General features: G+C 39.9%; 2 protein-coding genes and 3 pseudogenes across 2 annotated transcripts; 3 read left to right on the top strand and 2 right to left on the bottom strand.

Annotated features, from left to right (window-relative positions):
* LOC128068478 (transmembrane protein 225-like) overlaps window positions 1-1,080 on the bottom strand; it is a 2,774-nt pseudogene extending 1,694 nt beyond the window's left edge.
* Window positions 1,081-12,902: 11,822 nt separating this feature from the next.
* LOC128069180 (SIN3-HDAC complex-associated factor-like) lies at window positions 12,903-13,571 on the bottom strand (annotated as a pseudogene).
* An 881-nt stretch (window positions 13,572-14,452) lies between these two features.
* Window positions 14,453-44,131, top strand: VWA5A (von Willebrand factor A domain containing 5A). The gene is made up of 19 exons (XM_052661835.1): window positions 14,453-14,476; window positions 15,459-15,503; window positions 17,565-17,622; window positions 17,726-17,928; window positions 18,520-18,742; window positions 18,865-19,040; window positions 19,329-19,443; window positions 24,082-24,251; window positions 24,506-24,594; window positions 25,245-25,389; window positions 29,289-29,368; window positions 33,807-33,921; window positions 34,676-34,840; window positions 35,118-35,218; window positions 35,469-35,734; window positions 38,120-38,242; window positions 40,462-40,592; window positions 42,154-42,280; window positions 42,801-44,131. The coding sequence occupies exons 3-19, from the start codon at window positions 17,580-17,582 to the stop codon at window positions 42,878-42,880; spliced, it is 2,352 nt and encodes a 783-aa protein (XP_052517795.1). The 5' UTR covers window positions 14,453-14,476; window positions 15,459-15,503; window positions 17,565-17,579; the 3' UTR covers window positions 42,881-44,131.
* Window positions 44,132-54,587: 10,456 nt separating this feature from the next.
* On the top strand, window positions 54,588-55,523 carry LOC128068957 (olfactory receptor 149-like). The gene has a single exon (XM_052662239.1). It carries the CDS (start codon window positions 54,588-54,590, stop codon window positions 55,521-55,523), a length of 936 nt encoding a protein of 311 aa, XP_052518199.1.
* Window positions 55,524-68,425: 12,902 nt separating this feature from the next.
* Window positions 68,426-69,192, top strand: LOC128069122 (putative olfactory receptor 10D4; annotated as a pseudogene).
* The last annotated feature ends 2,897 nt before the right edge of the window (window positions 69,193-72,089 follow it).

Consider the following 72,089-nt stretch of genomic DNA (forward strand, 5'->3'; position numbering starts at 1 on the left):
CCAATGCCACTTGAGTAGTGGATCCAATTTGGCAGCTGCGTATCTAAGCCAAAGAACTGGGAGGGCTGAGTTAGTCAGAGACCACAGCCTGGACCTACAAACCAAGTATGCCTCCAATCCTATGTCAGGGAAGACAGGAAGTTACTGGTGGCTAAAGACAGGAAGTTACCTGTGAGGAAAGAGAGGCAGGCAAGTCATGAGAGTATATTTGGTCTGAGGAATCATATAAGTGAATTCAAAACCTAGGAGCAAGTAATGCATGAAGGAAAAGCTGAACACCACAATCAGAATGTTCCTGACCACTTCCAGGCCATCTGTTGAAAAGAAGAAGCTGTATTGAGGCAAGGACAGATATTTCTTCTGGCTCATTTCTACCTGGGGCACACAAATCTCTAGGTAAACATGGATGAAGTGAAACATTTGATTAAGTAATAAAGAGCAGAGGTAGGGAATGAAAGAGGTAGGGGTCTTAAGCTAAACGGAGACGGAACCAAAAGAAATTGTTTTCTATCTTTGTATCTCTGTAAGCTTCTTTCTCTTCTATTTTTTCAAAATGTATTTCTTGCTAAACACTCTTGGCTTCCTCTAGTGGCAATGTAACGTGTTTTCTTTGCTGCCAGTCTCCTTTCTTTTATATCCTCACATTCTAGATGTGCTGGATTCCCTGTTGCTACTGTCAGGGCTTCTCAGAGATCCATCAGGTAAGCCTGTGAGCTTCTAAGCCTTTCTCCAAAATGTGCAAATGCTGAGCTTTTGGGGTAGGCCTTGACTGTGTTGATTATGAAAGTGGGCACGCTGCGGCTACAGGTGGTTACACTAGCGGATAATGGTGAGATAAACGGAAGTCAAGGAAGGATGAACCCTCGTTCTCCACACATCTCTTTCCGTATAATAGCTCTGACCTGATGGCCACAGGGAAGTACAACATACCCACGAACTGTGGGTTATCGTAGGTTTTTGGGGTCCCAACTTTAGTTCAGCCCAATCTTCTATGATGAGTCCTATTGCCAAGAAGACTAAGACCCAGGAGGAGAAGAACATGTTGGTGGCCTCGACCTTTCTGACCAGTATGTGCACCATTGTGACTGGGGTTTTCAAGCAGAGACCGTCACCAATATCTCACATGCTTCTTCTCAGATAGGATTAATCACAAGAAATAGGGCAAAATCTTTTAGTGATTGCTGATGCAGTGGCAGTGGCAGAAACTGAAGTAGCCTATGGAACAGAGAAGATAAATCCTACTGCTTCTGACTCCTCCATTTGGGCTAGTCTGTTGTCATGGCTGTCAACTGCCATGGGATCATCTTGGTCTGACCCTTGACCCTGAGACCTACTACAGTGGAATCAGCAAGGGGCCTAGAGGCCCTGAAAGAGGAACCAGATACAGGAGATACGATGTCACACATAGAGAACACTATCAGCTATAAGAGCAACTAGAGGTCCTGAAAGAAGTCAAACACGTGTGATGGAAGACATTAGGATTATATGCTCCAGGACTGATGAACATTAGATAGGGATCAAGGAAATGAAGTAGGTAATTGGATCATTATGTGAGATGTCAGGTAGCTAGCATCACAGAAGAGAATGCCCACTCATAATTTGGGGTATTTTGAAGATAGGTGAGAGAGATTAGTGAGACACATGTCAGAGAAGAAATTATGTACGTAGTTAGGGAAAACAGGAGTCAAGATGCCATTAAATAAGATGTAAGCCATGGGAGCAAGCACAAGTCTGCTTATGAGAAAGAATTTAGTAAGTACAGGTTTTGGTTAAATTTAAGGTGCCTTGAAGGCATATGATGGAGGAGGCAATGGCACCCCACTCCAGTACTCTTGCTTAGAATTAGTCTTGAAACTTAATAGTAGGTTAAGAGTTATCAACATAGGAATGGCAGTTGAAACATAGGTGTGCATATCATCATGAGAGGATATCACACAGAAGGTGACAAGAGGCAGTGAAGGAAATTCTGATTAACGTCATTTATGAGAAAGAGCAAAGAATGAGAGGTCAGAGCAATGCTGCGTGTGTGTGCTTGCGTGCTAAGTCGTTTCAGTCATGTCCGACTCATTGCGACCCTATGGACTGTAGCCCGCCAGGCTCCTCTGTCCATGGGATTCTCCAGGCAAGAATACTGGAGTGGGTTGCCATGCCCTCTTCAAGGGGATCTTCCCCACCCTGGGTCGAACTCCTGTCTCTTATGTCTCCTGTACTGGCAGGTGGGTTCTTTACCACTAAAGCCACCTAGAAAAATACAAATGCTGCTGACTAATTAAAGAAGCTTGAGTTTTGAGGAGAGACTAGATTCCTAATGTTGCAGAGAAATCTAATTAGGTGGAAGCTGAACATACGTCACTTGATTTGATGATTAGAATGTCACTGGTGGTTCTGGGCATGGCATTCTCTGCAGAACAACGGGAGAAGTGAAAGTAGAAGGGAGATTGTTAGGTTTTACGTTTTCCTTTTTTTTAAAAAATAGACAACTAGATTAAAGAAATAACAATAAATGGAAAAAGAAAATCATAATTTTAGTTTCAAAAGGTAAGTATGCAATTTTGAAAAAGGAGAGATTGGTGGGATGATTCCTGTGTACCCTTTACCCTGCTTCAGTGCTCATCCCTGAGTTATTCTGAAACAAACCCAGAGAATCTCATCCTTAAATATTTGTTGGTATCACTAAAAGATGAGGACTAAGATTTCCTCATAGATTTACTTACTCTCCCTCTTTGTTTTCTTAATCTGGTTTATTAAAGGGTTATCAATTTGTTGATAATTTTCCATTTGAAAATGGAAAATTTATCCATTTGAAAATATTATTTTTAATAGATTTTACTACTTTAAGTTTTTACCTCATTATTTCTCTTTCCAATTAATTTTTTATCCCTCAAATTTCTTAAAATAGTTAAAACTTCTTTAATATGCCAGGATTTAAGGTCACCCATGTTTATCTGTGCACAGAGTTTGCTATATCTCATATAATTTTTCCTATTTAAACAAGTTTAAGAAAATAATATTTTAAAGAGCAGTTATGTTTTTCCAGCAAAATTGAGCAGAAGATGCAGAGATTTTTCATATACTCCCTGTATATCCCACACAGGGACAACCTTTCCTGTTCTCAACATCCTCACCAAAGTGGTACATTTGTTACATTTATAAACCTACAATGACGTATTATTGTTGTCCCAAGTCCATGGTTACTGTGAGGGTTCACTCTTGCCTTATGTCTCATATATTTCCACATTAGACAGTTCTTAATGTTAATTTTGACTTCACCGTTGAAATCTATTTGGGACTGTGTTCACATGTACAAATGTTTCCCACTTGAACGTATCTTGGAAAGTAGGAGCTATAGTATTGTAGCATTCATGACGGCAAGATTCACTAGTAAATAACTGAACATAGTCCCATCTGGGGCAATTAAAGCTTTTCCTGGGACTTACCTGGTGGTACAGTGATTAAGAATCCACCTACTGATGCAGGGGACATGGGTTTAATCCCTGATCTGGGAAGATCCTGCATGCTGAGGAGCAACTAAGCCTGTGAGCCGCAACTACTGAGGCTGCCCTCGAGAGCCTGTGAGCTGCAACTACTGAACCAGTGCAGCATCAATGAAGCCCCTGCACCCGGAGCCCTTGCTCTGAAACAAGAGAAGCCATTTCAATGAGAAGCTCGTCCTCTGCAATGAAGAGTAGCCCCCACTTGCTGCAGCTAGAGGAAGCCCGCATGCAGCAAGGAAGACCCATCACAGCCGTAAATAAAGTAAATGAATTATTTTTAAAAAAGAAAGAAAAGAACCAGCTCCTCTCACACACCTGAGGGCAGGAATGAATGCAGGTTCCCAGCAAGGCAGGAAGATCAGTGGCCAGGCTACCTGGGCCTCTCTTCTCTGCCTTTCTCTGTGTCCCTCGCCACCACCTCCCTGGAGCCCAGCTCCCCTCCCACTTCCCCTCAAAATAAACAGAATCTTTTCCTAAACACCAGGAACACTGGAGATCAAAAAGAAAAATGGAATTGTTATTGCTCTAAAGCAGTGTCTCTTTCACTTATCAGCTTGATTAGGTGCCTCTGTGAGCCAAACAATTTTAAGACAAGAGTATCCTCTAAGACTCCGTCCCCCGGGTTAGGGTACCATGGACAAGTCTGGGACTGTGTTGTTTCTGGGTCTCTCTCCTGGATATTTGTTTTCCTTTATTTCTAAATGTAAGTATGATAGCTACCTTCCTCTACTATACTTGGAATACCCTTCAGCTTGGGAGTGAGAGACCATAGGCTAACAGTCTGGATGGTCTGATTCCTGCCCATGGGATACGTATTCTAGGCAAATGAATACATAGCTCTTTATCATGATCCCTTTAGCTGAAACAGCTCCTCCTAACATCATCTTGAAGAAAAAGGCATAGAGGGTCAACCCGAACGCTGGAGCACATATATATAGGCAGAAGATCCCCTTCTGCCTGTTGGAGGTTAGCGAAGGTGATGATTGCAGTGTTTATGGGTGGAGAGTCTCTATACAGCATCTCTATGGTCTATGTCTGTGCTTCCACTCAGATACTTTTCATGTCACTTGGCTTCCCCGTTCCCTTCTTTATCAGATGTATTTCTGAGGTGTGAACTTTGACCTTCAGGACAGACTCTGATTTGCAGAACTGGACGGTGGCATTTTGTTACATTATATCCCAGGATTTCTTGATTATGTGCCTCTCTGGAATGCTGAGATGGTTGGATAGCATCACTGACTCAATGGACGCGAGTTTGGTTAAACTCCGGGAGTTGGTGATGGATAGGGAGGCCTGGTGTGCTGCGGCCCATGATGTTGCAAAGAATCGGACACGACTGGGTGACTGAACTGAACTGGAATGCTACTGAAATTAAAAATTTCATTTTCCAACCCCAGATTTGCATAATCAGACAACTAGGGTTAGAGGGAGCCACTTTAGCTCTATCTCCCCTTCAACAGGCAAAACCTGAGGACAGTGTGAATCTCTCACTGAGACTGGACTCTGGACCATTTCCTTTTCATATTTTCATAGTATCTGAGGGATCTAAAAACCCACATTTGATTTTGGTAGAAATCTCTATAAGATGTTGCTGCACATTACCATTTGTTGGATAAATACCAGCAAAGCATAACAGTCATGCAGACCAAGTGTAAGAACATGTCTTCATTCCACTGACCACGGCTCCCTTCAGACTAAAGCAGCCATGTCTGGTGGAGCAGCAGCAAGCCCAGGGTGCCCATGGGGGCTGCCAGGCACTGTTGGGGGTGGTGGAGTGGACACTCTTCCAGGTGGCTTGTACTTAGGACAGTGAGAGCAGGGCTTGGAGGGAGCAGCGGTTCTTTCCAAACCTGAATGCCCCAACGGAAAACTTCAGAAGATCATAGATTAAAAAGAGCTAAAAAATTGAAAGAAAGATGAAAAAACAAAAACCACCTCTCTAGTGTCCAGGCTTTTCACTAGCTTACATGACTCTTCTTTCCTCTACCTTGAGACAGCACCTAAACCATGGCTTTTGGATAAAGGAAAAGAGGAAGAAGAGAGACGGCATCCAAGTCATTCTCTGTGTTTACTCTTAGTGCTTGTCTCTCTGTGTAACTTCTTGATCTCTAAGTTTTATTCCACTTCAGAAACTTTCCCCAAGGAAGCAAAGGAGAGTGACAGGTATAAAGTCAATAAAATCTTCTATATTGATATTCCCAAAGCAGCAGACAAGTTGATTTTCACATGTTATTTCACATAATTCTAATAACCAAAGTCTTATATTATTTTCTGTCTAAGGATTAAAGAAAAACATCTCCTAGAGGTACATGTACCACTTAGTATTTCTTGGATGACTGCACCATGCCAGTGCTGGAATATGTGCTCAGTTTCTCAGTCATGTCTGACTCTTTGCAACCCCATGCACTGTAGCCTGCTAGGCTCCTCTGTCCATGGGATTCTCCAAGCAAGCATACTGGAGTGGGTTGCCATGCCCTCCTCCAGAAGAATTTCCAACCGTGGTGGAAAATAAATTATGTAATTATCTGTATGAGAGTAAGATCAATGATTTGCTTTGCCCCACAGAGAAGGATTTGATGTATTTGAAATATATATTCTAAGTCAAATAACACATTGACAATTATATATAGGGACTCAGCTCACCTTTAATTCAACAAACAGAAGTTAGAACACAGAGCGAATCACCTAAATTATCTCCTTCCGCGTTAGGAGGGATGCCTGGCATAACTGTGAAGACATTGGTTTAGTTCATTTCACTTAGACTTATCGACGTTACAAAAAGAATATGAGATAGTTCGAACACTTCTCCTTGCCTTTGAATTACATTTATTGTTTTTTGCAATCTGGTATCACCCCTCAAAATAATTTTGCAGCAAATTACAAATAATTTTTAGTTCCAAACAAACTACTTGCATGGTGAGACAGTGACACATACACACACTCACACTCACAGGATCATAATAGTCTGATTTGAGATTTATTTTACTAAACATTATTCACAATATGCGTGATTCATGGGCTGGTGGAGGGCTCATATAGGTCTTGGGTATGCTTGGAACTTTGTGTTTAAAATACTTAACTCCAAAAAAATTTTTTTAATAAAAATAAAAAATAAAATATTGACTCTAGTAGACCTTATGCAATAATTTTGCTAGAACATATATAAGGAAAACAGATGTTTATCTGTAGTATTTTAAGGATAAGCAAGAATACTGTGTCAAATGTCTACTCTTTTCGTACCATAATCCATATCTTTGAGGACTCATTTCTTTTCATTAAAAGTTGATCTCTTCGCCAAATTCAAGTATACAAAGAGTATTATGAATAAGATTCACATGCTGTACATCAGATTCCAGGAATTTATCTTATAACTGAAAAAATTTTAAAACAGTCACCATATAAGGTGGTTAATGTGTTACTGTGATAATCATCTCAAAATATATCAAATCATCAGTTTGTACACGTTAAGTATGTATGTGTGTGTGTACTCAATTACTCTGTCTTGTCCGACTTTCTGAGATCCCATGGACCATAGCCCATCAGGTTCCTTTGTCCATGGAATTTTCCAGGCAAGAATACTGAAGTGGGTTATCATTTCCTTCTCCAGGGGATCTTCCCAACCTGTACATTGAACCCTTGACTCTTGCATCTCCTGCATTGACAAGTGGATACTTTTAAACTTGGGCTACCTGGGAAGCTTACACTTTAAGCATACACAATATTTATTTGTCAGTTATATGTCAGTAAATCTGGGGGATACACCCAATGTCATTTTGTGATTTTTCTAGGAAATGAAAAACTTATTGTATAAATTAGTGTGTCTTACCTCTTTTTCAGGCCATGAATCTCTAAGCTGGAGAAAAACAAAGTATTCTGATTGAATTAGGAATCTGGCGGTGATTATTTTATCTTACATCTGAATATCCCATTGTGTCCTCCAGCCTAAGTGAATTCTCCCTACTTCTGAAAGTTTAAAATCTACCCTTCCCTAAAGACTGCTACTATTGCTATAGACAGTAGTGTTCTGCCTCATCTCTGAAACTCAACCAGTTCCTACCACTTTTTATAATGACTTGCTGGTCTCGTCAGGGATGGGTTTGATATATTAGGAGTGATGGTTCTAAGTCACAGAGAGCACTGGATACGGTGATTCATTCACTCAGCAGTTGGTCAGGAGGAGGCGTGTGCTGGCCAGTCCTCTCCTCACTAGACTGCAAGGTTGTGAAGAGAATGAGGCTGCGTCATCTTTCAGTGAGCTCATCTGTAGTTCAGTTCAGTTCAGTCGCTCAGTCGTGTCCGACTCTTTGCGACCCCATGAATCGCAGCACGCCAGGCCTCCCTGTCTATCACCAACTCCCAGAGTTAACTCAGACTCATGTCCATCGAGTCAGTGATGCCATCCAGCCATCTCATCCTCTGTCGTCCCCTTCTCCTGCCCCCAATCCTTCCCAGCATCAGGGTCTTTTCCAATGAGTCAACTCTTCGCATGAGGTGGCCAAAGTATTGGAGTTTCAGCCTCAGCATCAGTCCTTCCAATGAACACCCAGGACTGGTCTCCTTTAGGATGGACTGGTTGGATTTCCTTGCAGTCCAAGGGACTTGCAAGAGACTTCTCCAGCACAACAGTTCAAAAGCATCAATTCTTTGGCGCGCAGCTTTCTTCACAGTCCAACTCTCACATCCATACATGACCACTGGATAAACCATTGCCTTGACTAGACAGACCTTTGTTGGCAAAGTAATATCTCTGCTTTTAAATATGCTATCTAGGAAATGGCAACCTACTACAGTATTCTTGCCTGGAGAATCCTATGGATGGAGCTTGGTAGGCTACAGTCCATGGTGTTGCAAAAATTCAGACACGACTGAGCGACTTCACATCACATCACAGATATCCTCAATACTTGCTTTGCCCATGTTCTGTAACTTGTGGGATCTTTGTTCCTCAACCACGGATTGAAACCAAAAGTCATAGCAGTAAAAGCACTGAGTCCTAATCACTGGACTGTGAGAGAACTCCCCAAAATACTAAATAAATAAATTTTAAAAATTCCATCATTTGTCACTTACAATTATATAACTGAATTTTTTCCACTCCTGGACATACATTCAGAAAAGACAAAAACTCATTCGAAAAGATACATGCGCCCTCATGCTCATAGTAGCACTATTAAAAATAGCTAAGATGTGGTTCAGCGGTAAAGATTTCGACTGACAAGTAGGAGATGTGGGTTTGATTGCTGGGTCGGGAAGATCCCCTGGAGGAGGAAACGATAACCTGCTCTAGAAGTCTTGCCTGGGCAATCCCATGGATAGAGGAGCCTGGTGGGCTACAGTCCATGGGGTCACAAAAGAGTCGGACATGATTTAGTGACTAAACAACAACAACAAAAAGACATGGAAGCAACCTAAATGTCCATTGTCAGATGACTATATGAGGAAGATTGGAATATGCAATATATACAATGGAATATTACTCATACCTTAAAAAAGAATGAAAAATGCCATTTGCAGCAACATGGATGGTCTGAGAGACTATTACACTAAGTGAAGTAAGTCCGATAGAAAAAGACAAATATGATATCAGTTATACGTGAAATCGAAAACAACTACACAAATGAACTTGTTTACAGAACAGAAATAGGCATAGAAAACAAACTTATGGCTACCAAAGGTTTGAAAAGGGAGGGAGGGATAAATTAGGAGTTTGGAATTAATAGCTACCCACTACTACATATAAAAATAGATAAACAACAAGGACCTACCATATAACACAAGGAACTATATTCAATATTAAATATCTTGTAGTAATTTATAAAGGAAAACAATCTGAAAAAGAATACATATATACAGACATATATATATAACTGAATAACTTTACTGTACACTTGAAACTGATACAACATTGCAAATCAACTACAAATCAATAAAAATTTATAAAGGAGAAAGAGTAGTTATATAATTTTGGAGTAGGAATAAATTTATATAATATTTGAATTATTCTTATATTTTTTAAATTAAAACTTTATCCATGTCTTACTTAAAAATATGACTGAAAATCTACCACTATAGTTTAAAACACTTAAGAGAAGATTACGTTCTTTCTTTTACACATTCTATTTCTTGATCATTGTGTTCTAAATATGTATCTGATATTAGGTTATATTAATTGGATTGTTCTGGAAATATGATATTACACAGGTTTCCACATGTAAAAAGAATATTTTAAGATATATTCTTACAAATATTTAGGCCACTAAACCCCAGAGATCAGAATTCCTTGAGGGACACTTGCTTTTATATTTCATGGCATAAAATACTTGAACTGAGAACAGAAGTCACATTCATTTAAACCTGCTTCTTCTTAATGTAAAGATGAAAAGGAATAACTGACATCTTTCCTCTCAAAATGATGAGATTAGGGAAAGAAAAGATACTCAGCTAGTTTCAGAGGAGGAAGGTGAGTTTCATAGTCACAATGTTTATGTTGTATAGGAATTAAAACAAACAGGTTCTAAATTAACTTCTGATTTTCCCGTAAGCTAGAGGTTCTGATGTTTGCAGGCCATCGAGCTACGGAAGTGAAGAGAAGAGCCTGTGGACACCTATCTTAGACTCAGATGTGTAGTGTCTGCTTAATGCTTAGTTAAGCCACATAGAGTCTAGTGTGTGAATTAGTCTGTGACATCATCAGCCTCTAAAATAGAAATTTTAATACTAGAAATATTTTTATACACAATGGACAATGCACAAAATGTCTTGTTTAATTTGTATGGCAATTCTTAGAAGTATTTAATTTTTTTTTTACAGGTTAAAACATGAGCTCAGAGAGCCTCTCTGATGGATCAGATGGTACCCTGTGTTAGAGCTGGCACTGAAACAAAATGTATTTGACTCATGATTCAGTGCTGTTTCTGCCACTTTTGTGTTAATGGTTCCCTTCTTTAAAAGGGGGCAATTATTTGACAGTCAACTTTGATTTTTAAAATATTATATTCTAGACCCATGCTGTGGGATATTATAGCCACTAGTTATATGTGGTCACTGAGCATTTGCAATGTAGTATGATTTTAGGTGTAGTGTAAATATAAATACATTATTAATTTCAAAAATTCATACAAAAAATGCAAAATGCTTCATAAGGAGTTTTACATCATTATATGTCAAAATATAAGTTTTGGTATATACCATATTAAATACAGCATTAAATTGATTTCAGCTACTTTTTTTTCTTTGCTTTTAAAAAATGGGCTTCTAGGACATTATAATCACTCATGTGACTGTATTCTCTTTCCTTTTCTAAAATTTTTTTTTCTTTTTAGTTTTTTGGCCATGTGGTATGTGGGATCTTAGTTCCCCTGCCAGGGTTCACACCTGCACATCTTACACTGGAAGGGTGGTGTCTTAACCACTAGACCACCAGGAAAGACCCCGCATTATCTTTCTATTGAGCAATGATGATCTAGACTTCACTTTTGTTTTTTTTTAAATTTTCTAATAAGACTAAATTTATTCAATACCCTAGTAAAAGTTTTGATTATAAGTATCCAACAGTATAAAAACTACAAAAGAGATTTGTAGATTTCTAATATATTAATACCAAGTGCATGACTACATACAGTACATCCTACAGGCAAAGAGAGGTGGAAGGGGGAAAGAAGACGGTGGTTGAGGTCTAGTAATAAATAAATAAATACAGAAGTAGAGATGATCCATATTATAGTATATTTTACCACCAATACTGCAGCCAAAATGTACAAAAAAGAATTTCAAAATAACTCAGGAGGAAGATGATCATGGCTGGGGTTCTTGTAATACACCTCAAAGTCTGCGGGAGCACTGACCCAACTCACTGTGTAGTCTGCGCATACGGTGGCTTGTAGTTTTTTCCAAAGGAAGAAATATAAAACTTTAAGTTTCAATTAAGAACTATAAAACTGTAGAGTGCCCATAAAAAGTGGCTCACTCTCTTGTTATGTATAATATCCAATCTTTAAAATCCAGTTTTAAAAATAAGTACCGAGTCATGTTTTACCAGGGAGGTAAACGATGCTTCCTCATTATGAAAACAGGTGATATATTTTCCCTGTACTTTTAGACAAGAGGCAATAGATAGTACTTTGGTTTGGGTTCAAGTAAAAGGCTTTTAATGAAGGTTTTAGAATGGAAGAGCTCCACATTTAGGATGTATCATCTAACACCTCAGTGTTCAGAAAGCCTGACTAAAAGAAGCCAGACCAAAACCAACCCACTCAGCATTAACACACACCTCTTTTCTTTTAGTAGAATTTTACTTTAATATAGAATGAAAAAAAAAAAAAATCCCAAAACCCTAACAGGTTAAAACAAGTCAAACAACCATTCTACACAGATAAAACTTTCACAAAGGTCAACTGAAGTAATCCAGAGCTAAAACTAAATTGTGCAGATTTTCAGTGAAGTCACCAGTCACGTAACATAAACAAATTATTTATACACTTGCAAGCCCTCTAAGAAACATGCCCCAAGAAGCATTAACCTTTGTTTTTCTCGTGTGCCATCCTAAAGACTTGCACATTGTTATTTTTCAGACAATCTAACATGTTTAATAGAGAATGTTCTCTACCAAGTGGTAATGCTTTGGTACTATTCATATAGGATTGCTTATCCTAAAGACTTGACATTTCCCCAAGAGGAACTTTAATTCTGCTTTAAGTTTTGATTCTGCTTTTTAAGTTTCATATAAATTAAAATCTGTATCGAATATCAATATGGAGGGAGGTGACATAGGATGCAACATATACAGTCAAGTTACCTCTGCATATTTAGAAATTACTCCTTCAAGATATTCACACCAGAGAGCTGCCTGTCCTGTTTAATATTCAGTAGTACAGGTTTGAATCACCAGAACCTTGGGAAGACCTTAATATTTCAGTTATTAACAACTATCTCTAGGGGCAAGTCCATGTTTACTGAGTTATGACAAATTTATTATAATGAAGGAAAACAAGTGTAGCCAGCCATCTTAAAAAATGCCCCAACCACTGCTTCTCAAAATAGAAAGACTAAAACAACATACGTTTATCATACAACAAATCCCATCTCTGTCCCCTGAAAATTCCCCTAGTTTCATTCATTAGAAGGGGATTTTTAAAAAAGACTTAAAGAGCACTTTACAGCAGCATTCAGCTTTCCTTTGAAATACTCAGCATCTTAAATATTATGTACACTTCTTTTTTATCTCTTAGTAAGTTTCACTGGCTTCACAAACTCTTGTGGAACTGGAGGAAAAATAACCCATTCAAAAGTATTTTACAAATCCATCTTTTGGCAGAATAGCAGGTATCCAAATTAAAAATAGGAGGGTCATTTTGTTGCTTTGTTTTCCAAAATTTAAATGTTTTTGCTCCCCTTCTACATAAAGCTTAGTCACCACTCCTGAGTGGAGATAGGCAGAGGCTCTGGCCTCTGCTCCTCCGGCTTCTCAGCAGCTGCTTTCTTATTGCTGCAGCAAGGCTTGAATAGATGTGTGTTGATGAGGACTTCCCCAAAACGGCCCTTATAGATAATGCCACAGCATATTTTCTGTCTTTTCCAGTATGTGAGATCTAAAAAGGAAAACACTGGCGTTCTGTTGGAGCCAGAAGCCATCTCTGTATCTGAGCCATCATCTGAGTGGTTACTGTAACAGGGAGACTGAGCTGGAGAGGCACTTGAGGTTGTACTGTGAGCATCAGAATTGTGGCGTTTAAATTCCTTCTGCAGTTTACTGATCTGGTTACTTTTTATTCTGTTTCTAGATAGAGTTTTCACTGTCTTTGGTTTCAGTGTAGTCTTTAGACTGGGTCCTGCCCTTGCGTCTACCACATAATTCCAGTTTTTTTTTTTTTTTGATCCTGCTGGCAATTTCTTCCATCTTTTCACAAGCAGGACACAGGCATTACAGATATCTCCTGAACGAGTCTCATGTAACCCAAAACAGCTCTGGTAATCCTTTTCATAGCGTTTACTGTCAGTGAATCGAGAACTGGAGGATTTAGCTCAGCAGCCCTCTATACTTCGGTACATCTTTGGCTTGTGAAAACCAAACATCTTTTCTTTTGGGCAATAGCCTTCCAAAAGCAGCCGTTCCACGCGCAATAATGTTCCCGAGGGGCGCAGTGCACGCCAAGTCAACCCCCACTTCAAATCGCTCCCTGCTCCTCAACTGCCTTGTCTAGAAAGATTGTCTCCTGCAGTTCTGGCGGGGAAGGTGTAGATTCCGCTTTCCCCTAAACTTTACTTTTGAAAAAATACTTTCAATTCTCATAGTTTTAATAGTAGTATGTAATTCATGGAAATGCTTAAAAACGTAGCTTTTAAATTGCTAAACTGATTTTGAATTCCAAAATGCACCTAAGGCCTGAATGAGCACAAATATTCTCAGTTATTTGCACTGTTAGCCCCCATCATTTGATTTTATAGCCGGAATGAAAAACCCACAAGTGACTCATGACTGGAAGACTTGGTCTGTGGGTGCCTTTCCTTGGCTCCTCATTTTCCTCACATATTGTAGGAAGGGATACAATCTTGGAACAAACGACTCAAATGAAAAATGAATCAATGATATAAAGCCAATAGAGTTTGGGGTCTAGCACAGTAAGAATGAAGAAACGCTAATTCAGTCTATTACAAAAACACGTAATTTTTGATGTTAATGTAGTTTCTTACAGTGTTTTCATTAAAAAAAAAAAAAAATCCCTTCCCTTTGCCTCTCCTGTTTGTTCCTTAACTGAGACAAGACAAAGGAAAACAAAAACAAAGACAAAAACGTTCCAGGGTTGAGGACTTGAACCAGAGAGAAGTGAAATTTTCAATATTCTGTGTAAGAATTTTCCGTCGATCCCTTAGTCACGTAGTCACTACCTTACATCCGGTCCCTAAGAGGGGGCGTGGCTTTCTGGAAATTCTGTCTGCCCCTGTTTTCTGCCTGCAGCGACGCAGAGTGCTGGGAACAGCTGGAGGTAAGTGAGTAGGGTGCCCGCGCCGGCGCTGAATGGCACCCTTTGCTCCTGAGGATTGAGACCTGCCTCTTACAACTCCCCTTCCCCGTCTTTAAATCTTTCGGGGCTCGTTTTAACTGTAAGCTCAGGGTAGGGACCTCAGTCCTGGAGTGCGATGCCCAGAGGGTATCTGCGGGTTTGGTGGGTCAGGGGAATCTTGCTGAATGTGAAAGGGGGGTGTAGCCATCTCCGGATAATCCCAAGACCCCTCTTTCTACTTCACTTCTCTTAATTCATTTTACTTTTGATCAACTTCTCTCGTTCTTTCTTCCTTCCTTTGTTTCCTGTGGACACTTGATGTTTCTCAATTTTATGTGATTTTATGCTGGGGAAATGGAGCTTCAAGCCTTCTCTCTCCAAAGCCCGCCACCCCCGACCCCCAACCCCCTCCCCAGTCGGATTGCAGCCTCTAAAGGTTTCTATATAGAAATTGAGGACTGACTCAGATCCCTTCCGTTAGTATTTGGATGCTGAAATTTTAGGACTGAATAAAGACTCAGTCACTTTCCGTTTCTAGAGGAGTCCCGCTTTCACCCACTCCTCTGGATTCCGGGTTCTCCACTTCTGCCCTGCAGCAGGCTGCAGGGGTGTGACCCATTGCGCCACCGCCAGCTGCTCCTTCCCGCCCCCGCTCTGCCGGGCGCCTGCATTCCTGAGGGTCAGCCTAGCCCTGAGGCCCCCCGCCCCCGGCTCAGTGAGCCATCTTCTGCTCTCCCTGCTGCCTGGGATTCAAGGCTTTGACCTTGGCCAGCCGCTGTGGCCAGTCTGCCTACCTGTTGCTGGCTGCATTTCTGAAGTGCCTTCTTGAAGGAAGAACTAATTCTGACGCAGCATCATTTGTTTGAAAAGGGTAGGGGAGAGGGTGCAGGAAATCAAATGACTGGCAAAGAGGGATTTGTTCTGGGGTCATAATCAGGAAATAAATAGGGTTGTTTCTTTATAGGAGACGTCCCTCTGCTTCTCTCACCCCATCTGAAAACCACCCTAGGTGAGTATTACCTAATTTTGGAGCATGGGTGGCCTGACATGTGACGCAGTTTCTTCAGCTGTTGTACCCGGTCGGTGTCCTCCTCCTGCTTTAAGCGCCCTGCTGGTGTGGTTAGCAATTCTTCCTGTCCCCAGCTCCAGCCTGTTCTAGCAGGAAATTTAGCCCAGTTAGGAGTCTGCATGGAAACCTCTCCTCCCCTACAGCTGGTACTGTGCTCTTTCTCTGTCAGATAGTGTGCCATTTTACCACACTCAGGTTTTACTCAGTTGCTAAAAATAAAAACAGACACGGAAGGAAGAGCCTGTTTTACTGGCTCTGATTTGTGAGGAGGGGCACCGCGATAAGAAACAGGATTGCCATCATCTGGAGGAGCAACCTGGACTTTGCTCTGGAGTGTGGGTAGTGTGTGATATACCTTAAATGGTGACTGGGATGAGCATAGATGGTCTGGAATACTTAGAGGCAATCTCACAAATGCTTGGGTTCAGAAAAGTCCCAGGGCATCTTCAATGGGTAGGACCAGCTCCACCTATTACTTCTCTGCATAAAGGAATTATAATGTAAATCACAGTATATGTACATACATTGATTTCTTTGTTAATATGTCACATGAAATGGTTGTCTAGGGTTATAGTAAAACTTGGAAGATATGTTTAGAATGGCCTGATTTAAAATAGAGGACATGCTACATGTAGCATGTAATATACATACATACATACATATATATATACACACACACACACACAGTGCAAATAGGTGATTCCCAGGTGGCTCAGTTGTAAAGGCTCACCCTATCATTGCAGGAGATGCAGGAGACAAGGGTTTGATCCTTGGGTGGGGAAGATCCCCTGGAGAAGGAAATAGCAACCCACTCCAGTATTCTTGCTTGGAAAATTCCATGGACAGAGGAGCCTGGCAGGCTACAGTCCAAAGCGCTGGACACATACATGTGTACAAACCACACACACATATATAAATATATCTTCAACAGGAGAATCCATCAGCAGTTTCAATTATGAACCACAAAAGAAAAGCTACAAGATAATTGCTCCAAATTGTAAGGGGGTCCATTTTGAATTTGGCAGCTTCCTACTTGTCTGAATAGCATGATCAAAGTGACACCAGAGGTCTATTTAATAATAGTAAAAGGAATAATAGGAACAATACTTATGTCTATTAACATTGCTTAACTGTTTCCTATAAGTCAGGCACTGTTCTAGGAACTTCACATGTACTAATTCATATATGCATATATGATATACAGCTATTATGGTTTTCATTTTAGCAAGAGAATACTGAGATTCAGAGGAGTTAAACTAATTACACTGATTCAATATATGTAACAAGTGGTGTATTAAATATGCTTTTGAAAAAACTGGAGCCAGCCTTTGAACAAACCTCAGGGTTTTTCAGAGATTTCCTATTTAGTATATACTTACTGAACCTTGCAGGTTCCCCACCTGGGTCTGGCATTTAGAAGGAGCCTTACTACCGGGTTTTCTCCAGTGGCTTAGATGGTAGATAATCAGCCTGCAATGCAGAAGACCTGAGTTCCATCCCTGGCTCAGGAAGATCCCCTGGAGAAGGGAATGGCAACCCACTCCAGAAGGGGTTGCCTGAAGGGTTCATAGATAGAGCAGCCTGGTGGACTACAGTCCATGGGATCACAAAAAGTCAGACACAACTGTGCAACTGACTTTTTTCTTACTATTAGCAACTTTTTCACCTATCCAGTCTTTTTTTCTAGGTTCCTTCCTCCACCATTATGCCAGAGAGAAGCAAATAAAACGCTGGTACTTGAGTGATTGGGCTTCTCTGGTGGCTCATCTGGTAAAGAATCAGCCTGCAATGCAGGAGACCTGGGTTTGATCCCTGGATTGGGAAGATCCCCTGGAGAAGAGAACAGCTATCCACTCCAGTATTCTGGCCTGGAGAATTCCATGGATTATATAGTCACAAAGAGTCACAAAGAGTCAAAAACGACTGAGTGACTTTCACTTTAATTTTCTGAGTGAATAGCTCCCAGCATGTTACTCTGTTCATCATGTGTTTTCTCCACAGTAACCCTGTGTCACCATGGTGTACCCAGGAGGTCTCCTAACCCCCCAGGAGAAGCCAGGTAAGTCTGACTCATAACTCTTACTTGCCTTCATACCTAACCTGGCCTATAGGAGGTATTCAGTTACATTTTGTTGAACTCTTGGACTCTGGTCTGTCTCCAGTGCCACTGAAGAGCATCTCTGTGACCTTGTCCTTCTGTGAGTTTGTGGCTGGTGTGTCTGCAACCTTAAACTACAAGAATGAGGAGGAAGTTCCCTTGGAGGCTTTCTTTATATTCCCCATGGATGAAGACTCAGCTGTCTACAGCTTCGAGGCCATGGTGGATGGAAAGAATATTAAAGCAGAATTACAGGACAAGATGACGGTACTGTGGATGAGTACATTACCTCCTTTCTCCTTTCCCTAATGCATACTCTTCAGGATCTCCAGCAAATGCAACTTCACAAAATACGCTGATGTTGAATGCTCTTTCCTTTATTCCCCTCTAACTGCTAATTTCCTAAAATCATTTGGAGGGAAAGTCAATCAGAGTCACTTAAGGTACAGCTGTGGGGACTTCCCTGGTGGCACAGTGGATAACAATCTGCTTGCCAATGCACGGTCATGGGTTCAATCCCTGGTCTGGGAAGATTCCACACGCCACGGGGCAACTAAGCCCACAAGATGCAAGTGCGGAAGGCCACATGCGAGCCTGTGCTCCACAACAAGAGGAGCCACCACACTGAGAAGCCCAAGCACCTCAGTGAAGAGTAGTCCCTGCTCACCACAATTAGAGAAAGCCCGAGCAGGCAACAGAGACCCACTGAAACCAAAAATAAAAGCAAATAATACAATTTAAAAATAAAGTGCGGGTGTGAACTTGGCAATACCAGCCACCGTTTCTCCCTGCTAGTCTTTGTTTTCTGTACCCTGTGTACCTCCACCGACTGTGTCGGCTTTCCTTCTCTGTCCTCAGGCACATACCAACTATGAGAATGCCATCATCCGGGGCCACCAAGCCTTCCTGTTAGAGGAGGACATGTGCTCCAGGGATGTGTTCTGTTGTAACGTGGGGAACCTCCTCCCCGGGTCGCAGGCGGAGCTCACCCTGAAGTACGTGCAGGAGCTGCCTCTGGAAGCAGACGGGGCTCTGCGCTACGTGCTCCCTGCTGTCCTGAATCCTCGGTACCAACTCTCTGGTCAGTCTCCTCTCCCTCCAAATACTCCTGGGGGAGTTGACGTAATTGGGGAAACCCCTTCAAGGCTGTAGGGTGCTAGAAAGAGTGGGAAGGGAACATAGAACTAAAATAACTTTTTGTAGGATGTTCTGAGGACAGTTGCCTTAATATGAAGACTCCTGTAGTCTCTTTGGAGGACCTGCCCTACACAATCAGCATGGTGGTGACCATCAGCTCCCAGCATGGTATTGACAGGATTCAATCCAACTGCTCCTTGAGTCCTATTGAGTACCTTGGAGATAACAAGACTTCTGCTCAGGTAATTCACAGGAGAGCATTATCATTGCTGGTACCCTTTTCCTTTAGATCTTGACCTTGGTCCTCACTCAATTCTTCCTCCTTATTTTTTCTTATTAACCCAGAGGGGATCACACTGTGCTCCCTCCTCACCCCCCCACCTTTAATTTCCCAAGCCTCCTCTCTGTTCTTGTTCCTGGTCTTGGCTGTTCTCCTTCATGGAAGAAGCCTGTAGCCCTCAGCTCTATCTAAAGGCAGGGCAAAGGCAGCGATAGTTCTAACATGGCATCTTTGTCTGTTCCCAATTCAGGTTTCCTTGGCCGATGGACACAAGTTTGACAGGGATGTGGAATTCCTGATTTACTACAGAGCAGTGCACACCCCTAGTGTAGTCGTGGAGATGGGAGAAGCTACCACAAAGTCAGGTATTGTCTTTCTCCCTCTGTGGTTACCTCCTGAGGAGTAACTTTCTGATTTGGAATTATCTTCAAATTATCCTCAGTTTTATTTCCTTCTATCCAGGAGTAGGTGAAACATTGAAACAGCTTACATTATGATGTGAAAGAAATGGTTAAGTTCAATGAATATCTTGTGGTTATATCTTTTAGGCAAATCTAAGTGCATCAGTAGATAATTGAACCAAGGACATGAGCAAATAATTCACCAGAGGAAACACTAGTTTACAAACATGTGACAATGATCAGTCTCTACAAAGGCAAATAAAAATAAAACTAATAATGTGACGTTTTCATTTTTCAAGTTATCAGAGATTTCCAAATCATGCTTTAAAAGGTGTGGTGAATTTGGTACTCAGAGATTGCCTGAACCAAAATAATTTGGTATCAAGCTTTTGAGGGGAAATGTGGCTACATGTGTCAAAATAAATGTTTATTTTAGTAATTCTAGGTTTGGGAATCTTACAAATGAAAATGAATCTAAATATAAGTAAAAATATGGATTGAAAAGTTCTCTTCTCTTTTAATTTAATCATATCAAAGACCAGTAAGCAATCAAAATGTCTTACAGTGGTTAAATTCACTATGCTAGGTATATTTGATGAGTTACCATGTAACTACTAAAATAATATACATTAACAGATTGAAATAATATGGGAAAAAGTTTTCCAAAGATTGTTAAGGTAAAAATGAGTTGTAGAAGTAGATTACCACTAGAAAATAATCTATGCATGGGGAAAAACCACTTTAAAACAGAGAAAGTATGCAAGAAGTAACTGTGATTAGTTTCAAAGTAAGTTTACTTTTTAAATCTAACAATTTCTGTTGGTCTTGATTCATATACCTTCACGTAATCTTACCTGGAATTCTTTTTTTGTGTGTGTAGTAAATTTATATACATCAACTTTACCCTTGTAACTTTTTTTTTGTCTTGGAAACCATGTCTTTTATTTTATTTTATTTTTTATTTTTTTTAATTTTAAAATCTTTAATTCTTACATGTGTTCCCAAACATGAACCCCCCTCCCACCTCCCTTCCCATAACATCTCTGTATAAAATCCCATTGCCTTGCATACATTCACCTTGCTGTTCAACCATCATCACTATCCATCTGCAGATATTTTTCATCTTGTCCTAGTTACTTAATTCTGAGACTATGTTTACTTTCTTACTGCTTAGCTTATTATTATTATATTATAATATATTATATACAAATTATTATTGTAATTTCTTTAATGTGTCTTTTTGGGGGGAATTCCTTGGTGGTCTAGTGATTAAGACTTTGCCTTCCAATGTAGGGGGTGTGGGTATGACCCCTAGTAAGGGAGCTAAGATCCTACATGCCTTGTGCCCCCAAAACAGAAATATGAAACAGAATTTATGTTGTAACAAATTCAGTAAAGTCTTTAAAATGGTCCACATCAAAAAAAAAAACTTTAAAAAATATTAATAGCAATTTATCTTATTTTCTAAATTTTTCTTAATATATGTGTAGTTTCCTTATAATTATAACTGGTATAACCCATATCCATCTCTTGTTCTGTGGGGCCTTTTTGGGCTGTCAGGCCACTGGATTGCAGGGACCTCAAAGAGGTCTATAACAGCTCCTCTTCCAGGAAGCCCCATGCTTTGTCTTTGTACATTAGTTGCCTGGCTTTGTCCTTTCCTTTTGGGGAGTTCCCCCTCAAGTGCCCCTGAAATTCTCCTGCAACAGTGACCTGGTCTTCGTGTGAGTATGTGTGTGTTCATATGCTCAGTTGTGTCTGACTCTTTTTAACCCCAGAGACTGTAGCCCGCCAGGCTCCTCTGTTCATGGAATTTCCCAGGCAAGAATACTGGGAAATTCATTTCCTTCTCCAAGCTATCTTCCTGACCCAGGGATTGAACCCACCCATGACTCCTATGTTGGCAGAGAGATTCTTTAGCAATGAGCCACCTGGGAAGCTGGACCTGGTCTTTACTCAGTTACTTTAATCCTCTGGAGAAAGTTCTATGTGTTGAATCTCAAGTGGTAAGGATTGAGATGTCAAGCCCTCTTCTTGCAAGCTCTATTAGCCTTAGGAGGACTTCAGGCGACCCCTTACAAATCTAGAGAATCCCGTCCAGCAGGGTCATTCACATCTTGCTTTCTAGATCATGTATTTGATTAAGATGACTTGCTATTTCCATCCATACAAAGAAGCAGATGACAGCTGACTGCTTGATTCACGAAAACAGTTTGTAGTTCGACCAAATGAAGCATACCACTACATGAGAGAAATGCATAGTGTGTTTCTCAAAAACTTAGACTGTACTTTCCATATTAAAAAAATGATATTAAAAAATGGTATATATAATTTAATAAAAATAATCACATAAAACAATTTATAAATAATTTTATAAAACAATTCTTAATTTAAGTTGAGCCACAGACTGAGTTTCTCAAGGGTACTGTATCAGACTTCCCTCACTTAACTCTTAAAATAATATTTAAAAAAAATTTTATTGGCCTATCATTGATTTACAATGTTGTGTTTCAGGTATACAGCACAGTGAGTCAGTTACACAAGTACATATAGCCACTCTTTTTTAGATTCTTCTCCCATGTAGGCCATTACAGAGTACTGAGTACATTTCCCTGTGTACAGCAGGTTCTTACTGGCTGTCTATTTTACATATGGTAGTGTGTAGGTGTCAATCCCAGTCTCCCAGTTTATCCATCTCCCCCACCTTATCCCCTGGTAGATATAAGTTTGTTTCCTACATCCATCTACTTCTGTTTCTTAAAATAATCTTGAGGCAGGTATTACTACTTTGATTTCACAGGAAACAGGCTAGCAAGCAGAGGAGCTAGGGTTTGAAATGCCTCATTTAAAAAAGAGCAAGTGGAGACTCTGGAGATGAAAATAATTTGAGTCATGACAAAAGAATAATGGTAAATGACACATATATAGTATTTCCTATGTGTCTGGCATTGTTCTAAAGTTATATATGGACTCATTTCACTGTTGTGGCAACCTCTCTGACCTCTTAGCACAGTGGTAGTCCCTCTGTAATGAGTTGTCTCTCAGAATGGAAAGTTATCTACCTTGCTCATTAAAAAAAAAAAAAGCTACTCCTTTATATCCAGAGATCCTGGATTGTATAAAAATTATTTTTGAATCAGTGCTCTATCAAATATTTGCAGAGCCACACCCATTTTATTTGGAAGCCATTTTGGTTATTGAGATATCTCAGAGGTAAGAGGTTAAACTGAACCAGATCTTGTTATCATTCTGAATCCCAGGGGTACTGATAATTTAAAGCTGTAATCCTAGAATCACTTTATAAAAATGGGATACTGGAATTTAATTCTGTGTCTTTTTATATTCTCTGAACAGTAAAGCTAGAGTTGGTATAACCCAGCCATTCTTAGTTCATCTCCTGTATCTGTTTTCACTTGTTCCTCAAAATAGAATCACAGCTCTGGCTTTTGCAACTTGGTAACATAGGCTAGATGCCCATGATCTCTTCCATACCATTATTTGGATGATGCTAGTGTTAGAGTGCAACACGCATTTAAGTACTTCTCTTTCTTTGTTCTGAAGAGTATCGTAAGTGCTTTGTACCCAAATGAAGCACAGATGGATTTCCTTGTCCTGTATGACACTCATTACACTCTCAGCTCTTGTAAATTGTCAGCATAAAAATTTCAACACAGTCATCATTGTTTTTTTTTTCAAAGCTGTAATTAAGAATTAAGGACAGGCTTTCCTGGGGGCTCAGATGGTAAAGACTCTGCCTGCAATGCCAGGAGACCTGGGTTCGATTCCTGGTTGGGAAGATCCCCTGGAGAAGGAAATGACAACCCACACCAGTATTCTTGCCTGGAGAATTCCACGGACAGAGAAGCCTGGCAGGTTACAGTCCATGGGGTTGCAAAGAGTCAGACAGAGCTCAGCGACTAACAGTTTCTTTTCCCTGGTGGCTCAGTGAAAGAATCGACCTGCCAGTGTAGAAGATACCAGTTTGATCCCTGGTCCAGGAAGATCCTACAAGCCACAAAGCAACTAAGCCCATGTGCCACAGCTATTGACCTTGTGCTTTGGAGCCTGGAAACTGCAGCTACTGGGCCTGTACACCCTAGAGCCCATGCTGGGCAACAAGAGAAGCCACTGCAATAAGCCCATGCACCACAACTAGAGAAAGCCCACGTGCAGCAGCCAAGACCCATCACAGCCAAAAATAAATAAAAAAGTTATTTAGAAAAATTAGAATTAAGACCCCATGTAAATAAATTTCCCTTTGATTTGATGTGAAGATATCAAATAAATTAGCTTGATTCCTCTGGCAAATGCTGGGACATTTTAATGACGTATTTCACTCCCAACTGCTAGGCGATTAACATCCAGATATAGTATTTTAATATTGCTTGTATATAGTAAATTCTACCCTCTTTCTTCTCTTTCATATCTGTAATACATCTATATCTTTTATATGTTTGTAACTCACCTCAAATTCTTTGCCAGCAGATATCGTATAAAGAGTAAGCTGTTTAAGATTTGTGTTTTCTTAGCTCCATAGGTAACTCACTACAATTGATTCTTGAGTTCCCTTTTTCTTACCACGTCTTTATTCTTTCTGAGTAGATGGTGTGTTGGGAGATCCAGCTGCAATGGTGACTTTCTACCCAAATATCCCAGAAGCTCAGGCATCAATTGCCTGTGGAGAATTCATCTTCCTCATGGACTGCTCAGGAAGCATGCAGAGCCCCATAAGTAAGCAGAGGAAATCTCAGCTGCGCATAGATGTAGCCAAGGTAAAAGCAGTTTCTTTCTTTTCCTAGTCACCTGCTCAAGTGGGAGTGAATCTTGGGGATTAAATTAGGGTCCATTGGAGCTATAGGTCTGTTCCCCATCTGAGTTACAGTTAACATGACTACTGTGAGGTTAGCCTTGGAACAGAAGGGTCTGGGGGAATGAAGGGGTGAAGACCCATTCCTGAGTTAGATTAGCAGGGTCATGTGATTGAGAGGATCCTTTTTCACTGTCTTCTCACATGGTCTTCCTTCAGGAAACACTGATTTTGCTTCTGAAGAGTTTGCCTCTAGGCTGTTATTTCAACATCTATGAATTTGGATCTACTTATGAGGCATTCTTTCCGTAAGTTTCCAGAAAGTCCATAGAGAATTCAAAAAGCTACTTTATACAATGAAATATTAATCAGGAAAAGGAACAGATTTGAGTCAGTTGTAGTGACTGCTCTCTTCCCTTATACAGAGTAAAGTAAGTCAGATAAACAAGTATCACATACTGACACATACGGAATCTAGAAAAATGATATTGATGAACCTAGTAGGGAACAGACTTGTGGACACAGTGAGGGAAGTTGAGGGTGGGCTGGATTGAGAAAGTAGCACTGACGGTATATACAGCATCATGTGTAAAATAGATAGTGGGAAGTTTCTGTGTCACACAGGGAGCTCAGCCTGGCACTCTGGCTGGTATGGAGACGGGGGAGGGAGGGTTAAGAGGGAGGGGGTATATATATATATATATAAAACTATGACTGATTCATGTCGGATGTCAGAAACCAACACAACATCAACGGAATTTTTCATCAACTAAAAAATAAAATAAATAAAAATTTTAAAAAGGCTACTTTAAAGAAAGGACTAGATTGTTAAAGGGGTTGCTGCAGAATTGACTTTGGCTTTGGAGATTTCAAGTTAAAGTTGTGTACAATTCAGGGACTTAATACTGGGCTATGTCCAGTAGCCTTCATTTCACTGCGGAGTGTTCGTTTTTCTCAGGAATAGTGTGAAGTACGCTCAGAGTACTGTGGAGGAGGCACTGCGAAGAGTTAAGCTTATGAGGGCTAACCTCGGGGGTACGGAAATCTTGACACCACTCCAACACATTTACAAGCAGCCTTCTGTCCCAGGCCACCCCCTGCAGGTAAGAATTGGAACAGAGCTCAAAAAAGGGGTGGAATAGAATCCTTGATCAAGAATACATAGCTCTGGGCTTCATCACAGGATTGTTGAAATGTGGTAGTCATTTAGCCGTGGGCTTCCCAGGTGAAGTGGTATAGAATCATTGGTGGTATAGCCTCAGCGGTATAGAACCCGCCTGCTAATGCAGGAGGCTCGGGTTCAATCTCTGGGTCAGGAAGATGCCCTGGAGATGGAATTAGCAATCCACTCCCGTATCCTTGCCTGAGAAATCCTGTAGACAGAGGAGCCTGGCTGGCTATAATCCTTGGGGTCACAAAAGAGTCGGACATGACATAACGACTAAACAAGAACACAAATTTAGCTTTATGTCCTATAATAAAGAGACTAAGACAAGAGGCATTTGATGGAATTCCTCTCCCTTAGCTCCATGCTATGGACTATGGATGAAGGAAGCTCTTTTGGGAAGTGCGACAGAAGCCTTGCCTGAAACTAGCAGAGGAGATGCTATTCTCAGGGTTCTGATCAGACCATGTGAGAGATGTGAACTTTAGGAACCTCATACCTGTCTGAATCACAGAAACCATAATCACAGAAAAACTAGCCAATCTGATCACATGGATCACACCCTTGTCTAACTCAATGAAACTAAGCCATGCTGTGTGGGGCCACCTAAGACAGGCGCGTCATGGTGGAGAGGTCTGACAGAATGTGGTCCACTGGAGAAGGGAATGGCAAACCACTTCAGCATTCTTGCCTTGAGAATCCCATGAACAGTAATAAAAGCCCAAATGATAGGATACTGAAAGAGGAACTCCCCAGGTTGGTAGGTGCCCAGTATGCTACTGGAGATCAGTGGAGAAAGAACTCCAGAAAGAATGAAAGGATGGAGCCAAAGCAAAAACAATACTCAGTTGTGGTAGTGGCTGGTGATAGAAGCAAGGTCCGATGCTGTAAAGAGCAATATTGCATAGGAACCTGGAATGTCAGGTCCATGAATCAAGGCAAATTGGAAGTGGTCAAACAAGAGACGGCAAGAGTGAACATCGACATTCTAGGAATCAGCGAACTAAAATAGACTGGAATGGGTGAATTTAACTCAGATGACCATTATATCTACTACTGAGGGCAGGAATCCCTTAGAAGAAATGGAGTAGCCATTGTGGTCAACAAAGAGTCTGAAATGCAGTACTTGGATGCAATCTCAAAAATGAGAGAATGATCTCTGTTCATTTCCAAGGCAAACCATTCAATATCATGGTAATCCAAGCCTATGCCCCAACTAGTAATGCTGAAAAGCTGACATTGAACGGTTCTATGAAGACCTACCAGACCTTTTAGAACTAACACCCAAAAAACATATCCTTTTCATTATAGGGGACTGGAATGCAAAAGTAGGAAGTCAAGAAAGACCTGGAGTAACAGGCAAATTGGGCCTTAGAGTACAGAATGAAGCAGGGCAAAGGCTAGTAAAGTTTTGCCAAGAGAACACACTGGTTATAACAAACACTCTGTTCCAACAAAACAAAAGAAGACTCTACACATGGACATCACCAGATGGCCAACACTGAAATCAGATTGATTATATTCTTTGCAGCCAAAGATGGAGAAGCTCTATTCAGTCAGCAGAAACAAGACCGGGAGCTGACCGTGGCTTAGATCGTGAACTCCTTATTGCCGAATTCAGAGTTAAATTGAAGAAAGTGGGGAAAACCACTAGACCATTCAGATATGATCTAAATCAAATCCCTTATGATTATACAGTGTAAGTGAAAAATAGATTAAAGGGACTAGATATGATAGACAGTGCCTGATAAACTATGGACAGAGGTTCGTGACATTGTACAGGACACAGGGATGAAGACCATCCCCATGGAAAAGAAATGCAAAAAAGCAAAATGGCTGTCTGAGGAGGCCTTACAAATAGCTGTGAAAAGAAGAGAAGTGAAAAGCAAAGGAAAAAAGGAAAGATATAAGCATCTGAATGCAGCGTTCCAAAGAATAGCAAGAAGAGATAAGAAAGCCTTCCTCAGTGATCAATGCAAAGAAATAGAGGAAAACAACAGAATGGGAAAGACTAGAGATCTCTTCAAGAAAATTAGGGATACCAAGGGAACATTTCATGCAAAAATGGGCTTGATAAAGGACAGAAATAGTATGGACCTAACAGAAGCAGAAGATATTAAGAAGAGATGGCAAGAATACACAGAAGAACTGTACAAAAAAGATCTTCAAGACCCAGATAATCACGATGGTGTGATCACTCACCTAGAGCCAGACATCCTGGAATGTGAAGTCAAGTGGGCCTTAGAAAGCATCACTACGAACAAAGCTAGTGGAGGTGATGGAATTCCAGCTGAGTTATTTCAAATCCTGAAAGATGATGCTGTGAAAGTGCTGCACTCAATATGCCAGCAAATTTGGAAAACTCAGCAGTGGCCACAGGACTGGAAAAGGTCAGTGTTCATTCCAATCCCAAAGAAAGGCAATTTCAAAGAATGTTCTAACTACCACACAGTTGCACTCATCTCACACACTAGTAAAGTAATGCTCAAAATTCTCCAAGCCAGGCTTCAGCAGTACATGAACCGTGAACTTCCAGATGTTCAAGCTGGTTTTAGAAAAGACAGAGGAACCAGAGATCAAATTGCCAACATCCGCTGGATCATGGAAAAAGCAAGAGAGTTCCAGAAAAACATCTATTTCTGCTTTATTGACTATACCAAAGCCTTTGACTGTGTGGATCACAATAAACTGGAAAATTCTGAAAGAGATGGGAATACCAGGCCACCTAACCTGCCTCTTGAGAAACCTATATGCAGGTCAGGAAGCAACAGTTAGAACTGGACATGGAACAACAGACTCATTCCAAATAGGAAAAGGAGTACGTCAAGGCTGTATATTGTCACCCTGCTTATTTAAGTTATATGCAGAATACATCATGAGAAACGCTGGGCTGGAAGAAGCACAAGCTGGAATCAAGATTGCTGGGAGAAGTATCAATAACTGCAGATACGCAGATGATACCACCCTTATGGCAGAAAGTGAAGAGGAACTAAAAATCCTGTTGATGAAAGTGAAAGAGGAGAATGAAAAAGTTGGCTTAAAGCTCAACGTTTAGAAAACTAAGATCATGGCATATGGTCCCATCACTTCATGGGAAATAGATGGGGAAACAGTGGAAATAGTGTCAGACTTTATTTTTTTGGGCTTCAAAATCACTGCAGATGGTGACTGCAGCCATGAAATTAAAAGACGCTTACTCCCTGGAAGGAAAGAAAGCTGTGATCAACCTAGATAGCATATTGAAAAGCAGAGACATTACTTTGCCAACAAAGGTCCGTCTAGTCAAGGCTATATTTTTTCCAGTAGTCATGTATGGATGTGAGAGTTGGACTGTGAAGAAGGCTGAGCACCGAAGAATTGATGCTTTTGAACTGTGGTGTTGGAGAAGACTCTTGAGAGTCCCTTGAACTGCAAGGAGATCCAACCAGTCCATCCTAAAGGAGATCAGTCCTGGGTGTTCATTGGAAGGACTGATGTGGAAGCTGAAACTCCAATACTGTGGCCATCTCATGCGAAGAGTTGACTCATTGGAAAAGACTCTGATTCTGGGAGGGATAGGGTCAGGAGGAGAAGGGGACGACAGAGGATGAGATGGCTGGATGGCATCACTGACTTGATGGACATGAGTTTGAGTGAATCCGGGTGTTGGTGATAGACAGAGAGGCCTGGCGTGCTGTGATTCATGGGGTTGCAAAGAGTTGGACACAACTGAGCGACTGAACTGACCTGTCTGAAGTGACATGAGTCTTTGAAATGAAATAGTTGGGGTTTTTCAAGGGCAAGTTCTGATGTCTTTAAATATACTTCAGAGACTTGATGGATGTTTTCTTTCTACAGCTTTTTGTCTTCACAGATGGAGAAGTTACTGATACATTTACTGTCGTTAGAGAAGTTAAGAGCCACTGTCTAAGGCACAGGTATGAGTTAATGTGTCTGGACCCACATAATGTCACATGCAATCTAGTGCCACCTGATAACAGTCTTCATATTCCTTTCAGACAACAGAATGATTCAAGTATTTTAGTTTTAATACTGAAAATATTTTCCTATATAATCTTCACTTCCTACTAAAAGAAAAAAGTAGTTTTCTAAATAATATCAACAACACAATGAAATCATTATCTTGTGGTGTCTCTAAACCACAATGGAAACAAAAACTGAACAGTAAGATTTTTTCTTTACTATAAACATTGCAATCAAAATAATACAGAAACTATGCAACTTTAAATATACAGTTGGGTGAATTATCGGAGTTACACACATGTGTAACCACCACACAAGTCTAGCACCAGAATGGTTCTGACTTCTCTATCCATTTCCATCACATCCTAATTTTAATCTCTACTGATTTTTTTCCTCTCCAAAGAGGAAATAAAAGAACACTGTGGATTATTTTTGTTTGTTTTTGAATGAAAATAAATGAGTTATGCAGCATGTTTTTGTTTCTGTGTATCTGGCTTAGTTCCCTCAGCTATATGTTGAGATTCATGCATATTTTTCATGGAGCCATAATTTTCATTGGTATATAGTATTCCATAGGGTGATTATACCATAATTTATATATTGATTCTACTGATGATGGTCTTTGGTTTCGTTGCTAAAAATTATACTTCTGTGAACATTCTTGCATTCTTGTACATGCATTTTTTGGACATGAAAATGTGTATACATATATATGAATATATACATACATATCTATGCCTATATAATATAGAATTTAAACACACTGACATCATTGTGAAATTTTGGGGGTATACCAAATAGTTTTCCAAGTTACTGTGCTAATATAATACATACCAGCATTGTATCAGGGTTCCAGTTGCTGCTTTACTTATCCAAAATTTGGCATTTGTCTGTTAAAACTGTAACTAATGTTGTGGGTGTGTGTAGTACTAGCTCATCATGGTTTTAATTTACATTTTCCTAAGTAATGAAGTTGAGCACATTTTCATAGTTATTGATCACTTGGATGTCCTTTTGTGATCAAGTCTCTTTCTAATTTTTTTCTATTAGATTTTCTTTTTTAAAAAATTGATCTGTAGTTCATTCTATGGTCTAGGTACAAACAGTTTCTGAGATGTTCTAGAAATATAGTATTCTGTTCTATGGCTTTCCCTCAAGAGGGTATCTTTTGATTAATAATTGTTCTTAATTTGATATAGTTTTCTCTTTTAGTAATTTGCTTTACGGTTAGTATTTTTTTCTATTCTGTTAAAAAGTCTTCCATTATCCAAGGTCTTCAAGCTATTTGCCTTTGTCATTTTCTAGAAGATTTATTGTATTTTCTTTCACAGTTAGAATCACAGTTGATCTGAAATTTATTTTTGTGAATTGTATGAGTTAGGGGTCAGGGTTCTTTTTTCTCTCTCTTTTTTGTTTTCATGTGGATATTATGTTGACCTTGTATCTTTTATTTAAAAGCTTGTCCTTTGCTCAGTGATGTACAGAGCCATTTTGTCACAAACAAGCATCTATCCATGTGTGGCTTGTTTCTGGATCCTCTGTTGCATTCTGTTGGTCTGTTTATTTGGACATGTGCCAGCAATACACTGTATAAACTAATGTTACTTTCTGATAAATTTTCATTTCTAGTAGAGTAAGTCCTCAGCTTTGCTCTTTTTCAAGACTTAGTCATTCTTTGATTTTTTTGTATTTTATGATTAGCTTGTCAGTTTTTACCAAAAGAGGAAACATGTTTGGATATTGACTAGAATTGTATTCTCTTTATAAGTCAGTTTTGGGAGAACTTTAATATTTGCTGTAACAAACGTTTCCTCTATATGATATGTCCTTCCTTTCATTTGGGTCTTTCTTCATTTTTTCTAAATATGTGTTTCCTATATATTGTTTTGAAATATTTATCAAACCTAGCAAATAGTTGCAAGAATAAAGCAATAGATGTTCATATACCGTTCACTCACATCCAGCAGTCATCACCGTTTTAACATATTGATTTCACTTAATTTTTTTGGTCTGAAATAGTTGAAAGCAAGCCACAGATGCCATGACCTTTCTTATGCATATCATTTTGCATTCATCTTCTAAGAACTAAGAGTATCTGACAAATAGCCAGAATAAAACTACTTGGGCGTCCTTGGTGGCTCAGAGGTAAAGAATACACCTGCCAATGCAGGAGACATGGGTTCAATCCCTGACCCAGGAAGATCCCACATGCCACAGAGCAACTAAGCCCATGGGCCACAACTATTGAGCCTGTGCTCTAGAGCTCGGGAGCTACAACTCCTGAAGCCTGTGTGCCCTAGAGCCTGCACTCCACAACAAGAGAAGCCACTCCAATGAGGAGCCCACACACCACAGCTGGAGAGTAGCCCCCTCTCACTATAACTAGAAGAAAGTACACATAGCAACAAAGACTTAGCACAGTCAAAAAGAAATACGTAAATTAAAAAAACCAACTACTCAATTCAGGATATTTAATTTTTATATAATACATTATTTAAATATAGGTCATTTTGCCAATTTTTAAGTAATGTCATATAGAATTTTGCTTGCTTTTTTATTTTTCTTCAGGAGGAAATCCAATAATAAGTATTTTATTTAGTTATTATGCCTCTTTAATCTCTCTTCCTCTAGAGTAGTTTCTTGGCTTTTCATTATCTTTAATAACACTGACATTTTAAAAGATTACTAGCTAGTTATTTTTGTAAAATTGCAATTATGTTTGTTTGACTATTTAAGTTTATGTTTAGATTAATAGTAAAATATTTTTGTAAAAAATATTCCAAAGTGAATTTGGGCCTGGCTGTGAATTTTGTCACTTAGTTAAAGATGGTATCTGACATATAACTTTGATATTTTTGTAAACATCTTGTTTTCAGCCAATGTTTACCCAGTAGTTTTAGCATTCACTGACGATTATTGCCCAGATTGCTGTTAGTGGTTACAAAATGGTGATTTTTTTCCAATTCTGTCAACGTTTCCATATTTATTACTTGGCATCCTACTGTAAAGAGGAATTTTCTCTTCCTGACTACCTCTGTCCCGCCCCCCACCAACCTTTTTTGTTGTTGTTGTATCAATGTGTACTTTTGGATTCTTCTATATTTTTCATTTTTTAAAGATTCATTGCTCTCATTATCTATTTAGATTCTCAGAATTTCTAAGGTTGGTCAGTGGAAGCCCTTTTAACTTGCTCCTGTGTCTTTTTTCACATATCTCTGGTTTATGAATATGTTCTTTTTTTCTTACCAAAAACAACAACAAAAAAACAATTTAGAGATCATGTTGAGAATTTGAAGAAGATAATACCAGTATGTTGGCAGGCTGTGGTCTCTGGAGGACTTGATCACAGTTAGGTTCCTACAGTTGGATGTCAGATTCTTAGCTCTCCATGTTGAAGAGCATTAATCCTGAGGCTGATATCACTAGATATGGGGATGATGACTCACATTAACCTGATAAAAAAGAGATGGATTTATAGGCCAGAATTATAGTGTATTAATTTCATATAATGAAAACTATTTCTCATGCCCTTAAAAATGCTTATATTTGTAGTATCTCTGCTTATAGACAGTCTTATTTGGGAATCTGTTTGTGGTTTAAAAGCTATTAGGTGCACATCGACAAGGGTGGGGAGATGACCCTCTAGTTGAAAGAGCAGGAGGCACTTTTTCCCTGGCGGCTCAGATGGTAAAGAATCTGCCTGCAATGCAGGAGACCAGGGTTTGATCCCTGAATAATCAGGAGGATCTCCTGGAGAAGGGAATGGCAACCCACTCCAGTATTCTTGCCTGGAGAATTCCATGGACAGAGGAGCCTGGCGGGCTATGGTCCATGGGGTTGCAAAGAGTCGGACATGACTAAACACCTGACACTTTCACTTTTCATAAGACTGGCCTTTTGGGGGCAGATGTGGTTTCGTTACAGTGTTAGTCAAACACTGATGGCAGTGTCTGTTTTTCCTAACTTCTGATTTCTGATTAGTTCTTTGGATTGATTATTAAAATAATCGATGAGGATGCAGTCCTATTAGTTTTTTTTTTTTTTTTCTGCTTCTAGATTCAGTGTAATATATAATGGTTTGCCAGGGGCATCTTATGATCAGACTAGTGCTCAATGCAATTTCTGCTTTTTCGTAGATAGGTGATCTTGGACATATTTTTTAAGTCCTTCGGGCCTTAGCTCCTTACCTGCGAAAATGAGATATTAGCCTATGTCTTAGGAACCTTGTGATGATTAAATTGCATCATTAATTTAAGACATCTGGTCTCCTGAAATATGCTCAATAAATGGTAGCTCATACTTTTGGTCAAGGAAGAAACTATTTATGTATTTTTGATCATTTTGTGTTAATTTTATAGTGCCTGTCTCTAACATCTTCTTTTATAATTCCAGATGTTTTTCATTTGGTATTGGTGAAGGAGTCTCCACCAGCCTAGTAAAAGGCATTGCCCGGGTGTCACGGGGCACTTCAGAATTTATCACAGGCAAGGAGAGAATGCAGGCCAAGGTGAGGGACAGGCCTTGTGTCTAGAGGTGGCAATATAAGAAGAGTGTGGAGCAGAGTGGGGCAACAACTCCCTGCCAGCATTCATTTTCTTATATCCCCAGGGACTTGGGCTATATACTTAATGGGACTACTTTCAGCCTTATGCAGAAGGAGCCCAGTATATAGTTTGGGGAGAAATGGCATCTGGTTCTAGTAATTGGAGGCCCAGAGCCAAGATGCTGGAATAGGTTAGGGCTTTGGGTTTAAGACCCGAAACAGAGAAACTGAATTTTGAATGTCATGATTGAGATTCCAGGTGTTTGCTTTAGGGCCTCTTTTGGTATTGAACCCCATCCTCTGTGCAAATACTACAAAGTAAAGATGAAGGAACAGCAGTCGTAGGTCTGGTAGATTGGAAGAGGTGGTAGAATGATAGTCCATTTGCTTCATATACACAAGGGAAGGCATCTTCCACCTCTCGTTATATTTCTAAATTCCTCTTTGCCAGATCTCTTATCCAATCCCTACCTCTCCTGGGTTTCCTTTCCCAGACATTTCCTTCCTTCCTTCATAATTATGTCATTCAATCTCTCAATGTTAGTTTCCTCATTTGTAAAGCAAGAGTAATAATGCCCATGTCCTGGTGCAGATAGTATCAAGGAATAGGTGTATTATGTACTGTATTGCCTAACACTAGGTATGTGATATTCAGTTAGTAGTAGTATTGTTGCTGTTTCTATGTTCTGTGCTTATTCTGGTCTTTTTCCTTCACCAGGCACTTAGAGCCCTTAAACGTTCTCTGCAGCCTGTGGTAGACGATGTTTCTCTCAGCTGGGATTTGCCTGATGGTCTGTCTGCTAAAATGCTTTCCCCAGAACAGACTGTCCTCTTTAGGGGTCAGAGATTAATCCTGTATGCCCAGTTGACCGGAACAATGCCGGTGAGTTCTCATTCTTGTCTGTTCCTCTAGTCAGAGTAGCTATTGTCCTAAATTCTGCTCTGGGCAATTCCATGAAAGCTGGTAGAGTCTCATCAGGAGATTTCCCTTGCCAGGTAGAGTCAGCCCGGCCCTTCTCTGTTATTTCAAGTCTCTGATTTCTTGAGTGGCCTGGTTCCCTGTCAGAAATTTAATGGGTTGGGTTGGGGAGCTGCCCCATATCTATCCTTTCTTTTGGTAATCTCTTCCTCTGCCATTTTTACCCTTCTCTAATTTGTAGCCAGCAGAGGCAACAGGAGAAGTTTGCCTCAAGTACACACTCCAAGGAGAGAGTCTGGAGAATAAAGTGACATTTTCCCTACAACCCAAGCTCGATGCCAAGTGAGAATTCAGTGTTCCTTTGCTATTTTCTTTCTTTCTTGTTTGGTCTCTGCCATCCTTCAGGGTTGATTTCCTTCTCTTATTTTGGGGTTCAGTAGTGGCCCTACCATCACTTCTCCTTCCTAACCCATTTATCTCTTTTTCTTCCCCTAATCTGGTTTTTCCCTCCTTTTCAGCCTTAACTTTTGAGGGTCCCGTACAACTGACTTTTGTGTGAGTCTCTAAGTCACAGGATTTATTTTTTTTTTAGCCTCACCATTCACCGACTTGCAGCCAAATCCTTTCTGCAGACCAAGGACATGGGCCTCAGGGAAACTCCTGCAGGTGATAAAAAAGATGTGTTGAAAGTTAGCATGGAGTGTGGAGTCATAAGCTCCCACACAGCTTTCATTGCTGTCAACAAGGATCTCAGCAAGCCAATTCAGGGGCCACTGGCTCCTCGGGATGTTCCAAGGCCAATGCTGTTGTATGCTGCCCCAGTGATGCAATCCTTGTCACCACAGAGGTGTGGAACTGGTAAGTTTTACCCCACTCAAACTCATGCAAAAGAAGGGCCTCTGGACATCTGAACACAGCATTTAAAGCAAAGGTTTGTGAAAGGTCCTTGTTGTTCAGTTGCTGAGACATGTCTGATTCTTTGCAATCCCATGGACTAGGTATCCCAAGTATCTAGGGATAGATGGCGGGGGATTTTCCATATGAAATTAAGAAGAAATGAAGTGGGAAGACAATAAATGAATGTATATTCAAAACAAAGAATATTCAGATGGGTTCATCAAAATGTTAGATACTGCAGAAAAGTCAAGGTAAAAGCTGAAAAAGAGCTACTGGATAAATATCAAAGAAGCCCTTGCCAATCTAATGAAGAACAGTTTTATTGGCTTGGATCAGGAAACAGTCCATATTACAGGATGACAAAGGGTATAAGTGAGGCTCCTCTGATGACTCAGTGGTTAAGAATCCACCTGCCAGTGTAGGAGACCCGGGTTTGATCCCTGGTCCAGGAAGATCACACATGCTGTGAAGCAACTAAGCCTATGAGTGGCAACACTGAACCTGTGCTCTAGAACTCAGCAGCTGCAACTACTGAGCCCGTGTGCTGCAACCACTGAAGCCTGCTCATCTTGGAATCCACAAGAGAAACTACTGCAATGAGAAGCCTGCTTGCTGCAACTTGAGAAAACCTACACACAGCAATGGAGACCCAGCATGATGTTGAAAGTCCAGTTTAGTTTTGATTCCTTGACTTTTTTAGTGGCACCAAACTACTAAAAGGAATCAGGAGCTTTGGTATAAGAATGAAGCAGGTAGAGTGTTGGCTTAATACTGAGGTTGGGGTTTTGTCAGATGGGTGTGATGAAAAGGACATTAGGGACATAGAGTTGATATTGATAAGAGAGTAGTACTGTTGGACCTGAGATTTAAGGTAATTAGGGGAGAAAGTAAAGATAGAAGGAAGTGTTACATAGGAAAAAAAAAAAATAGAGGAAACAGATTTAGAATCCAGATGAGGTCAAAGACATAGAGCCTGTTATACAGAGTGGAGTAAGTCAGAGAAAAACAAATATCACTCTGTTAATGCATATATGTGGAATCTAGAAAAGTGGTACTGATGGACCCGTTTGCAGGGCAGAAATAGACGCAGACGTAGAGAATGGACGTATGGATGCAGGAAGTGAAGGAGAGTGTGGATCAAGTTGAGAAAGTAGCATTGCCTTATATACACTACCATGTGTATAATAGCTAGCTGCTGCATAGCCCAGAGAACCCAGCCCGATGCTCTGCGATGACCTAGAGGGGTGGAATAGTGGGTGAGGGAGGCTCCAGATGTAGGAGCTACACACGGATACACACACAGTTACAACGGAATTGAATTGTTGTACAGCAGGAACCAAGACAACATTCTAAAGCAATTATTCTCCAATTAAAAAACATAGCCAATAAAAAAGAAAAGAAACTGGGAGAAGGGGATCCTGTATTTTAAAAGTAGAATATTTTAAAAGTTTATTTTGTATAAGTGGAACAATTTGCTTGATAATAAGATTCTGACTTGAGAGGGAGTGGTGAAGTAGAGGGGAGGCTGAAGCCATTTGATTGAAGAAGTCCCGAAGTTTTAAATTAGGGTGTTGGACAGGTTATCTGCATAGATAGGTGTTGATGTCTCTCAAGGTGATGCAGCCTGCAATGAAGTGCAAGTCTGTGATCTTTCAGACACTCCAGTGGGTGACGGGAAGTGACAGAGAGGTTGGAGGCTGACAGCAGCAAGGATATGAGGAGGGTAACCCAGGTGAGATTGGCAGACTGGTGAGCTGGCTGGAGCAATTGGGAATGAAGTGGTTTCCACACACACCTCCCAAACCTGGGGACTTGGGATATGGCACTTCGAGCAATTTGAGGGGTAGGGCAGGAACAGGTTTTAACAGTTTTAAATTAAGATAAATAGTCTGAAGAAGCCTCTTGTGATGAAACTCACTATGCAGAAGAGGTCTTTGTCCTGTGTCAAGAGTTCCAGAAGACAAAGTACAAAGCACTCAGAGGGTGACATTGTGTGCAGGATGTGGGCTCATGGTAGAAGAAAACAATGCACAGTAGAGCCAGTGGCAGAACTGATCTGGATAGGAGGGTCTCAAATTATCCAGGGCCTTTGGCTACACTCGAGCAGAGAGGACGCCTTGGTCTCCATGTCTACACTGGTGTTTTTCAGCTCATTCAGAGGCCTTTTCCCGCTTCCATCCTCCTTCTCAGCCCACTGATGATCACTCATTACTGAGGGGTGTCCCACCAGCAGAATAGTCGTGATCCTGATCCTTTTAAGCCTCTGATTAAACAGAGCCTGTTCTTTCTACCTGAGCATCTCTCTAGGGACTTTTTCTGACCAGTGTTTGTCTACCGCCTGTATAGGACGAAGATCACGGCTGTGTCTTGGTCATAGACAAGAGAAGAAATGCCTGTCAGAGGCCTGTCTTGAGAAGCCAAAGTCTCGTGCTTCTGCCAAAAAGACCAATGCTGAAACTCACGGTCCAGGTGAGATGGGCCTCAGTCTTACCCTCTTTTCTATGGGAACTGAAGAGCAGATCTTCAGTTCTCTGCTATCTTGTGGCTTTCTTTGTTATTGTTGTTTAGTCGCTCGGTCGTGTCTGACTCTGCACAGTACCCTGCCAGGTTCCTCTGTCCATGGAATTTCCCAGGCAATAATTCTAGAGCGGGTTACAATTTCCTTTTCCATGGAATCTTCCCGACCTAGGGGTCGAACCTGTGTCACCTGCATTGGCAGGTGGATTCTTTACACCTGAGCCACCAGGGGAGCCCTGTGACTTTCTCTACCAGGAAGTTCCCTATTTGAAAAGCAGCAGGCAGAGGGTGAGATTTGTCCAGTCCCTATATTTGCCAGGGTCAGTCCCTACAGCTTATGACCCTGAAACCTACCCAGTAGAGTCTGAGTTGAGCCCTAGATAGATAAACCACGTTGCCATCTCAGCTCACACTCCTTGCCTATGGGCTGGGGCCCTCCTCCTGCACAACTCACCATGTGTGGGCTCCTGCTACACTGCCATTCTTGTACAGACTGGGTTTACAAATGGGTCTTCCAGATACTGTCTGATGATCGTCTGTCACCGAAGAGTGTTCCTTGCTCATTGCCTTTTGTTTCAAGTAGCTGGCTTTACATGTACATAACAAATGGAATCTAAGTACATTTCACCATGAAGAGATGTCTTTTCTATTAAAATAGGCTAACAGGACGTTTCTTTCTAGTCTCCCCAGTTTTGTAGCCAGAGTTTGTGCTATACAATTATTTCATTCTTTAAAATCTTATTTGGCACTCATTCTCATTCAGTTATCACAGCTTCAGGGTCTACGGTGGATTCAGAGCTCTGTACTCCCGGTTGTTGTGGAGTTTTAGGCAAATTAGTTCACTTAGTAGCGCTAGCTAGGTCGCTCATCTGCACAGCTCCTCACCTCCTTGGGTTGTCACAAGAACCTTCTTGGGTTGTCCAAAAAGTTCATTCGGGTTTTTCCATAAGATCTTTTGGAAAACTCTTTGGACAAACCGCTAGTTTGTGTTGGTTGTCTGTAGTGTCCTACTATCTCAGTAACTTAGAATGTCCCCACTCTGAGCTTTCTCACTTATGAATCCTTTCACCAAAGTAGAAAGAAAAATTACCCAGGAGAATAAGCTGCTGGTTTTTATGAATTAATTAGCGATTACTATTTATAGAGAGCTAATTAGTGGCCTTCCAAGTACTTCACATTCTTTGTCGTGTGTTAGGCTCTATTGTCTTGAATTTACAGAGAAGGCTGAGATTCCTGTTAAAGAACTGTTACATTTTGAGTGTTAACAGTGCTGAGTTTCAAACTAAGACTGTTGAAATCAGAGCCTCAGGTATTTTTTCTTTTTCCATTGGAGTGGAACTGTTTCTCTGGTTACAGTTTTTCTTACCTACTAATTTTCTAAGTTGCTGTAAGTACATCATCTCATAGGATTGATAGCCAGATGTGAGATACTTTCTATGAAAATTTTGTGGCCTTTAAGCAATTTTCATACCTCCAGGATTGGACACTAGGCTATTCTTTGAGGTAGACTGTTGAGAGCTTCCATAATATCTGCTTTCTTTGGAAATTTTGATAATTGAAATCCAAACCACATTTGTCTAGAATTTTTTTAATATACCTAAAGTTTTAAGGCCCATTTAAACATGACTGATGCTGTGTATAAAATAGATAACTGGTGAGAACCAAATGTATAGCCCAAGGAACTCTACTCAATGCTCTGTGGTGACCTACATGGGAAGGAAATTCAAAATTCAACAAGGGAAAGATACAGGTCATTAAAGAACCCATATGATGGTGCTGTTTAAGTCTTACCCAGTCCTGTTTGTTTTGCTGTAGAGTAGAAACTAACATGACATTGTAAAGCAACTACATGCTAATAAAAATTGATTAAAAAAATAAAATAAACAGGACTGGGTAAGACCTAAACAGCACCATCATGTGGGTTCTTTAGTGGCCTGTATCTTTCCCTTGTCTCTGAATGTTTCAGTGCGGTCAGTGTGTCACCGGAGTGGCCTGCATTGTCACAGAGAGAGGGCATGTGTCCTAGGGGACAAGATTAAAATGGGGATCTTGTGGTATCTGTTTAGTGCTGGGCTCTCACTGCATCCTGTCTCTGAATTCAGACCTGTCTCTCAGGATGCTCAGGGGCCATTAGCACCATAATCTCCCATCCTCTCTTTTCTTCCACACAGTCGTTGAAGATAATCGTCTTGCACAGTTGATTTCCCTTCAAAAGGCAGATGGTTCCTGGGATCTGAATGAAGGTCTGGCTTTGGTCCTGGGTTTGAAGTTGGAAGACATACAGGCTGCACTTCCTGACAAGGTGAGATTCAGAGAAGAAAAGAGAGTGTGTATATTTTTGTGAGGTTAAGGTGAGTAATGAGAATTGGGGTGAATCATGAATCACCTGAGGAAGGAGAATACAAGAGGTCATAGACTAATTTCTGATAAATAGAAGTTGAAGATTTTTCTGGCTGTGTTGGAGCAGAAAGAACAAAGAATTAGTGTGCTAGTAGAAGTTGATGGTTTAGAGTTGATGGATGACAGAGGGAAAGCAAAAATCCTCTTTAACTACATTTTCTGCCAGTCATCTTAGTTATAATTACTTATATTTATTGAGCAATTACTCTATGCCAGCCCCTGTGCATTGCACTTCCCTTCATGACCTTATTTATTCATCAATCAATTAAATATGGTAAATCCTACTCATGCTGTACTTAATAGATGAATAAACCAGGGTTCAAAGAAGTATGACAATATCTTTGAGTATACTCAGCTAGTCAGTGGCAGAGTTGGATTCAATCTAGGACTATCTGTCTTCAGAATCTGTGTTCTTTCTGCTAAACAGGGTGGTCCAGAAATTAACAGAATTTCACCAAAGTTAAGATAGGTGAAGTATCAATAGGGACAACTTAGTTATTTCAATTGTGTTCAAGTATGCTGATGAGGACAAATTATATTCAAGAATTTCAAGGTAACTTACTGAATCTTCTAGTTGAGAAACTGTTGAATATTGAGATATACACTAAATGAGACATATGAGACAAATGCCAAAAACTTGAAGGACACCCATCATGCTGAATTTTCAAAATGTGGAAGGTGATTAACTAAATTTTAAATATTCTATAATTGCCTCATCTAATATAGTATCCACTAGTCACCTGTGTCCTCTAAGAGCTTGAGCTGTGACAAATGCAAGTGAGAAATTAAATTTTCCATTGAATTGAAATGTGCTAGAGTTGTGAAAGACAAACTGATTTCAAAGACAACGTAAAACTGTAAACCATTCTTGATAATTATTTTTAAATTGATTACATGTTAAAATAATACTTGAATATATTAAGTTAAATGCAATATATTAAATAATTCAATGTCTTTATTTTTACATGTGGCTGCTTGGGCATTTAAAGTTATATATGTGTCTAGCATTATATTTCTCTGGAAATAATTATTCTAAAACAAATAATTAAAGGGATAATTTACAAATAAGTGGAAGAAGATATGAGAATCATGAAGTTCTAACTTGGTTTCATTGAGAACAAGACGTGTCTGACTAACATTTCCCTCCTTCTCGTGGTAACTGGATCAATAAATCAGGGGAATGAAGAGTCCTTCAACAAGGAATCTCAATTTTTTAAAAATATTTATTTATTTGACTGTGTCGGGTCTTAGTTGAATTATGAGGGATCTTTCGTTGCAGTGCACAGACTCTAGCTGCAGGGCTCACAGGCTTAGTTGCCCGCAGCACGTGGGAACTTAGTTCCCTGACCAGGAATCGAACCCAAATCCCCTGAATTGGCAGGCAGATTCTTAATCACTGGGCCATGAGGGCAGTCCCTGAACTTAACCCGGGGGCCTCAGGGAAATCTCTCTCTGTGGTACAGGATGCGAATTCTTCAAGCTGGGCCACAGTCCTGGCAGTGCTCTGGCTGCATGACAACGCTAAGGACATGGATTGTGAGTGGGAGCTTCTGGAAAGGAAGGCAGTGGCCTGGATTCACATCCACGCAGGTAGGAACCCAGTCCTAAGACCCCATCTTTCCCCGTGTTTAGGAAGCTAGCCATCATCCCAGGCATTGAGCCTCCAAGCCTGATAGAGGGTTACCAAGATAGGGACCCCATGTTTCCCTTCCCGACCATCCTGGTTCAGACCTTTCCTGATGCCCCAACTGGTTGGATGAGGGTGCAATCTGAAACTGGGGAGTGGAGGAGGTGGGTGTAGAGGGAAGGGGACATGGGTGGGGAGTGTGAGCTGTGAGAAGGACGTGTAGTGAAAATGTGCTGTACTGAGTGTAAGACTGGATGTGGAGCCCTTATTCCTTGGGTATTTATCGTTTCACTGCTGCTGAGTATTTCTGGGGCCGGAGAAGATTAAAGGGAGCCTGGGCACTAGGGAGAAAAAAGTCAGGGGTATTGAAGACTGCTAAGTAGGGCTCAGGGAAGATGCTGAAGAGTTTAGGGGAGCCTGGGAGAAGAGCCTGTCCTCTCATCGCTGTCCCTCAGCCCTCATTTTTGTTTCCTCCTCTACCAGGGTCCGTCAGGCACGAGCTTGTGAAAGCTGCAATTGCTTTCGTGAAATCTTCTGTGGATCCTGCCATCTTCGGCCCCTGAGGAGACCGTCCAGAAGTGCCTCTGCTACGCTACAGTCCTTGCCTTCACCGTCTCTTCTCTGAAGTTTCTGTAGTTTACACCTGTCCTGGCAGCTTCTTATTACACGAGCAGTGGGCGGCCACACCCTCTTGCCTCTCAGTGTCAGGTTCTCTTCGAATGTGCTTTTCCTTCCCCAGCTCATACTCTCAGCCGAGTGTCACGGGTCCCAGAATCTGTTCCCTTTCTTAGAGGAATTCAAAGCATTCCCAGGCTATAATGTTCCTCCTCAATTTTCCAGAATGACCACATGGAACACAGGTGATGTGGACTCCAGACTAAAGATTGTAGCAAGCATGTTCAGGGAATGCTTGAATTAGAGAATTCTCTGCACTTTTTTTCTGTCTGTTTTTGTTCTTAGGTACTTATCAGGACCAGACTGGACCAGAACTATGCAGTTTTCTATTTTTAGATAGGAAGAAGAGTTGGAGGGGAGGTAGAAAGCCAACACTGGGATAAATATAAGCTTAAGATCACAAAGAGGGAGACTCAGGGGTCCACTGTGAGATCTGGCACTTGGGGAGCTTCTTTAAAAAAATTTTTTTTTTAATTTGGAGGATAATTGCTTTACAGTATTGTGTTGGTTTCTACCATACAACAGTGTGAATCAGCCATAAGTATACATATGGCCCCTCCCTCTTGAACCTCCCTTCCACCCTCCACCCCATCCTACCTCTCTAGCTTATCCCAGAATACCGGGGTGAGCTGTGTGCATTATACAGCAACTTCCCAGTAGCTATTGGTTTTACATATTGTAATATGTATGTTTCAACGCTACTATCCCAGTTCATCCCACCCTTTATTTCTTGGGGACTTTCTTGATTGATCCTGCTTGGGCTTTGTTTGCCTCTGCTACATGCCTTTCCTCCCACTGCCTTGGTGACTTGGGTTGAGTTATGTCTGATAGAGACCTGTTTTTCCTAATCCTTAAACATGTTAGTAAGAAAGCACTAATGGACTCCTTAGTCCTAGTCTGAACTCATGAGGCTTCTAAGTCCAGATCTGACCTCATATAATATAGGAAAAAACAAGTTGAAGGGCAATTTCCTCTGAGACCTCCACCTAGACCACTCACCCCGTGAGGAAGAAATAAGCTCCTTGTGTTTCTGAAACTTATGTCCCATATACTCTATCCTGGTGGAAATGACCCTTTTTGATGTGTTGTCTCCTAAAATGCTATCATATCAATATTAAAATGGCTATCTCTACCCTGCACTTTGTTGTATTTGGTCTTTATTTATAGAGTTACCCACTGAACCTGCATCAGTTTTTATTATCCTTTGTTTTCTCCAGCCAGCTTTTCTGGTGCCTCTACTGTTCATGCTGTGTCCTTTCCTCCTATCTTCTGTTGTAGGCTGGTTTCCTGTCATTTTTAAAATGAGAAATATATATAAATATATATATATATATAATCTTCTTTTTTTGGTTGCATTGGGTCTTAGTTGTGGTATGCAGGTCTTTACTGTGTCGTGTGTAATCTTTGTTGCATATATATGTGTATATATATATATATTATTTTGGTTGCATTGGGTCTTAGTTGTGGTATGCAGGTCTTTACTGTGTCATGTGTAATGTTTGTTACATATATATGTATATATATATATATTTTTTGGTTGCATTGGGTCTTAGTTGTATGCAGGTCTTTACTGTGTCGTGTGTAATCTTTGTTGCATATATATGTATATATATATATTTTTTGGTTGCATTGGGTCTTAGTTGTGGTATGCAGGTCTTTACTGTGTCGTGTGTAATCCTTGTTGCATATATATGTGTATATATATATATATTATTTTGGTTGCATTGGGTCTTGGTTGTGGTATGCAGGTCTTTACTGTGTTGTGTGTAATCCTTGTTGCATATATATGTGTATATACTATATATATAATTTTGGTTGCATTGGGTCTTGGTTATGGTATGCAGGTCTTTACTGTGTCGTGTGTAGTCTTTGTTGCATATATATGTATATATATATTTTTTATTTTGGTTGCATTGGGTCTTGGTTGTGGTATGCAGGTCTTTACTGTGTCATGTGTAATCTTTGTTGCATATATATGTATATATATATATATTTTTTTTTTTTGGTTGCGTTGGGTCTTGGTTGTGGTATGCAGGTCTTTACTGTGTCGTGTGTAATCTTTGTTGCATATATATGTATATATATTATTTTGGTTGCATTGGGTCTTGGTTGTGGTATGCAGGTCTTTACTGTGTTGTGTGTAATCCTTGTTGCATATATATGTATATATATATTATTTTGGTTGCATTGGGTCTTGGTTGTGGTTTGGAGGTCTTTACTGTGTCGTGTGTAATCTTTGTTGCATATATATGTATATATATATTATTTTGGTTGCATTGGGTCTTGGTTGTGGTTTGGAGGTCTTTACTGTGTCGTGTGTAATCTTTGTTGCAGCACATGGAATTTCTAGTTGTGGTGCGTGGGCTCAGTTGCCCTGAGGCATATGGGATCATAGTTCTCTGACCAGGGATTGAACCTGTGTCCCCTGCATCACAAGTGGATTCTTAACCACTGGACCACCAGGGAAGTCCCTGGCTTCCTATCTTATATGAGGCAGGTAAAGAGCACTGGCCAGAAAACCACTGTTGGAATCCTGACCACACATTTAAATAGTCATGTGAGGAGGGACAAATGATTTTACCTTCAGGACATTAGAATTCCCACCCTACAACTAAGGGATTAAACTAGAATTCTGTTATTACTTTCATCTTGATTATTCAAGCATTCTGAGCAAGACCACAATATCTGTTCACTTAGGTGGAGAATGGCCCAGAGCTGAGTCCTGTTTGGCTCTTGCATGAACTGGCATTAGGAAGATTTGCCTGACTTGCACAGTGGTGACTCACCTCCCAAGACTTTCTTCCAAGTTTACTACAGCTGAGTGCAACCCATGGAATATGGCCCTGACATCACTGAGAAGCTTGCTAGAGATGCGGAATTTTAGGCAACCTAAGAAACTACAGTATCAAAATCTGCATTTTCTTTATTTTTTAAATTTTTATTTTTACTTTATTTTGCTTTACAATACTGTATTGGTTTTGCCATACATTGACATGAATCAGCCACGGGTGTACATGAGTTCCCAATCCTGAACCCCCCTCCCACCTCCCACCCCATATCATCTCTCTGGATCATCCCTGTGCATCAGCCCCAAGCATCCTGCATCCTGTATTGAACATAGACTGGCGATTCATTTCTTACATGATAGTATACATGTTTCAATGCCATTCTCCCAAATCATCGCACCCTCTCCCTCTCCCACAGAGTCCGAAAGTCCATTCTAAACATCTGTGTCTCTTTTGCTGTCTCACATACAGGGTTATCATTACCATCTTTCTAAATTCCATATATATGTGTTAGTATACTGTATTGGTGTTTTTCTTTCTGGCTTACTTCACTCTGTATAACAGGCTCCAGTTTCATCCACCTCATTAGAACTGATTCAAATGTATTCTTTTTAACGGCTGAGTAATACTCCATTGTGTATATGTACCACAGCTTGCTTATCCAGCATTTTCACAAGTTCACCAAGTGATCTGTACACACATTGAACTTAGAGAAATAAGGGCTTAGTCTTTTCATAAAATAGGCTTGCGTTCAAGTTTGTCATCTAGATCAGAGGTCCCCCAACTTTTGGGTACCAAGGACCAGTTTTGTGGAAGAATTTTTCCATGGACCTGGGGTGATGGGGATGGGGATAGTTGATTTCAGAATAATTCAAGCATATTTATTGTGCACTTTATTTCTATTATTACTATATCAGCTCTACCTCAGATCACCAAGCATTAGATCCCAGAAGCTGGAGACCCATGATCTAGATAGTCCCTATCAATGTAATGACAGAAAAGACAGGTTCTTAAGGACCATGGCACTTGCACAATTACCCTCGTCCACAAAATGACAGTCCTTTACATTTATCGTGCAGGACATAGACTATTCCATTCATTGTTCATCTCTCCTTTGCTCACCCTCAGTTTCCAGACTTGAGACTTAGGAACTTCTAAAACAAAAAAAACAGAAGGATATGGCAACCCACTCTAGTATTCTTGTCTGGAAGATCCCATGGATAGAGGAGCCTGGTGGGCTATAGTCCATGGGGTTGCAAAGAGCCAGGACTGAGCAACTGAGCAAAAACCAAAAAACAAAACAAAGGATAATCTTACTTATGTCTTCTTTAAACTGCAGAATCAACTCCCATTTTAAAGTATAAACTATAAACGCCCATGCTTTTATTTTTCTAGTTGTGCTCCTGTGTTATAGAATGTTGTGCCAACTATACATTCCTCAGATCTAAGCAAGTGTCTATCTTCAGAACCAACAAAGATATTTTATCACCTGCACTGAAGCCCACGTTCAAGGCTGGTGCTTCATGTTTTAGAAAAATGTCAAACACCATCTGTGCTGTCAGGAACTGATGATCTGGGCAAGGAGCCTGGGAAGGAAGCTGCTCTCATATTGGTTTTCCTCACCCTGTTCCTGTAGTTGTTTCCTGGCTGCTGCAGACTTGGCCAGAGGGAAGGCAGATAACATGGCCTCAAGATTCTCCCACTCAGACTGAGTCTAGTGCCTTCAGGGCAGGGTACGCTGTTCTACAGAGACTTATTAGTAAACCCATTGGTATTTTTACTAAGGGCTTCCCTGGTGGCTCAGATGGTAAAGAATCCTCCTGTCAATACAGAAGACCAGGGATGGATCCCTGGGTCAGGAAGATCCTCTTGGAGAAGGCAATGGCAACCCACTCCAGTACTCTTGCCTGGAAAATCCCATGGACGGAGGAGCCTGGTGGGCTGCAGTCCGTGGGGTCACTAAGTCGGACATGACTGAGCGACTTCACTTTCACTTTTCGTTTTCATGCATTGGAGAAGGGAATGGCAACCCACTCCAGTGTTCTTACCTGGAGGATTCCAGAGATGAGGGAGCCTGGTGGGCTGCCATCTATGGGGTCACACAGAGTTGGATACGACTGAAGTGACTTAGCAACAACAACATAGTCATGTTGGAGATTATTTAGCATCTGCTGTTTCTCTCCCAACTCAGCCATGGGGCCCCCTTAAAATCAGTCTATCTGCTTGAAGTACCTGATTGACAAGAAAAAAAACTCCATGCAATGCCCCATATATTGTTTTTCCTTTCAGTTCTATCAGTTTTTACCTCATGCATTTTGATGTTCTCTTATTAGGCACACATTTTGGATTTTATCATTATGTAATATGTACCTTTTATTGTTATGTAATGATGTACATTATGTACATAATGATACATAATGATTATGTTGTAATATGCACCTTTATCTCTGATTATTTTCCTTTTTTGAAATCTGCTTTGTCTAAAATGAATATAGTTAGTCCAGCTTTCTTTTGATTAGTTTTAGCCTGATATATAATTTTCTCTATTCCTTTACTTTTAACATAAGTCTTTATAATTAAATCGGATTTCTAGTGGTACACACACACACACACACTTTTTTTTTTGGCCACACTGTATAGCATGCAGGATCACTCAACTAGGGAGTGAACTTGTGCCCTCTTAGGAGCATGGAGTCTTAATCACTGGCACCCCACTCCAGTACTCTTGCCTGGAAAATCCCATTGACAGAGAAGCCTGGTATGCTACAGTCCATGGGGTCTCAAAGAGTTGGACAAGACTGAGTGACTTCACTTCACTTGTGTTTTTAGCTACTCTGACCATCTTTGAGTTTTAGTTAGCACATTTTGTAATCAGCGATATAATTGGCTTAATATTTACTAAATTTTCTATTTCTTACATCTGTTTTTAAACATTTTCCCACTTCTTTTGGTTTCAGTTAAGCATTATATGTGATTTCATTTTATCTCCACTCTCAACATATCAATTATATTTCTTTATATGTATTTTTTAGTTGTTTCCCTAGAATTTGCAATATCAGGTCCACCTTCAAATAGCGCTATCTTACTTTACATGTAGTTCAGGTACCTTGATGAGTTACAGAGTTTTAATAGTTCTTTCATCCCATTCATTGTGGCATTGTTCTTCATTTATTTATAATTATCCATCGCATTCAGTTCAGTTCAGTTCAGTCGCTTAGTCGTGTCCAACTTTTTGCGTCCCCATGAATTGCAGCACTCCAGGCCTCCCTGTCCATCACCATCTCCCAGAGTTCACTCAAACTCACGTCCATCGAATCGGTGATGCCATCCAGCCATCTCATCCTCTGTCTTCCCCTTCTCCTTCTGCCCCCAATCCCTCCCAGCATCAGAGTTTTTTGCAATGAGTCAACTCTTCTCATGAGGTGGCCAAAATACTGGAGTTTCAGCTTTAGCATCATTCCTTCCAAAGAAATCCCGGGGCTGATCTCCTTTAGAATGGACTTGTTGGATCTCCTTGCAGTCCAAGGGACTCTCAAGAGTCTTCTCCAACACCACACTTCAAAAGCATCAATTCCTCAGCGCTCAGCTTTCTTCACAGTCCAACTCTCGCATCTTTACATGACCACTGGAAAAACCATAGCCTTGACTAGACGGACCTTAGTCGGCAAAGTAATGTCTCTGCTTTTGAATATGCTATCTAGCTTGGTCTTAGCTTTTCTTCCAAGGAGTAAGCGTCTTTTAATTTCATGGCTGCATTCACCATCTGCAGTGATTTTGGAGCCCCCCCAAATAAAGTCTGACACTGTTTCCACTGTTTCCCCATCTATTTCCCATGAAGTGATGGGACCAGATGCCATGATCTTTGTTTTCTGAATGTTGAGCTATAAGCCAACTTTTTCACTCTCCTCTTTCACTTTCATCAAGAGGCTTTTTAGTTCCTCTTCACTTTCTGCCATAAGGGTGGTGTCATCTGCATATCTGAGGTGATTGATATTTCTCCCAGCAATCTTGATTCCAGCTTGTGCTTCTTCCAGCCCAGCATTTCTCATGATGTCCCATGCATTACTATTACTTTAAAAAGTTATGTTTCAGACTAAGAAAAATAAAATATTTGTTTCACCTTTATTCCTTCTCTGACACTCTCTCTTTATGTAGATGTGAGTTTCTGACCTATGTTATTTTCCTTCTTTCTGAAGAATTCCTTTTAACATTTCTTGCAGAATAGTTCTCCTGGAAATAGATTTCCTCAGATTTTGTTTGTCTGAGAGTATTTGTTTCTCCTTCACTTGTGAAGGATAATTTTACTGGCTATTCAATTCAATATTCTGTGCTTATCTATTTCAACACTTTAAACATTTCACTCCACTTTTTCCTGGTTGTATAATTTTTGGCAAGAAATATGTTGTAATTCTTATCCTTTTTATTTAGTGGATAAAGTGTTTTGCTTGACTCTGACTTTTTTCAAGATTTTCTCTGTTTTTTGTAGCATTTTATTTACTAAGCTAGAGATAGTTGTGTGAAAGCTTGGAATGGAAAAACAAGAGTGCCTCTTTGGTTACAGTGAGTTTGAGATGCCTAACATCCAGACCGCTACATGGAGATATTGAGTAACAAGTCTAGAATTCAAGGGGGGAAACCTGGGCTAGAAATATAAATATGTGAATGAAGGCAGGATTTAATATTGTTAGAATGAAAGAGAGCAAAACAGGAATGAATGTAAACATAAAAAACTTAGCAATTGAACCCTGAATATATATAGTTACACACACACACATATATTTACATATATGTGACACAAAGGTGCATCTTTTTATACATTTTTTTTTTCTTTTGTAAGGATGCTCTACTGTATCTTTCAGGATAGCTGTTACTAAAAGTTTTATTCTTTCTGAACCATGGCCTACTTGTCTGCTTGTGCCTTGGAAACTGGATACTGTAGTTTGCTTGACAGACTGGGCTATATCTAAAACCTGCTAGATCAGTCATCTTTCTGCTAGTACCTGGTCTGCTCCATCACACACAAGGGCTGTTTCAGTACTGTAGCCTTCTGAGCATACCTGAACCATGTCCCAGCAGTTGACCAGCTCTCATCATGGGAATGGGGACCACAAAGAAATGAGAGGAATCACTTAAGAACTGGTAATAACTAAGGACACCAAGCCACTCAAGAGAGTTTCCTGGGATTCAAGTCCCTGATATTTCTCTCATACCCATCTCTCCCCAACAAAAATGCAGAAAGTATGTTTCATTCCTATATTTATTAACTTAATTCCTCCATTAACTGGGTTCCACCTCTTCCATAGAAACAATTAAATTGTTAGGGAGCCCAGTAAAGCAAATGAACACTTTCTTACCAGAAGGAAAAAAAGAAAAAGAAAGGGAGGGGGAAAACAGATTAAGAAATTTATGACCCAGTAAGTAGCCATATCTTACTCTTCCGTTTTGGCTCACAGTCCACTTCTTCACTGCTGAGTTTTTGCAGATGAAAGAAGAAACTTTCACTTGGTTACTCATGCCAGACCCCAGCCTTACCAACAAACAATAAAGCACCTGTCACTGGACTGAGAATGCCTGGACTTAGCCCTGCTATTTATAATCAGAAAGTTCTGCTGAATGATTAGTTGAGAAATCAGTTGTTGCAAGAATGTACTAGTGACTTACTTGAATTTCAGAGAGAGGATAAAAGGCATTGAACAAGGCAGGGCTTTTTTTTCTGATTAAAACAAGAGTGATCCAAATAAGGCAAGATTTCCTACAAATAAATTGTAGCAAGACTGCTCCCTTGAGAAATACCTACTGAAATTTCTGAGACTCGATTCCTATGAAACAAGACATATTCTGATCAGGTTCTCTTCTTTTTCTCTTTCTCATAAAATCTTGCCATGGAATACACAATAAAAATGGTAATAAGGCATACACTAAGGGCATACACAACACTCCTCCAAAACCCTCAAGTGAATCTATTAATAACTCTCACACAGGGCCAGCTGCTTTCTGCATGGGGTTGTTTTGGGAAGCAGTGATGATGCAGTGAAGGAGGGCTAAGCTGGGAGATGACTGTTCTGCTGTCTAACTTTAGGAAAGTCACAGTTGCTCTGAGTCCAATTTCTAATAATTAAACTTTCTGCATCGAAAATAAATCTTTCTACCAGATACGCCCATGATTCCTGAATCATCACATGGAAGAGTGCATACAAAGTTTATCTATCAGCCCTGGAAGCCTTTTTTTTTTTAAAATTTAAATTTATTTATCTTAATTAGAGGCTAATTACTTTACAATATTGTGTTGGTTTTGCCATACATCGACATGTATACATGACGGGTGTACACGTGTTCCCCTTCCTGAACCCCCTCTCCCACCTCCCTCCCTGTACCATCCCTCTGGGTCATCCCAGAGCACTAGCCCCAAGCATCCTGTATCCTGCATTGAACCTGGCCTGGCGATTCTTTTCTTATATAATATTATACATGTTTCAATGCCATTCTCCCAAATCTGTCTGGGTACAAAATTCAAATCTCTGGAGTTCATCATAGTGTTGAGCTTAAAAACATTGGCTTTAAAATTACAGTCTCAGTGCAGTCAGTTTTTAGTTGTGTGATCAGTTATTTAATCTGCTTTTCAGTTTCTTTGTTATATGGTTTCTTTGGGAGAATAAATGTGGTAATAAATTTTAAGAATTAACGTAACACTTAGAATGTGTCAGAGCTTCCATGATGGCTCAGACAGTAAATTTGCCTGTCAATGCAGGAGACCCAGATTCAATGCCTAGGTCAGGAAGACCTCCTGGAGAAGGAAATGGCAGCCCACTCCAGTCTTCTTCCCTGGAGAATTCCATGCACAGAGGAGCCTGGCAGGCTACAGTTCATGGGGTTGCAAAGAGTCAGACATGATTGAACAACTAACACTTTCACTTTTCTTTAGCATGTGACAAAGGCTTACTGTGAGTTTTTAACTGAACATTAGCTATTTAGTCAATTTTTTTTTTTTTTGGAGAAGGTTTGCAGCCAACCCCTTTATTTACACTGATCACCCTCCATGAATGTACATTTGTCTTTAGAAGTATTGACCCGAAGGACAAATAATGGTAGTAGATATAAAGCGAATAATAACTGATGGAGTTTCTATCTGGAAGTGATATTTGTTAGAGATAACCACGTAGTTGCATGGATGTATAGATAATTTCAAAAAAAGTAGACAAAGGATATCACAGGGAAAAGTTTGAAGGTGTAAAAGACAACCAAAAAAGAGAGAGCACTGCAGGTGATCTAAGGTTAGAATTGGAACTCATGCTACCATGCAAATACTCCTGGAGGAACACAGATATTTCCACTTCAGAGAATTCCTTTCTGATGATTGCACTACTATTATTTCATATCTGGATGATGAATAGATCGACAAACTAATTGCTCCCTCAGAGCTATCACTCATTCCCAAATAGGGCTTCAGGGGATCTGAATCAACTTCCAAGGAAGCACTCCTGGAAGCAGGGGTGTGTACAGGTCTCGAATGCACAAACCCTAAGAGACTCCATTTTTATAAGTAGGAGAATTAAAGATTGTTTGGCTGGAGCACTCTGTTCTCTGGTCAGAGGCAGTAAACATGAGGTCCTGTTATAACGCTGGAAAATGTGACTCCATTCTCAGGTGGACTATGTGAGTGTTTCAACCTCTGCCCATGCCATGTCTTATCATTAGCTTCTGCTCCCCCACACATGCTTGGGGACCACATAAAGGGACCTTCCTGGTCCTTGAGGCTTCTTTTTCCTGAAATGGACTTTAAAAATCAAACCGTATTATAGAATCATATGTTATTGTAGTATTTGGTACTCTACTTGCTGCTATTCTTTCTTTTATTTAATATTCCAAAGTCACCTTAGGACTTAATATTTCTAAGTCCACTCAGAAAATGTTAAAAGGACTAGAAGAACCAGAGCAGCATCTCCTGATAGAGTTGGGGACATTGTACCCCCCAAGTCTGGAAGGATGTAACCTGAAGAGGATGGGATGTAAGTCTATTTAATAATATTATTTCATAAAACATGTATCTGCAAATAATTTTATAATGCCAACATTGAATAAAGGTATTTAAACATATATTTAAGAAACATAAAAATACACTTTTCATTAGGACTTATGTTTTCCGCAGATACTTTCATAGAAATTGCATTAACTTTACTAGAACACCAGAGTATCTTTGTTGTTGATGTTTTTGCTAAGGTAATTATTAGTTTCATTTTGTGTATGACAAAACTATGTCTATGGAAGATGTTGTATAAATTGTTTGAACTACTATATCTAATAAGTGGCAAAGCCAGAATTAAAATTAAATGTTCTGATTCCTAACACAATTTTTTCCTGATTATTTTTCAGAGGGTAATGCATAGTGGGAGTTTGCCTCTCAAAGATATTGTGAGATTTCAAAATATAAATGTGCCTGAAAAGAGTGAATCCATGAATTAAACAACTGTAAAGTGGTTTCTAACTTGACCTGAAAATGATTTGAATATATCTCAGAACTTCTGGTCTTGTCATAAACAACCATCAGCCTCTCAAGACATTCCTTCCAAGAGATTGATAGACTGGTTGTAAAATAGCCTTTTCTTAATACATGATATTTTTAATATATGATACTTTAAGATATGATATGTTTAATACATGATATTTTTAACCTGCCATTCATAGGAAGGCGGGTTGTTGCTTGTTAAAAACACAGCCAATGTGCTCATTGTCAAAAAGCTTAATAACTTGATATTGGTGTTCAGACTTCAGTGTTCCTGATCCCTTTTTAAGGTTTGACTTCATCACAGCTATGAGGAATGCCTCGGTGGTGACTGAGTTTATTCTGCTGGGCATCCCGCACACAGAGGACCTGGAGACCATGCTCTTTGTTCTGTTTGTATCCTTCTACATCTTCACCCTAATGGGGAACCTGCTCATCCTACTGGCAGTTGTCTCCTCCACTCGGCTGCACACTCCCATGTACTTCTTCCTGTGTAAACTGTCTGTGTGTGACATGTTTTTTCCCTCTGTGAGTTCCCCCAAGATGCTCTTCTACCTTGCAGGGAACAGCAGAGCCATCTCCTATGCAGGCTGCGTGTCCCAACTCTTCTTCTACCACTTCCTGGGTTGCACCGAGTGTTTCCTGTACACGGTAATGGCCTATGACCGCTTTGTTGCCATATGTTACCCTCTGCGCTACACAATAATCATGAGTCACAGAGCGTGTGCCATCCTGGCCATGGGCACCTCATTTTTTGGCTGTATTCAGGCCACTTTTCTAACTACACTCACCTTCCAGTTGCCCTACTGTGGCCCCAATGAAGTGGATTATTTCTTCTGCGATATTCCGGTCATGCTGAAGCTGGCTTGTGCAGACACCTCAGCTTTGGAGATGGTGGGGTTCATCAGTGTGGGCCTCATGCCCCTCAGCTGCTTCCTTCTCATCCTCACCTCCTACAGCCGCATTGTCTGCTCCATCTTGCAGATCCGCTCTGCAGACGGCCGAAAGCACGCCTTCTCCACCTGCAGCGCCCACCTCACTGCCATCCTGCTTTTCTACATGCCAGTGGTCCTCATCTACCTACGGCCAACCCCAAGCCCCTGGATGGATGCAACTGTTCAGATCCTGAATAACCTGGTCACCCCCATGCTCAACCCGCTGATCTACAGCCTCAGGAATAAGGAGGTGAAGTCATCTCTGAGGAAGGTCCTATATCAGCTGGACTTCCTTCCTGAGCAGAGGTAGAGAAATCAGTAGCTACTACTTCAACTGCACTTTGTAGTTTATGGAATATTACTATATGGTAATATTCACAAACATCTTTGAAAGGGCAGATACTATTATGATTACATCCATTTTTGCGATGTGGGGACTAAGACTGGAAGAGATAAAAAGGCTTGTTAAGGACACATAGGGCTTCCAGGTGGCAGTAGTGGTAAAGAACCTGCCAGTCAATACAGGGGATATAAGAGACGGGAGTTCAATCCTTGGGTCAGGAAGATCCCCTGAAGGAGGGCACAGCAACCCACTCAAGTATACTTGCCTGGAGAATCCCATGGACAGAGGAGTCTGGTGGGTTACAGTCCATGGGGTCATAAAGAGTTGGACAAACCGAAGTGACTTAGCACACATGCACGTATGCAAGGACACATAAGGAGTGAATGGCAGAAAGAAGACTCGAGGGCTGGCTTTCTGACGCTGGGATGTGTGTGTTATCATGCTGCTGATAAGGGAAGGAGGGAGATCACCTTTTGCTTCTTCAGCTTCTCAAGATCTGTTTCCTTCATCCTCTTGCAGCCCCTCCTCCTCTTCTTTCCCCCTTTGCCCTGGTGCTTCTTCATCTTCGCTGCAGTGTTTGATTCCTCCAGTGTCTTCATTGAATAAGCCCTCATTTTATTGGTCTAGGAGTTGTTGAAAAAAAAAAGAGAGACACATGCATACACAAACGCTTCTAAGCCTCTCTGAGTCTACATGATCTCTTCCCATTCCTCAGTTTCCTGGTTGTAATAGCTCAGAGGGTCAACCTAGCACAATTTGTAATAATAAAAGATGGAATCCAATTCCTTTTCATTTTCACTCATTCAGATATCATTTGATAGATAACTTTGCTAGGAGTGGGCAAGGCAAAGATAAAGAAGACACAGATGATCTTACCTGAATGATGTCATAGCCTGCTGGAGAAAACAGACATACAATAGTTAAATTATAACTATAGACAGAAAAAGATAAACTGAAGCTACCACCAGGAATGGAGAGACCAAGTAAATGTGATAAATGTGACAAATTTGATAAATGTGATAAATAGAGCATTTATCATGTACTAAGCACTATACTTGTTTATTTGCATTCTTATATCATTTTATTCTCATAATGATCCTATCCGCCTGCAATGCAGGAGACCCTGGTTCAGTTCCTGGGTCGGGAAGATCCCCTGGAAAAGGGATAGGCTACCCACTCCAGTATTCTTGGGCTTCCCTAGTGGCTCAGTTGGTAAAGAATCCACTTACAATGTGGGAGACTGGGTTTGATCCCTGGGTTGGGAAGATCCCCTGGAGAAGGTAAAAGCTACCCACTCCAGTACTCTGGCCTAGAGAATTCCATGGACTCTATAGTCCATGGGGTCGCAAAAAGTCAGACACGACTGAGCGACTTTCACTCATTCAATGACCCTATGAGCTAAATACTTGTTGTTACTGTATTTTTGTATTTTACAGTTTAGAAACATGAGGTTGAGCCTGGGAAACTTGTTCAAAGCCATACATGTCATGTGTACCTTGGCTGCCATCCAGCCCTATGTTTGTCTTACTCTATTATAGACTGAACTGTGTTTTCCCCCCAGATTCACATGTTGGAGTCTTAACTGTCCCCCGCCAGACCCCATACCTTAGAATGTGGCTGTAATTTGGAGATAGGACTTTTAAAGCAATAATTAAATTAAAATGAGGCTCTTAGGGTGGACCCCAATTCAACATGACTGATGTCCTTATAAGAACGGTAATCTGCAGACACAAAGAGACACCAGGGATACAGTCGGAAGAATGCCGGCATGAGGATGAGCAAGAGGGTGGCCGTCGGCAAGTCATCAAGGACAGAGCCTGAAATGGGTCCCTTGTCCTCCCAGAGGAAACCAACCCTTCTGTCTACTTGATCATAGACTCCTAGATTCCAGAACTGTGAGAAAATAAATGTCTGTTGTTCATGCCACCCAATTTGTGGTTCAGTGTTTTGTCCCCATAGTCCTAGAAAACTGAGACTTCCAAGCCCAGATCTGTTCTAATGCCTCCCATAGCCAACATATGATTTGTGCTGCTAACAGCATGCACTCTCTATGTTCATTCCTATCAACATCACTGTTTGAGACTCAGAAACGGTCTTTGTTTCCCAAAGGAGGTAATGGAAAGTTCCAGAAAAGAAACACATTTAAAAAACTTTTCTTACCACTTACGCCAAACTGTAAGGTTTCTCTAAGGGAATCATTATGAAGATAATTCTCTAGTTAATTAATCTCAAAGGTACTCACTCTTATGGATGCTTCTCCTGCTCATTATGACTTTGGCTTTTATTTTTGCCCTCTAATTTCTAGCTCTCACTTCAGAGCTGCATATCAGGGCCAAGTGGATTAAGACTGGGAATTGATACTGGAAGTACAAGAAGGCTTGTTAGTTTTATGGTCTGGGTTTTCCCTGCAATTAGTATTCCAGGGAAGAACAAAGTGTGAGTGTAACATGCATGTGTATACGCGTGCACACACACACACACACACAACATACAGCCTACTTTCCACACACACACTCAAGCAAAATTTCATTCACCTCAGTTTTTCTAGCATTTCTAAGGTGAGACTGATTTCTTCCTAAATCATTGCATTAAAAGAGAGAGATTCTATGATATTAACTTTTAATGAGAGTTAGTGATAAAAATGTCACTTGCCAGTTATGATGCAATTAAATGGTCTAGACAAAGCAATTAAAATAATTCAGAGTTCAAATGGCTACATATTCTGAGCATGGAATCTTATCTCAAAGAAGCATCATTAGAATCTTTCAATCACATTCCAGGCTCAGAGCTGGCTTTGCCCAGCGCCTAATAAAAAGCAGAATTAAAGCAAGGCAGTTAGACCAAACAGCAGGGCCAGGGTGAGCAATCTGACACTCAGAATGAATTTTAAGATGGAATGCAGAAGGTTCAGTTTATCAGCCCTGACAGTTCTCATGGCTTAAATTAATCCGATACTTGCTAATTCTTTCCATCAGTAGGTACTGTGAAAATTTGTATCTCATGTTATTGCCTGCAGTTTTGATATCCAAAATTTAGAAGTATTTTACATTCTTAGTTATTTTGAGAGAGCTAAGGAATATTTAATTTCCTTAAATACACACACACACAAAACTGATGCACACATACACATGATATAATCAGTGGAACTGATAATAATTCTGATAATAATCCAACAGAATGAAATTCATTATTTTTAAAGTGAATATAAAAGTCCTTTGGGATCGCCAATAAACAAACCATTTCTATGAAAACAAAGAGCTACATTCTTAAGTCCTGTAAGACATAGGAAGATAGAAATTTATGAGACATTAAAGATCATATAAAACAATGGTTTCATCTTATATATAATGAGGCAACTGAATCCAGAGACCCCAAACAACATACATAAAATAACATGGAACAAGTGAGAAAAAAGTTAGGGACTCTGTTCTCCAATGCCGCTTCACTTAAAAGAATGAATTGGTAGTTAATTTAGGATCTAAATCTTATACTGAGTTTGTCTGTTTAGAATAAGTTTTAAAAATTTATTTATTTATTTTAATTGGAGGATAATTACTTTACAATATTGTGATGGTTTTTGCCATAGAGTGACATGAATCAGCCATAGGCATACATGTGTCCCCTTCCTCCTGAATCCTCCTCCATAGCTTTTATAGTTATCTTTATATTTGTCTTCTCCACCTTGTAGCTGGTGAATTCTCTGAGAATAGGTACTGTATGTCTCATATATCTTGTACCACTAGGCCCATCTTTGTGTCCCATGCAGTGGTTCAGCACAGGGTCTGAGCACACCTGAAAGCCTATCACTATTTTTTAATATTGAATTGGATATACTTTAGTAAGTGATGCCTTTACATAGCCTGATCCTCAGCTCTCTGGCCAGCTTATTATTTATAGAGCTAAGTCTATCTATTGGGAAGCAAATGATGAGCAGAACTAAAGAGAGAAATTTAGACTAGGGTCCACATGAAAAGATAGTCTAAATGCAACATAGTTAGACCTTATTTTTAGATCATGATTATCAAATAGAACTTTTGAGGCAGAAGGGACCTCAGAGATCCCTCATATAAATACCTCTCCTAGAAAAGAGGAAAGAGGTCTGTGTATCTTACTGAGTGCTCAGAAATGAGGGCACTAAACTGGGAGTTCTGTTCTCCAAGGGATCTGAAGTCTAAGTTGATTTCCTCTTATTTTAATTAACTGATGTATTAATTTAGCAAACATTCATTGAGTCACTGTTAAGTCACTTAACTAGATGCTACAGAGAAAGAAAAGCTGATTTGGGCAGAGGTCTTTATGTAATTAATTATGAAACAAATTAAGTATTATCTGTCAAAAAATGTAATTAAAATATGAAGTGGGTTCAAATGAGAGATGTTTATTTGGTCTGGGAATACCAGGGTGAACCTAAAAGAGAAGATCACATATGAAATGTGTATTGCTGGCTGGGGTAGGATTTAAAAATTTGAGAATGGGGATGGCCATAAGAGGAAAACCTAGGAGTGGTTAAGGCATAGAAATGTCAAGAGATATAGAAAAGTCATTAGTTTTTTTTTCTTTTTAGCCAAAAAAAATCAGTAATATATAATCCTTAATATTATGTTATATGTTTATAATATAGCAGCTATTATTATATATAATATGGTATGTACATACAATGTATACTATACATATATGTATAATTCATTTGTGTGTATATATATATATGGGGCTTCCCTGGTGGCTCAGACAGTAAAGCATCTGCCTGCAATGTGGGAGACCAGGATTTGATTCCTGGGTCGGGAAGATCCCCTGGAGAAGGAAATGGCAATCCACTCCAGCACTCTTGCCTGGAAAATCCCATGGACAGAGGAGCCTGATAGGCTACAGTCCATGGGGTCGCAAACAGTCGGACATGACTGGGCGACTTCACTTTCACTTCACTTTCATATAGTAATATGTTCTGTTTTTATTGGATACTGTTAATATAGTATTTTATAGTATTTTAAATGTTTGTAGCATGGTATTATTTATATTCACTTGGCAAAAGCCATGCTAAAAGCATTAGCTATATGGTCAGGAAAAAGAGAAACAGCAGGCTTGAAATTAATTGTTAGGCTATCCATGCTCTCCTGCTCTGCACTTGGTTTCCATGGAAACCTTCCAGAGGATCCTGTAAGTCAGCTACTGACCAAAGCTGGTTTGCTGAGCCCTTTGAAATGAGATGTAAGCTTGAAGGTCAGAGAAAATGTTGCAAGTAAAATTGCACTGGCTGAATTATTTTCAAAGTCCATTGAACATAATTAGGCCTATTATCTTCCACCCGTAATTCTGTTCCTAGCCATCATATTATCAGGTCCCCGACCACATCCAGATACAAGTATATAACTTACATCACTATGTATCTCTTGGAGAGTCACAATTTAAGGTCATTTCAAACATGTAAGTGGGTTTCTTAGGTGGCTCAGTGGTAAAGAACCCACCTGTCAATGGAGGAGACCCAAGAGACACACGTTCGATCCCTGGCTCAGGAAGATCCTCTGGAGGAGGAAAGGGCAACCCACTCCAGTATTATTACCTGGGAAACACCATGGACTGAGTAGCCTGGGAGGCTACAGTCCATTGGGTTGCAGAGTCAGACACAACTGAGCACTCATGCAGACATACAAAGAAGATAGATAGTGGGCAACTGTTGTTCCTACAGGACAAACCCAGATGCACAAAATGCAGCTCCCTTTATTTTTTCATACCTCGCTTATTTTTATCTTGCACCTCCATTTCTGCCAAATGGTTGGTAGGAAAAGTATCCCAGTTACACTGAAGTCCATGAGATTCAAGTTACACTTAGTATATTCAAGTTACAAAACTGTTACATTCAAGTTACAAACTTAGTCAGTTTTGAACTTTCTACCCTCACCCTTCATTTCCCCAGGGTTGATTCTGAGCTCTGCAACTACAAGGTTACAGCATTGGTAAAGAGTGATGTCCATTTTTCCACTTTGATACACCTTCCTGCGGCCTCCTTTGATATGTACTGTGACCTGTGATGGTGTTTGGTCAACTCTCTCTGCCCCAACATCTGCTGGAAGTAACTCATTCCTACCATGGTCACCCAACAACATTGTTATCTAACATTGACCTCCAACATCATCATCCGGTGGAGACTCCCCTCATCATAAACTGGAGACTCCTTTAGATTTCCCCTAAAATCTAATTGCTATAATCCCTTTAAAATTTAATTAATTAGCTGGTAAAAATAATATATTGATAAGTTAAAAGTTCATTTTTAAAAGAAGTAAGATTACAGCAAGGGTAAGAAGGATAATTCAAAGGATGATTGAATATACCTTGAATAGTTTAGGATGGAAAGGTACACACTGCTAAATTTAAAATGATAACTAACACAGACCTGCCATATAGCATGGGGAACTCTGCTCAATGCTATGTGGCAGCCTGGATGGAAGAGGGGCTTGAGGGAGAATGGATACATATATATGTATGGCTGAGTCCCTTCGTAGTTCTCCTGAAAATAGCACAACATTGTTAATAGGCTATACAGCAATATAAAATAAAAAGTTAAGAAAAAATATAAAAATGAAATCAAGTTGACAAATGAAGCATAAAACTCACAAATATAAATATATTTCTTTGATTAAATTCAGTATCAATTATTTGATTTTACATAAAACAACATAATCATTTAGATCAAATCAGTGCATTTAGGATTTTATAGGTTTCATAGTATTTTTTTGCATTTATTTTGCTTATTTCTATATAAAGATTGAAAGCAACCATTCATATCTAGTTTCAAATTAGAGATAACAATACTTAAGAAAATGTACAGTCAACAAGAATATTTTTTCTGTTTGTATATAATTCAAGTTGAAGTACCAACAATCTAGATTCAGCATTTCACCTCTGGGCATATACACAAGAGATTTGGAAATATATAGTCAAACAGAAACTTATATATAAATGTTCATAAGAGCACTATTAACAATAATCTAAAGTAGGAACAACCCAGTTCAGTTCAGTTTCAGTTCAGTTGCTTAGTCGTGTCCAACTCTTTGCAACCACATGGACTGAAGCACGCCAGGCTTCCCTGTCCACCACCAACTCCCGGACCTCACACAAACTCATGTCCATCGAGTCAGTGATGTCATCCAACCATCTTATCCTCTGTTGTTCCCTTCTCCCACCTTCAATCTTTCCCAGGGTCTTTTCCAATGAGTCAGTTCTTTGCATCAGGTGGCCAAATTATTGGAGCTTCAGTTTCAACATCAGTCTTTCCAATGAATATTCAGGATTGATTTCCTTTAGGATTGACTTGTTGGATCTCCTTGCAGTCCAAGGGACTCTCAAGAGTCTTCTCCAACACCAAGTTCAAAAGTATCAATTCTTCAGCACTCAGCTTTCTGGATAATCCAACTCTCACATCCATACACAACTACTGGGAAAACCATAGCTTTGACTAGATGTACTTTTGTTGGCAAAGTAATGTCTCTGCTTTTTAATATGCTGTCTAGGTTAGTCATAGCTTTTCTTCCAATGAGCAAGTACTTTTTAATTTCATGGGTGCAGTCACTATCAGCAGTGATTTTGGAGCCCCCCAAAATAAGGTCTCCATTGTTTCCCCATCTATTTGCCCAGACCAGATGCCATGATCTTAGTTTTCTGAAAGTTGAGTTTTAAGCCAATTTTTTTCACTTTCATCAAGAGCCTCTTTAGTTCTTCTTTGCGTTCTGCCATAAAGGTGCCATAAGGGTGGTGTCATTTGCATATCTGAGGTTATCTGCATTCCTGAGGCGGTAACCTTAATAACCTCAGAAACAACCCATATATCCATAAAGTAATGAATGAGTAAAAAATGTACAGTATCTACACTGTGCACAATTATTTGGCTATAAAAGGAATGAAGTGCTGGTAGATGCTATGAAGTAGATGAACCTTGAAAACATTATGCGAAATGAAAGAAGGCAGATGCAAAAGGCTACATGGTGTATGATTATATTTACATGAACTGTGCACAAAAGACAAGTCCATAACAACAGAAAAGCACATTATTGTGTCCTAGAGTGAGGGATGGGAAGAAGTAATGCCGGCAAGTAGGCACGAGGGATCTTTCTAAAGTGATAGAAATGTTCTAAAATTGGATTGTGGTATTGGTGGCAAAACTGTGAAATCACTAAACTGTATACTTTAAAATGATGGGTCTTATGATGTGTGAATTATATCTCAAGAAATTTGTTATTAAAAAGTCAATAGTCTAGGTTCTTTTAACACATTATTCCAGCCACTTTAAATCATACTAATTAAGTGAAAGTAATTAAAATAGTGCTACTTCTTAATATTTACAGAAAGATTTACAATTCAAAGCCAAATTTGCACATACATTATCTCATGTGAAATTCATAAAACTATAATGTGAAAGGTATTATCATCTCGGGTTTACAGATAAAGAAATTTGGTGATCATCAGACAATTTGAGTAACTTGTTCATTCTCACACACCAGTCATTGTGTGGTCAGGATTTAAACCCAGATGTTATGATTAAAAATCTTACACTTTAAGTACCATGCAGCAATCATGAGCCCTATAATTGTTCTGAGGAAGAACCAACCATTGAGACATTAAATGTCAGGAATGAAAACATTAATGTAGCATCAGGTCTTTACTTTTCATAGATAATAAGTTGAATGTTTTCTAGCGTACCTGGTAGCTCTTCCAGAATGGTCCTTGGCAAAAGTTTCATCATCTTCAATACAGAGACCAACTGGCTACGTCAAAAAACAAAAAAGTATTAGAGTCCTTAAACTAATTAGTGAGAAAATGATGTTATCTGTAAGCCTTAGGGGCTTAAAACAGATTTCATGGAATCTGGTCCCTTAGAGATGCCAGTTCTATTTAAGCCTCTGATACCCACTCTTGAGGGAGGCTTTAGAGCCTAGAGAAAGGATCAATGACTCAATGAGCTCTAGATTGGGAATCTATTTGCACAGACCCTGACCAGCTTAAGGACAGGAACATAGCAACACCTCAAACCTAAAGACCCCAGGATCAAGCCATTTTGTAGTCCTTTCTTGACAAGGTGACCATAAAAGCATCCATAAGAGGCACCAGGAGAACAGAGAAGTGTAAAACTGTACTGACTTGGACCACAACACTGTTTTTATGACAGTTTAAGCCTACATGTTTATTATAACATATAATTTCCTTTCTTTTTCCCTGTATCTTTTCCTATCACTTTCTCACTCCTCTCTGCCCTTTCTGCTATGTAACTTCCTTGTTTTTTCCCCATTTGCTTTAAGCAGATGCTAAGACATTTTCACTGTTTTGTCATGGAATATAAACACAAATATATTTGTTTCACCTTAGTTCTTAACCTACGTGTCATTTTCCTAGTTTAGTCTAAGTAGTGATTCCTCATCATTTTGATGGCTGTGACCCCTTTTAAGAACCCAAGAATACTTATGGACATTTTCCCAGAAAAAATATGTGTCTGTGTGTGTATGTCTGCGTGTATCTCCCTCCCCATCCGCCCTACATGACATGCTGAATATGATGTCAAAGAATTAAATAGAACTGATTCAGATCAACCACAACATACCCTGGATCTAAATTCTAATCCTGAATCTAAGACATTGGGCATTTTTGTCCTCTGTTGACCTTTATTTTTTCCAAATACAATTCGAGACACAAACTGAGTTTGTCTTTTTGTCTCCTTCCATATTTAGCCATGTAGGATTTACTCTGCGTTAGTTACGATATACGCCTGCTCTCTGGCTCTCCTTTGTATGATGATAATAAAGATATGTTTACAGTTAAGGAATTGTGCCATAGAATGATTCATTAGAACATTAAGATTTGGGCTCCTGGATTGTTAAATTGTTCCCTGGCCTAACTGTTCTCATGAATTTTAAGAGAAGAAATTAAAAATAACCACTTCAATATATTTACAGTGTTCTTATCCCTGGAGAGTCATTCAAATGATTAACATTGCTTGGTATGTCATTTCCTGGTATTCACTTCAATGCTATTATACACAGAGTAAACATTCAGCCTGATAGTCCTTTTTCTATCCATTTTATTGTCTGACTCACTTTACAGCCTTACAATGGTATGAGGCTTCTTTCTCACCAACACGAAACCTGGACTGAGACTTTTAAAAACTCAGAAATAATTATAGATCAACTGTAATCAGGTGACTCATGCTTAGCAAACAGCTCACCAGATCTCTGTTTTGGCGGGGAGAGAGAGTGTTAGAAATTACTATCTGGTAATCATACATAATGTGGCAATTTATTTAATCTTCTATTATGCAGTTTACTCTTCTGAGACTTTCATTTTCAATTGTAAGTAATGTGGCAAATTATTATTCCATTTACTCTTCTGTAAGTGGGGAATAGTAATACAACTACTACAGATGGTTGTTAAGAGGATTAAATATGTTAATGTATATAAAGGGCTGATTATTAGGTATTATTTATTTAATTTACTGATTTTCAATAGTGCATTGGAACCAGATAATAATGTGAGGAGTGGTGAGGGGAAGAAATGAGGACAGGACCCCTAATTCCCTAGACTTCTCAAGTGCTCCCAGTTCCTCTCTGTGTTCTCCATTTTGTACTCATCTATATTTTCATACATGTGAGGAGCAATCTTCCATTTTTTGGTTACATCTTTAGCCCTGAACTTCTCTTTGGTTTCAAAGTCATGCATTCTCCACTTTGGACATCATCAATTGCTTGGTCCTTACGTTCCTCAAAGTCAATAGATAGAGGAACAATTCTATTATTTACCTAAAAAATAGATTTTCATTCTATAATTCACTTAGTTCCATATTTCACTGACAAGCACTACCATCCACCATGTTGAATTAAGAGAATAATTTAGCATTATAGGAATGAGATTTTTTTCAGTGTCTAAACTTTTGCTAATTTTGTTTTATTGCGTGTTATAATTTCTCTTCTCTGATATGAAAACTTTCCCCTTTCTCCTCTTGGATCAATAGAATCAATAGAATGTATGCTTTTTATTCAAAACTTCAATGAAAATAAAATCAAAACATGTTATCTAAAAAAGGCATGGTCTAAACTTTTATGATTTATTTTATCATAAAAATTTTATATATCTTATTATTCCCTGAGGCAATGAAGAAAAAAAGCTGAAGGATGTGGGTATGATGGATTCCTCCAAGTTAATAACCTGTTTTTCTGATTCATTTCTGACTCATCACACATGTTAGTCTTGATTTTACACTTAAAAGTTGCTTTCCCTTTGCATATTAAAAAAAAACTGTTTAGGATATTAAATTAAGTTCATCTGATTTCATATGGTTGCTTCAGGAGCAGAAAATATCCTATTTCAGATAGTTCATGAAATTTGTTATTTCTGAATCTCTTTTAGAGAATACAAAAAAACCTCTCCAGAATGTTATGAAATATTTTTTATTTTCCGTGATTTACTTTATCCATAGTTTTTGAAATTTTTTTGTATGTACATTTGTGCAATGCTAATTGAATCCTCAAATTTAGTTAAATTGAAAGAATTATAAAAATTAATCCATATCTCTTCCCTACTTAGATCAGAAATAGGATACATAATATATCCAAATATTTTAGTAAAGAAAAACTTTTTGCCAATTTAGGCAGTTTCTTTTACCAATATCTTCCATATGGATGTAGATGAAAATGTGGACACTACAACACCTCATGATTAAAGAAAGGGCATGCTGGAAAGAATACAGTGTATTGCGTATTTTTGATGACAGTCCAAATACACAAAGATGCTTTGATAGGCTTGGGTGATGGGTGAATACTAAAACTATGAAACTGGACACCTATAAACTATATATGTAGGAACCTGGGTTTTCATAAAAGCAGACTTAAAAAATGGTTTCAGCACTAAATAACAGAAACCAGTGTGAAAAAGTCTTTTTAGCTTCACATATGAATAATTCAATTTCAGATCACAGTGTTCTCAAAGTCGCTTTGAATGTTCATGAAATGTAAAAGTGCACTGGCAGAAATAGAATAAGGAATGCAGGATAACAGCTCTCATTGTATAACTGTCTGGAATGTTTAACAATAATAGACAGGAAGAGTATAGTGAAACAAAAATTGCAAAGGAGGGACTCAGTGACAACTTGGCAAGGGTGTTTATGGAGAAATCCAAATTTTAAAAAAATGAATGACCGAGCCACATTGTCTTGTCCTCTCAGTTTAAAAAATACAATAATATTTTCTCTTATCTGCATTTCCATAATTATTTTTCTCCTTTTCCAATTACAGTATAATGGATTTAGAATCCTTGGAGTCTAATTCTGGATCTTCCTAGAGTTATATATGAGAAATTCAACAAGTTACTTAATCTCTCTGAATCATAATTTCATCATCTATGAAATAGAAATATTATTCCTATCATATATACAGGACTCTGTTACTGTTTAGTCACTCAGTCGTGTTCCATTCTTTGTGACCCTATGGCCTGTAGCCCACCAGGCTCCTCTGCCAGTGGGATTTCCCAGGCAAGAATACCGGAGTGGGTTGCCATTTCCTTCTCCAGGGGATCTTCCCTTATGAGACTCTATTAAGGCTTAACTCGAAAATGGTCATAAAAATTCTCTGTAAACTGTAAACATGCCTCATTTTCCCTTTTCTTTTCTCTACTCTATTTTGTTTTCCTTCCCTTTCTCTTTCTTTTCCTTCATCAGTTTCCAAGGCTTCTACTCTCTTTGTCACTTGCTCCTCTCTAGCTGATAATAAAACAATGTCTGTCCATATACCAGCCTGCCTTCAGTCCTCACCCCAGAGACAGCACCTCCTTCTGGGGTATTTGCTATTCTTGATGTCTCAATCACAATAAGCATTATCCTTCCATGAATAGAACCTATGATCGTCTTTCTTTTTATGAGTCTATTGGTAGCAAGCTGCGGATTTTGGTGCTGTGGGTCATTAACTTACTGTCACTTCCCCTCTTTCCAGGACAAAAATCTAACTTTTACGGAGATAAGGAATCACACTTTGGTTAAAGAATTCATCCTGTTGGGCATCCCTCGAACCCAGGGGCAGGAAGTTGTGCTCTTTGTGGTGTTCTTAATCTTCTACGTCTGCACTCTGCTAGGAAATCTGCTTAACCTGCTAGCTGTGGTGTCTGATTCCCACCTCCACACTCCTATGTATTTCTTTCTTTGTAACCTCTCTGTGCTGGACATTGGTTTCTCTTCTGTGAGCACCCCAAAGATGTCGGCCAACCTGCTGGTGAAGAGCCGGGTCGTCTCCCTGGGTGGCTGCATGTCCCAGGTCTTCTTTTACCACTGCCTAGGCTGCATGAGTCTCTGCTCTACACGGTGATGGCGTATGACTGATTTGCTGTGATCTGCAACCCGCTGCATTATGCCATCATCATGAACCATTGGGCGTGTGCCCTGCTGGTGGCTGGCGCCTGGGCTATTAGCTCTTTCCACTCCACAAGTCTCACTACACTGACCTTCCAATTGCCATACTGTGGGTCTAATGAGATAGGTTATTTCTTCTGAGACATCTTTCCTGCTGTCAAATTGGCCTGTAGTAACACACTCATCATTGAGATGGTAAGCTTCACCAACATTGGCCCAGGATCTGTTTCCTCTTCATGCGCATCATCACTGCAGTGGTAAAGACGCACGCGGCTGAGGGGTGGCACAAAGCATCGTCTACCTGTGTCTCCCACCTCTCTGTGGTCACTCTGTTCTTCGGGCCCTGTGCTCTTGTCTATACCCAGCCGTCTTTGAGTAAGGTGCTGGTCACTCCAGTGCAGATCTTTGCAAGCGTAATCTCCCCCATGCTGAACCCCACAATCTACACTTAGAGAAACAAAGAGGTCAAGGGAGCCCTGAAGAAACTGGTTGGGGGGTGGATTGTTTCAGAAGGAGGTCACTAGTCACTTGTGGGTAAAGATGATTCTTTTCCCCTCCTCATTTGTATATAAATTAATTTTTCAAAATGTATCTATGACAGTTGTAAAGATCATTTTGCAGTAAAGAAAGTGGGGAAGCAACTCTAGCTGATCCAAACTGGTGGCATTTTCCCCATCTCAGAGACCAGGCATCAGCAAATATTTTTTCTAAAGGTCCAGGTAGTATGTATTTTAGGCTTTGAGAACCAGAGGGTCTCTGTCACAAATACAAAATTCTGCTATGGTAGCATGAAAACAGTCATAGAATGACTGAATAAACATGAATGAATGAAAAAAGAGAAGGCTTAATCCAGTGAAATTCCATTTACACAAATAGGCTACAGGCAGGATATTCCCCACAAGCCATAGTTTGCTGATCTCTGTCAGAGGTTACTTGAATTTGAAATCAGTTTTTTTCAAGGCTACGTTGATAGTGGTTTAAGACTGGACTTTGGCGTGGGCTGAGTCCCACCAGCACACAAGCTGAACTATTGATCAAGAATGGTCAAGGAAGGGATGGGTGTCAGGAACACAGGGAGCACACCTTGGAGAGAAATCCATAGCATCTCAGTGAGACCTGCTATTGCTACAGGCTCATCTGAATATGACCCATGCTTAAGTTTGGCCACCTGATGCAAAGAAGAGAAACCCTGATGCTGGGAAAGATTGAGGGCAGGAGAAGAAGGGGGTGACAGGGGATAAGATGTTGGCTAGCATCACCGACTCAATGGACATGGGTTTAAACAAACTCCAGGAGACAGTGAGGGATAGGGAAGCCTGGTGTGCTGCAGACCATGGGGTTGCAGAGAGCCCAACATGACTTAGTGACTGAACAACAACAATGCCAAAAATAACGGGCTTCCCAGGTGGCTCAATGGTAAAGAATCTACCTGCCAAGCAGGGGATGCAGGTTCAGTCTCTGGGTCGGGAAGATCCCCTAGAGAAGGAAATGGCAACCCACTTCAGTACTCTTGCCTGGGAAATCCCATGGACAGAGGAATTTGGCAGGCTACTGTCCATAGGGCTGCACAGATTAGACACAACTTAATGATTAAACAACAGCAACAATGCCTAGAAATGTACTGATACCTTTGGTCCTGGTACTAGAAATGGTTTGCAGCCAGTTTTCGTAGGCTTGAAGGTCATAGAGGTCATTAGTAGTAGTAGTGTTAATCACTCAGTCATGTCCAACTCTGCGATCCCACAGACTGTGGCCTGCCAGGCTCCTCTGTCCATGGGATTCTCCAGGCAAGTGGGTTACCATTTCTTCTCCAAGGGATCTTCTTGACCTAAGGATTGAACCCGAGTCTCCTATATTGCAGGCAGATTCTATACTGTCTGAATCACCAAGAAAAGAACTATCCATCTGAAATCTTGGTGTCCAGTCTAGGAAGTAAGAGAATCAAAAGAATGACTCAAGAGAAGTTGTCTGCAGATGGAAAAATAATACTGAGAGGAACTTGGGACAATTGGCAGTTGTCAGGCTTTATCCTCACGTCTGTTCTTAAGTCCATCGAATTTTTTATTCCTAGAGGTTTTTTTTTTTTTTTTTTAATCTGCTACTTTCATCTCCTGAGAGGGACCATTGCCTTACATCTCCTAGAACATACTGTTTCAAATGAGCTAATAGTGGAGAAACTTTGACAGCATTTCTAATTCTTCCTAATATCATTCTATGATGTCATATTTTATACATACAGTTGCTTATTTTCCTGTTAACAACACTCTGTTCATTGCACCTTCTGTTTCCTCTAGTGCACATGCCATAGGTAGTATTGAGTAAAGAATGTCATCCAACAAGTCCTAGAATATGAAATTGAAAGGTATCAATGTGTCTTGCTGTATCAAAACTCAGAGCACCCAAGGTTAATCACAGGAAGGAAAATCTTCAGTCCTTTTACAAAACGGTCTCAGATTTGTCTCTCTGTGTCTCACTTTTTCCTTGTTGGCTCTCACCCGTGGATTAATCAGAGTTACACATGTTGCACGTTGACAATCTGAACCTGGTTTAGGCAAGACATTTTTTTCTCTGATTAAAAAAAATGATGTTATTAGAAGGATAGCAATAGAAACAAGGGATACGAAAACTGAGAACAAGTAAATGTAAAAAACAGATTGAGTTGTGAAGGCAGATATCACTCTCTCAGCAAAGACTTCTTTATGAAAGCGCCTTCTCTTGGGGAAGGTGGGGTTCAGGATTGGGAACTCATGTACACCCGTGGCTGATTCATGTCAATGTATGGCAAAACCAATACAGTATTGTAAAGCAAAATAAAGTAAAAATAAAAATTAAAAAAAAAAGAAAAGAAACAGAATAAAGAGCAGAAAAAAAAAAAGATGTAAAAGTGTGCTAGCAAAGAGATATGGCCTGAAAACACAAACCTCCAGGAAATGAAGTACGGAGAGTAAGATAGGAGCTGTCACTGTTCAGCTAGAGAATGTGTATGGGGGAGGTAGAATGAATTTCCAGACAGGAATAGCAACTTTACTCCAACACAAAGAAATACAAAAGGTGGAGGAAAGAAGTCATCTATTTGTTCAATAGACGTTTATTGAGCAGTCTTATATCCAAGGCACAATCTAAATGCTATTAAACCTGAAATACTATCAAGTCTAAAA

Source organism: Budorcas taxicolor, chromosome 25, assembly GCF_023091745.1.
Source record: "Budorcas taxicolor isolate Tak-1 chromosome 25, Takin1.1, whole genome shotgun sequence".
NCBI classification, from domain to species: Eukaryota; Metazoa; Chordata; class Mammalia; order Artiodactyla; family Bovidae; genus Budorcas; species Budorcas taxicolor.

What these genes read in the sequence shown, in the direction of transcription:
- VWA5A (XM_052661835.1), top strand. Translation starts at nt 17,580, where the DNA reads ATGGTGTACCCAGGAGGTCTCCTAACCCCCCAGGAGAAGCCAG. An exon ending in AGCCACTGTCTAAGGCACAG is followed by an intron (nt 29,369 to 33,806) that starts GTATGAGTTAAT and finishes TTATAATTCCAG; the next exon opens with ATGTTTTTCATTTGGTATTG. An exon ending in ACCACAGAGGTGTGGAACTG is followed by an intron (nt 35,735 to 38,119) that starts GTAAGTTTTACC and finishes CCGCCTGTATAG; the next exon opens with GACGAAGATCACGGCTGTGT.
- LOC128068957 (XM_052662239.1), top strand. Translation starts at nt 54,588, where the DNA reads ATGAGGAATGCCTCGGTGGTGACTGAGTTTATTCTGCTGGGCATCCCG.